General features: G+C 46.7%; 1 protein-coding gene across 1 annotated transcript; it reads left to right on the top strand.

Moving 5' to 3' along the window:
- Positions 1 to 27482: 27482 nt before the first annotated feature.
- On the top strand, positions 27483 to 56228 carry LOC146869520 (keratin, type I cytoskeletal 12-like). Its single transcript, XM_085603583.1, has 8 exons — positions 27483 to 28177; positions 31233 to 31315; positions 43683 to 43839; positions 45715 to 45873; positions 46147 to 46272; positions 49312 to 49529; positions 49640 to 49665; positions 55604 to 56228. Exons 1-8 carry the CDS (start codon positions 27560 to 27562, stop codon positions 55705 to 55707), a joined length of 1491 nt encoding a protein of 496 aa, XP_085459709.1. The 5' UTR covers positions 27483 to 27559; the 3' UTR covers positions 55708 to 56228.
- The last annotated feature ends 15861 nt before the right edge of the window (positions 56229 to 72089 follow it).

The raw sequence follows: 72089 nt of genomic DNA on the forward strand, positions 1-72089 counted from the left end.
AAGGGTACTGGTAAGTCATGGACTGAGGGCATGTAATGGGCGTTTTCCTTCTGACAGTCCCAAGGTACCTACTTTCACGAGACGTAATTGCCAAAGTTTAATTGATTATGTTATTATTTCCATGGACTTGTGGCCATATACAAAAGACTTGATGGTCAAAGATAGATTTGATAGTGATCACCATTCCTTGGAAGTCAGCTTTGCAAAGAGCTTAATACTGGGTCAGGAAGTAGATGAGGGAGGACACCAACCTGTCCCAGATAATGTTATATTAAGTAATAATCGTCGGTCCGTTAAATGGGCATACATACTGGGACAAGAAGATCTAGTGGCAAATATTTATAATTGCCTTACTAATGTATTTGACATCTATAATCCCTCCGAAAGCGAACCCGGTTTATTTCTTAAATTACATAAAGAGTTCTTTAATGAACTATTAGAACTCATGACTAGAAGACCAAAAAAAGGAATGGGTGCTGTGAAGCTGCAGCCTACAGGTAAACCATGGTTCAACAAAGAATGCCGAACAGCAAAATCAGCTTTGATAGATTCGGTCAAAAGTAAAAATGCTATGGTAATTAAAGAAAATAGGAAATTATATAATAAGGTGCTGACCAATGCAAAGTGTTCATGGGATGAGGAATTATGGTCCGGTATGCTGATGGCAGCTAAAATGAAGGACCAAAAGCTATTTTGGGAAACAGTGGCTAAGGGTAATCAAAGAGAGAAAGGTTCGAGAGAAGTTTATCTTAATGAAGCAACCTGGATAGACCATTTTACGAACCTGTACGCCGCCCAAGGGACTGCTAATGCAGTGCAGGAAGATCATGCTGTGTTGCTTACAGAGGCTGAATCTACACATATAGTTTTTGATTTGGTGGAAACAAAAATAGCTATCAACTCTGTCAAATATGGGAAAGCTCCTGGGCTGGACAAAGTACCAGGTGATCTGTTCAAGCATGAACTAGATGTCTGGGTTCCTTACCTTAATCATCTGTTCAACATTGTTGCTGCTGGGGAGACAATTCCGGACACATGGAACGGGGCGGAAATTATTACTATTTTTAAAAAGGGCGATAGAAGCAATCCTGCTAACTATCGTCCCATAAGTCTTTTAGATATTACCCAAAAAATGTATGCTAGGCATATACTAAACCGCATAAATACCTGGTTGGAAGAAGAACAAATTTTAACGAAATATCAGGCAGGTTTCAGAGTAAAAACAGGAACCATTGACCAAGTCCTAAGGCTCTGTTGTCTGTATTGGAAATACGTCGTTATTCGTAAAGGTCATTTGTATGTGGCATTCGTAGACTTACGGGCCGCATTTGACCTTATACCGCGAGACCTTTTATGGGAATCATTGAAATCCCAGGGGATCCCGCTAGGTCTACTAAAATTGGTTATTGGACTACATATGGACAACTATGCAAAGGTGAGGTGGGGTCCTACTGGGGAACTCACAAAAGCTATCCCCATAAAAAGAGGAGTACGCCAGGGGTGTGTACTGGCGCCAACCCTATTCTCCCTGTTTGTTAACGATATACCATCTTACATGGAGTGTAGTGATAACGACGCTCCAAGACTAGGGGGTGAACGGGTTTCTTCCCTTTTGTTTGCAGATGACACCATTCTCATTTCCCAAACACCACGGGGCCTTCAAAATTTGTTAAATAGATTCCAGTCGTACTGTTCCTTGAAGGGCCTAGAAATCAATACTAAAAAAACGAAATACATGGCACTGAGCCCACATAGGAACTTCAAGAAAAATTTAATGTTAAATGGCCAGAAGCTTGATTATGTGCAGAATTTTATATATTTAGGTGTCTCTATAGACTCTTCCTTAGCTTGGAGACCGCAGCTAGAAAAGAATAAGATCATCTTCAAACAAAACTGTCTACCAATTCTTAAGAGACACAAAGAATGCTTGAATAAGGCAGTGACCCCTGCAATAGAGATTTTCAAGTATAAAGTCCAATCAGCAGTATTATATGGGGCGGAATTATGGGGTCCTGTATGTAGACATACATTTGAAAACCTTGAGAACAAGTTTCTTAGGGGGTTGATAAAAATACCTACAAATACCCCTTTAACACCACTTCTTTTGGATCTAAACCTGAAACGAACAGATCAACACGCAATATTGAGACCATTATTGCTGTGGGTTAGATTGTGGACGACCCCAGAACTACTCAATTACAAGAACGGCCTGAAAGAAGTTATGGATCTTGATAATTGTAACAAAGTTTATTGGTTCAAGCATGTAAGAATTTGGTTAGGTACAATTGGATTAGCCCATTTTTGGAATGATCCTGAGGCTATGAATTCGTGCTCCAAGAAAATTGTTAAATCATCTTTCTGGTCATATGTGAGCAACGAATTAGTATATGCAAGAATTCATGGACCGCTAACTGAAAACTTCCTATTGTTTAAGGATGTCGCATCTTTTGAACCATTTTTAGACGAGATCCACCCGCCTTTATCAAAAACCTTGTACCTAAAATTTAGATATGGTACCCTTAGAACTAAGGCCTTTGAAAAAAGCTGGGCGAAATCAGGAAGTGATCTCTGTATCTCATGTACTCATGGTACTAAGGAAGATGATTTACACATACTTCTATTCTGCTCCAGCTATGTAATACCAAGGAAAAAGTGGATAGCACCACTCTGCCATAAAATAGGCTCTAGATCCTACAAGGAGGCTGGCAGAATTTAAAAAACTGACACCAGCCAGGTGATAGTTTTTGGAGTTAGTAGGTTTCTTCTCGCTGCTAATTTTATTAGAATAAAGTTGGGTCTACATTTTTAAAGAAAAAGATAAATCGAGGAGATACATTATTTGATATTTTCCAAAAGACCATGATATCAAAACATGTAATTGTTGCTTTATTATCCAACTAGGTATATGTGGTTGTTGCTTTTTATGAATTTCATACGAATTTTTAAGAATTCTTTTTATATAAAAAATGTCCTAGCGGTTACTGATTTAATACTATTTTAATAGTTTTTAAATTATATTTATTGTTAAATTGTATTTTTAACCTTGTAAACTTTCCGCCCGGGTAAAATGTGTTTGACAAAGATTATGAAATTAGATATTGTATACACGGATGCTATGGATATATACGAATAGGTTAGCTTATTTGACTTTTTATTTACTGCTTTTTTTTTATTATTTTTTTTGTGCTAGCAAATGTCAAAATGTAAGATAACAAATGTTTCTATTGCTCTTTTATGACACAAATGCGTCGAAATAAAGATTTAAATGAAATGAGAGAGAGAGTGAGACAGAGGGAGGGAGGCAGAGGGACGGAGACAGAGGGAGACAGAGGGCAACAGACAGAGGGAGACAGAGGGAACGAGGGTGACAGAGGGAGGGAGACAGAGAGAGAGAGGGTGACAGAGGGAGGGAGACAGAGGGAGACAGACAGTGGGAGGGAGACAGAGAGAGAGGGAAAACACGGGAGACAGAGGGAGGAAGACAGAGGGAGGGGGTCCGGGGTAGACAGAGGGAGGGAGAGGTAGACAGAGAGAGGGAGACAAATAGAGGGAGACAGATAGAGACAGACAGAGGGAGAGAGACAGAGGAAGAGAGACAGAGGGAGGAGACAGAGAGACAGGGAGACAGAGGGAGGGGGACAGATGGAGGGGAGACAGATGGAGGGAGACAGAGGGGGGAGACAGACAAGAGGGGACAGACAAGAGGGGACCGACAAGAGGGGACAGACAAGAGGGGACAGACAGAGGAAGGGAGACAGAGGGAGACAGAGAGAGAAGGAGACAGAGAGAGCGGGAGAGAGAGAGAGAGAGAGATAGAGAGAGGGAGGGAGACAGAGAGAGAGGGAGACAGAGAGAGGGAGGGAGACAGACAGAGACAGACATACAGGGACAGACAGACAGATAGAGGCAGAGGCAGAGACAGGGACAGGGGCAGACAGATATAGGCAGAGACGGACAGAGACGGAGAGGGAGACAGAGGGAGTGAGACAGCGACATACAGGAACAGACAGAGACAGGGACAGACAGACAGATAGAGACAGAGACTGAGACAGAGAGAGGCAGCGAGACAGAGAGGGAGGCGGAGAGGGAGACGGAGGGATACAGAGGGAGAGAGAGAGAGAGGATGACAGAGAGAGGAGAGGGAGGGAGATAGAGAGAGGGAGACAGAGAGAGTGCTACACAGAGGGAGGGAGGCAGAGGAAGACAGAGGGAGGGAGTCAGGCGGAGACAGAGGGAAGGAGAGGGAGACAGACAGAGGGAGGGAGACAGAGGGGGAGAGAGGGAGACGGAGAGAGAGGGAGAGAGAGAGGGAGACCGAGGGAGGGAGGGAGACAGAGGGAGAGAGGGAGACAGAGGGAGAGAGACAGAGGGAGAGAGACAGAGGGAGAGAGACAGAGGGAGAGAGACAGAGGGAAACAGACAGAGGGAAACAGACAGAGGGAGAAAGAGGGAGGGAAAGGGAGGGAGACAGAGAGAGAGGAGGAGGGAGACAGAGATAGAGAGAGGGAGGGAGACAGACAGACAGAGACAGACTGAGACAGGGACAGTCAGAGACAGATAGAGGGAGAGACAGGGACAGGGGCAGACAGATAGAGGCTGAGGCGGACAGAGACAAAGAGACAGAGAGGGAGACAGAGGGCGGATGACAGCAACATACAGGGACAGACAGAGACAGGGACAGACAGAGGCAGAGACAGACAGAGAGGGAGACGGAGAGAGAGACAGAGGGAGAGAGAGAGAGGGTGACAGAGGGAGGGAGACAGAGAGAGGGAGACAGAGGGGGACAGAGAGAGAGGGAGAAAGAGGGAGGGAGGCCGAGGGAGAGAGCCAGAGGGAGACAGACAGAGGGAGCGCGAGAGGGAGACAGAGGGAGAGGGAGAGGGAGGGAAACAGAGGGGAGGGAGGGAGACAGAGGGAGGGAGACAGAGGAAGAGAGAGAGGGAGGGAGACAGAGGGAGGAAGAGAACAGGAGACAGAAGGAGGGAGAGGCAGGGAGACAGAGAGAGGGAGACAGCGGGAGACAGAGAGAGGGAGGGTGAGAGTGAGAGAGAGAGAGAGAGAGAGAGAGAGAGAGAGAGAGAGAGAGAGAGAGAGAGAGAGATAGAGAGAGGGATAGAGATAGAGATAGAGATAGAGAGAGAGAGAGAGAGAGAGAGAGAGAGAGAGAGAGAGAGAGAGAGAGAGAGATGTGTGTATGCCGGGTCTGGTGGCTCAGTGGACGAAGGCATCCGCTGCAGCGGCCTGTGTTCAACCTCATGGTCTCAAATTTGCTTGAAAATGCACCATTTGCCCACTTTTCTTTCCAAATGTTCTTCCGGTGTGAGAACCCCCCGAAACCCTCTTAAAGGGTTCGGGCTTGCTTGCTACGCTCGCTCGCTACACTGCCTTACTGTGTCCCAAAATGATGCATCTCCAAAAAGTGTGTCAGCAACATGAAAAATTTGGAAAGCTGTGTACTAAGGACTGGAGTCAGCAGCACGTGACAGAGGACACGTCACACGGACCGCTAAAAAATTACCAACTAATACTAAGTAACTAACTATAATAACTACCTACCTAACACCACTATCTTAGTGACAGGACAAAGGAAAGGAGTCTCTCTAACATTACCTAACTTAAGTTCTCCAACCTCTCTTACATAAAATCGGCCAAAGTGATCACAAAGTTGCAAACAAGTAAGATTTGTAGCGCCGAGCACCTGTCTAGAAGAATAACAATCACATAATATAAGATTTTTAAACGTAACTTTCTTGCTATTTGGGAAAAAAATAATATTCGCAATAACACAGAACAGAACACACAATAGTAATATAAATATAATTAGCTACTCACCAAGCCACACGACCTCAACACCTAGCTCCCAGGCCAGGATGTCGGACCATGGGTGAGTCAGCTGGTGTGGGCGCACCGGACCTCAGAGCAGCGAAACAACGCTCAGCGCACCCTCGCCCACTGGTGGTGACGCTCCTGGATCCCATGGTCAGAACCAGGCCTGAAGTAGGGAAGGGAAAAATAAATAAAAAGCAAGTAATACGCAGTAAAAGTAGAAATAAATCCAAAATATACACTTAGGAAGAGAGAGATAATAAATAAAAAAGATCAGAAAAAAAGTTTTAGAAACAAAGGAGTGAAAAGATTTGACAGGATTCAAAAACTGGCCCCAGAACCATACAAAGAGTAGAAAAACAAGATGGTGTCGCCCATTGGCGACCGTGTGAAGTTTGTGTGATATTTACCCCCGAACACGCAATCCGCGTTGCTGCATGGCAGAAACGTCTCGCGAGCATGCGCGAGAATGGGGAACAAGCAACTCCGCATGGTCGCGGAACTCCGCGTAGCGTTGCAGAGTTTTTTTTACCACTTCTTCGAGCTTCGCGTAGCTCGGCTGTGCAAACTCAGTCCGAGCTTAGTTTTGACTGAGCCCAGGGCTCCTCTACCCCCAGAGAACAAAGGCTTTTGTAGTATAAATATTGGGGCCGAGAACTTCAGATCATTCAGGAAATCAAGAGGAACCTTTGCCAATGAAAAGAGCTGGCGAAGCTGAGGAGGAATACTGCCCCTGTGCTGTTTTGCTGTCTGGGGTTGGACTGCTATGGCTACTTGCTGCCAAGGAAAGGAGAAGGACTTTGCTGTTTGCTGTGTCCCCTGCTTGAGGAAGATCTCCAAGGGCTTGAAAGAGAGCTTGCCTCCTCTTCTGAAGTCTCAGGGACACAAAGAATTAATTTCTTCTGCATCTGGAACTGCAGTTTCAGCTGCCACAGAAGGAAATCGCAACACGGACGCCGGCGAGCAAAGAAGTAACCTGCACCGAAGCCGTGGGCACCGCTCAATGAAGAGCTCGACGCACCGCCCGGACTTGCACCTTAGGCCAGACACCTGCTGATGCCGTACCACATCAACCCCGAAGCCATCACCAAGGCCGCTGCCTGCACCAGAGCCGAGGACACCGCACGTGACGTCCACAACGCACCATCCCAACTCGCACCGCAGCCCTGACTTCACAGACGCCAGTGCTTCATCAGCGCAGGTGACTTCTGAATCCATCGACACCGCACCGACTTAAGGAACTGACGCCTCCCCACCAACGTGACGTCACCTTCCTGACACAGTAAGGAACCGACGTCTCACCTCCCCTTCATCGCACTAAGGAACCAAGGCTTCACCTCCCCAGGGGTTGTAAAGGAACCGACGCCGCCCAACACCAACGAAGCATCACCTGCCTGACCCCGTGCACCATCTTTGCTTTCATCTTTTCCAAGGTACTGTTCTTTGGGGGGGTCTGCTTGACTCAGCGCCTGATGCTGCGCATTTCGCGGTCTGCACCATACTTTGGGATTTTTCATCTGTCACAACGTCGTAATACCTCCAGGTGGAGTTATTTGTTGTTACAAACTTTATTTGAGTGAAGAGAAAAACATGCTCTTAGAACATAAAAGAGGGTTGAGGGAGTTGGATCTGAAAGCCAAAGGTCTAGAGACCAATCCCAATGGCGGCAGTGCACCATCAATGCCTGGAGAAAGGAGGGTATACATCCCCAAGGAGGTTATTAAGGATTTCATGAAGCATGAGGACATTGGTCAGTGGTTTAAGGACTATGAGTTAGCAATGAGGTCCCATAGAGTCCCTGAAAGAGATTGGGGAGCTTGGTTGTGGGGTCGCTTTATCAGTGAAGCAAGGGAAACATTGCTAGCATTGCCCACGGAGGATAAGATGTCCTATGCCCCTATGAAGGAAGCCTTTGTAGCAAGGAATGGGTTGACCCAGGAGCTGTACAGGCAGAAATTTAGAAACTGTAAGAAGCTGGAGTCAAGTACCTGGGAGGAGTATGTGTCCTATTTTTGCAGAGCACTGGATGGTTGGGTGAAGGGTAGCAAGGTGAATGATTTACGGAGGCTTTATGATTAGGGTGCATGAGAGCACTTGTCAGATAATTGTTTTCCAGAGCTACGCCAGCACTTGATTGACAGTAAGCTGACTGACCCTGGAAGCTTGCCGTGGAGGCAGACCGCTGGGTCAGTACCAGGGTCCAAAAAGGTAATGTGGGAGACTCCACCAAAGGGGGCAGGGTCCCTGGCAGAAGAGTGGGTGGGGGACAAGGGTGAACAGAAGGAGTTCCAAAAATGGCCCCAAAAAAATTCCCATGGGAACCAAGGTAAGGGTATTTAGCCTTCCAATGAAAAGAAACCATGGGTCCCGACAGGTAAGCCAGCTCATAAGGGTCCCAGGGCATGTTATAATTGTGGTCAGGTGGGCCACTTCAAAGGGGATCCTAGGTGTCCCAAGAAGGTTACCACAGCACCCACGGGTGCACCACCTCTGGAAATGGCTAGTGTAGCCTTGGAGGAGGAGTCTGGTGCCCAAGAGGGGTGGGGTCCTGCAGAAATGTCCCTGGTCTCTTTAGGAGACAGTGAGATGGCCCCAAGAGCTCATCTGCCTGATAACACTAAGAAGTACAGGCAGTGGGGGAATATCAATGGCCATAGTGTGGAGGCTTTGAGAGACACCATAGCCAGTGCGACAGCTGGTGTCTGAGGAGCAGGTGGTCCCCAACACATTCTACCCAGTAGTTGCAGCTGACAACTCAGAGTGCCTCCGCAAAGTGGCACAAGTTCCCTTTAAGTGGGGGGGTCTCAGGTACCTTGAAAGTAGCTGTGAGGCCAGCCAAATAGAGCTGGCTTCCTGTTCTGAAGTCTCAGGGACACAAAGACTTCATTTCTACTGTCTTTCTGCATCTGGAATTGCCATTTCAGCTGCCACAGAAGGAAATTGCAACACCGATGCCGGTAAGCAATGCCGTAACCTGCACTGAAGCCGTGGGCTCCGCTCGTGAAGAGCACGACGCACCGTTCTGAATTGCACCGTAGTCCTGACACCTGCTGACGCCGTGTCGCATCGACTCTGAACCCCATCCCTGAGGCTGCTGCCTGCACCAGAGCCGAGGACACCGCTCATGACGTCCACGATGCACCGTCCCAACTCGCACCGCATCCCCGACTTTACTGACGCCAGTGCTTCATCAAGGCGGAGACGAAACTCGACGTGGGTGACTCCTGAATCCCTCAACATCGCACCATCGTAAGGAACCGCCGCCTCGCCGCCACTGTGACGTCACCTCTCCGTCACAGTAAAGAACCGACATCTCACCTCCCCTGCATCTACCCTAAGGTCATAAAAAACCGGCACCTCCTGGCGCCAACGAAGCATCACCTCCCCGACGCCGTGCATTGTCTTTGCTTTCATCGTTTCTAAGGTACTGTTCTTTGGGGGTCTGCTTGACTCCGCGGCTGACGCCACGCACTTTGAAGTCGGCACCGTACTTTGAGATTTTTTACGCCGTTGTAATAACTCCAGGTGGAGTTATTTGTTGCTACAAACTTTATTTGAGTGAATAACCTATTTTTAAGGATATTTTGATATTGTGGATTTTGACATTTGGTCTTGTTTTGGTTTAGATAAGGATTACTTATTTCTCTAAACTGGTGTGGTGTCCATTTGTAGTGTTTTCACTGTATTACTGTATGTGTTCACAATTGCTTTACACACTACCTCTGAGATAAGCCGTCTGCTCGTGCCAAGCTACCAAGGGGGTGAGCAGGGGTTATTTTCGAAGTGTATCCCCCTTACCATGACTAGGAAGAGGATACCCTACTTGGACAAAGGTAACTACCTCTGCCAACTAGAGACCCCCATTTCTAACAGTGGGTGTTAAGGTACAGGGCCCTAGGGGAGGCACAATAGGTGCTGCAGCCCTTATCACAGTGCCCTTGGTACCCTTTACAAGGGGCTTACCTGTAGTCAGAGATGTGCCAATTGTGGGTACAAAGGTACAGTTTGTGAAAGAACACAGGTGCTGGGAACCGGATCGGCAGGGACCCATGGCACATCAAGTCAAGTTGCATCAGATGTCAGCGAAAAAGTGAAGGTAACCATGCAAAAAAGGGCACTTTCCTACAGTTGACAACAGCTGTTTACATTGCATTGAGCCCTCTATCCAATTACACACAGATGCCTGGAAACCAATCTACGCTTTACACTATCTTGTTATACCAATGCTCATGTTAGTTTGAATAAAATGTGTTTAAGCATGCTTAACGTTTTTTGGTCTACCACCATCTAATGTGGAGCTATAAATGTAATTTGAATAGGCAATTCAACTGATGAACAACCTAAAAAGAGAATGATAAATGTAATTTAAAAATGGTATAAACATATGCGATATAAAGCAACACACTAGTCGACAACTCCTTGGGTGAAATTATGCTAATGCTTTATGAGTAGAACTGGTAACAGCCTGAGAGAGGCTACGAATAGAACGAAACTTATGCAATCCCATAACAAAAGCCCTTAACACACAAAATAAAATCACCCAGGAGTATTACTTGGCTTGAAGAACAGAAACAGTAAGAATATAATATCTTTAAAAATGGGCCTGAAGTGGTGCACATAGGATTTCAGACATGATAGCGGATTCTGTCAGAATGTCAAATGTTACAGCAAGAATGCCACCACAGTCATTGAAGGAGAGGTGACCTTGAGATGGTCTTTATCATAATGAATGGACACCTCCAATGTTGTATGTGATCTGGTCATTGTGACAGAATTTGGTGAGTCACGAATAACCAGAAACATGATCAAGACCAGCTTCAAAGAATATATGTAAAACATGAAAAGAATCGGTGGCCATAAATGAGAAATGGTAAGCATGAGATTGAAACTAGGCGTAGAGAAGGACTTATGCTCCAGGCATGACAGAATGCGAGTTGAAGATAGAAAGTGGAGAGACAATAGAGGTTAAGAAGATGAACTGCGTAAGAGAAGGGCTCTTGGAGCGGAGTCTTAATGTTCAAGGCTAGCTTAGTATATGGTGCACACATATTCAAGTGATGCACCTTCCACTAATCTAGACAATTCTTATGGTGATTTTAGTGGTCTTCGATAACCATATACAGCTCTCAAAGTAGTAGCTGTGGAGAACAGGCTTATCTTGAAGGAGTGTGAAGCAGTTTGCTTACCAAACTTAATAAGTAGTGCAAGTTAAATGAAAAAGAACCATACAGTGTTTATGTAAAAATAAGCCTGTCTATTAGACGACACATTCACTAACAGATTGGTATATTTCCTACCCGGAGATATCAATAGCACACACAAGAATACTTGGAAAACAGTCAGATAGGTGGCACAGAATACAGTGGTCTCCAGGGGGAGACCAAACCAGATGCTAATAAAGTGGAATGCAAACTGTAAAGGAGAGCAAGACATGGACTAGAAGATTCAGAGGAGCTAGGGGCAAAAGGAACCACCCAAGGTAAGTAGCCAGGAACCCCATGGAGGCTGTGTGCAAAGTGGAAACACAGCCGCGTGCCCAATGGAGGTCAATGGAGACATTGTGGTTGCAGTTTTAAAGAAGAAGACCCTTCCCAGAGGACCCAGATGGAACCCTTTGGAGGAACAATGGGAGACTTCGAGAGAAATGTTTCTGGATGAGTCCTTGAAGAAGTCCGGTGGAATCCAAGGATGGATTATGGAAGTGAAGGACCTGTAAGCAGAGGGAGTCTATGCTACTCGGAGGTGACCGGGAAGCACGGAGTTACAATGCCCACCGATGTTGGGAGATTTAGAAGTGTGGACGGTGGCCTTGTTGCTAGAGCTGTGAGGACTATGCGACGCTAAGGAAGACAAGGAGCTGTGCACGAGTTGTCGCACCTTGGATATCGGTGTCTAGGTGGTCGGTGTCCGGTTGGATCACCAACAAGCCTTGGTAGCCACAATTGGCGTGGAGAACAAAAAGGAGCAAACGTTGGGACCAGCAAGGTCCAAAGGACTCCCCCAAGTGCAGGAGAGTCAGAGGAGGCCCCTAGCATGCAGTGGAGCCCACTGAAGCACAGGAAGACCCTCAAGAGAACCCTCAAGCCGGATCCACAGGACTCGCAAGAGAGGTGCTGGAGGCTGGAGCTTCTTGTAGCCCGAAGATCTCTGAAGTGCAGAGCCAACAAGCCTCGGCAACGGCAAGTCCATGAGGTGCACAGGGGTTCAGTCCCAGCAGCCCCGACGAGGGATATTGTCCTCCAGATTGCAGGGAAGACAGGTCAGAGCTCCACTCTGCATTAGATGCTAGGAGACATGTGGCCCACCCTCATCACGCGGAATAACACAACTGAGTCTTAATTGCCTCCCGTTTCTGAGAACACCATGTAACATAGAGATACGCCCAATTAAGTATCACAGCAGAACTTGCATCCCCAGGAAGTACGCACCACATCCTAGACGATGCAAAGCCTGTGAGTAAATGACAACACACCAGGGATTGTGGGTACTCAACATCGGTTTGTTCCTTACCCCTAATAATCACATATGCCTGGAAAACAATCTATGCTTTACACTTTCGCAACACTTTAAAAGTATTGCTCCACGCACTTATGATTAGCAGGACCTACAATCCCGCATCTTGCAATGTCAATGCTACATAGAACCCTCACATTGGGCAACGCTTCAGATACTGATATTAGTTTGTTAACCCAGTATCTTTTATCCTCCACAGTTATAGTCCAAGATGGCGAATATGACACTTTGTAAGCCCGGTAACCAATACATTTGCTGACGAAGATGGGTGAGTGACTCTTTTTACTGGCATACTCACCTATATGCTCACACAGCCTCCTCATAAAAGAGACGGCTTTCCTTTGGTCCTGATGAAAGCCAACTGACCCGTATGAGCAAAACTAGGCTGAAACATGTCGACCTTTCACTAGGTGCAATGGACCAATAAAGCATCCATACAAGAAACCTACCTTCGCAGTTTTCAATCGAATCCCTCTCCTGCAACAATAAAGACGCAACACACAGGAGAGTAGATCATTTTATTCCAGTAATTCATTCATGACTGTCGCGAACCAGGTGGAGGATAACAGAGCACCTAGAGAACTGGACACTCAGGTGTTAAGACCCAATGATGATGCAATCCACCTAACCACACCAGCGGAGAATCAAGATATACCGCCATTGTGCTAGTGTGGTTGAGGGTCTCTATCACAATTTTCTTTAAGACTCTGGAAAAACGACTTATGTGATTCATTCACTTTGATTAGTAACAGGCCTCCAGGTAGCCACAGAACCGCCACCTGTGTTGCTGAGCCTCGGGATGTCTGTGGGGCGTCAGGAGCAGCAGACTGGTCAGCTTCGGTACGGTGCCTGCTCATGCAAGGGAGTTACTCCTTCACTCTAAGGGAGAATTCTTCGGGTGTCCTTGATGCCCACAGGGCTTTTGGAGCATCTGAATGAAGCACAGACACAGACGACGCAGAAGACTTGAAGAACAGAGAGACCAGGAGCAGCGGGAGTCTTCCTTGGTGCAGTCTTGGTTCCAGTCGAAATCCCACAAAGTCTAAGTGTCCAGGCGATTGAAGAGCATCGTAGTTTCAGGGTTGAGTCTGGTCCCATGACATATTGAAAAGCCACTGACAGGACAGCCCTTAAATATGCTAAGGGTCAGTGTGTCCCTCACAGAGGAGGGGCTTAACAGATGGGAGGATACTACGCTGTCCTTTGTCCAGTTTTGCTCCAGAGTGGGAACCAACGCTTCCTGAACTGGCTCAAGCTGGAGGATGCAAGAAGGGCACCATCTATGCCCTTCAAAGCAGTCTGATGGCACTGGTACCCGCCCTCACCCCAGCCCAAAACACTAAGACCTGTCTGGGAGGGGGTTAAACCTCCCTGTGACAGGAAATCTATTGCTATACCTTTCCCTGCTTGAGTTTGGCTTCGGAATCATGTTGTGGTTGACAGCAGCACTAGCTTTTACACAGTTTGATGCATGTGGCCCTATATGTCTTAAAATTACTTTCAAAGACTAGAGAATCATCTCTGGGGGTTTTATAGGAGTATTGATTCTGCGTGGGGTTTTAAGTGGACAGGAAGACTGTCGCTCACCAGACTATGCGAAACAGTTGGGAAAAGTACAGGATAATTTACAGTGCTACTAGGTCAGGGGAAACCCAAAACAACCCCTACAAATTGAGGGCACTGCCCCACAAGGTAAAGTTCAAAAAAGTTCTGTGCACACATTCAACGAAGTGTTTGCAATTGTCAAGTAGCAAGATATATATTACAGATGAAATAATAACAACGGTCGACACCAGTAGGTTCTTTTGTATGTGTTTTTTGTGTATTTTTGTTCAGACAGTATCATGAGTCGAAAAACCAGCCGACACGTGTTTCGTCACTGGGGCTTTCACCCGTGACTCTTCAGGGCTGGAGAGAAATGGTAATATTTATGATGTGTTACAGTCCCAAAAGCGACATGGATACTGACAGTAGTGAGGTGACAGTGACTGGAGACACCACTCTGTGTGTGGAAACCCTATGAAAGTTAGTGGGAAAGACATGAATAGTGACTTCACAGCATACGGGACAGATACCATAAGTGATGGAAAAATGTCTGAAATAGTACAAATGAACAAAGGAACAGCAATGGAATGTATGAGCCTAACGAAAGATCCGTGGTTTTGTTCAAATGTAACGCAGTGAAGTGACGTGACATGTAGTTGGGTGAAATATATGTGACAAAATGAGTAGACTTTAACATAAAGCAAGGGCCATGATAAGATCATCAAGGGGAAAAGGCACAAAACGTTGAAATAAAAATATTTTTGTTGTTTTTTTTAGATCAGAGATAGTGAATACATGTCATGGAGTACCAATTGAGTGTGAGCAACTCCTCTTTGCGTGTGTCTTCCGCTGCTAGGACCAACGTGAGAATCGGCATACAACAAGATACAATTTCTGCAATTTAAGTCAATATAACTCTGCATAAAAAAACACCCCTCCCTCCTCCCGTCCCCCACCCCCCTCCTTGCCTCCCTGCCCGTGGATGTAAAACTACCCACTCCCCAACTAGGCAGAGTGCCTCTCTTCCCCCCAAAATGGTGGGAAAACTCGGGCATATACAGCACCCATCCCAGCTAGTGTCATGTTACATTGTGCCTGTTGAAATCTATCTCCTGTCCATACCTTATGAGTGTCTTAGGAGGGTCTCTTACAATACTGAAAAAGCTAAAACAGTTACTAGATAAAAAAAACTCATTCGGGCACCTTCACATATCAACTTTGGAACAGTCTATCACCCCCAGCGATACTTGCACTTTTGTTGATCCATCGACCGGCGCCCTGTACCTCCGGGCGCTACACAGACTCTGTCGTTCTCTCAGCCTCGCCCGTGGAGTGACCCATAGGCAGTCCATCCACGCTGCTCCTCCGCTGTCTGGGTCTGCCAGTAGGTCTCTCCTCTGGCCCCCCACTCGCTGACAACCCTCCAGCGAGTCCCACACTTCTTCTGGAGATGTGAAGAACCACGTTTTCCCATCGGACTTCACTCTAAGTTTTGCTGGGAAGAGCATGGCGTATTTTACTTTCCTGTCTCTGAGCTCCTTCTTTACTGCCTGAAAGCTCCAACGTTGAGCCTGGACTTTGGCCGCGAAGTCCGGAAAAAATTTAATCTCACTGTTGTCAATCTTCAGCGGCGCCCCAGATCTCGCCGTCTGCAATATGATGTCCCTGTCGCGATAATTAAAGACGCGAGCAATAAGGAGTCTCGGGGGGGCCCCGGGCTTCCAGTTAACCATGTCGCTCTCACTCCTGTGTGCACCGGCACCTTGGTATTTCTTGTACTCAAGCCCCGTATATATTTTTTGCTTTTTCCCTCTGTAGATAATACGTTTCAGTTATCCCTTCAGGTACCTTTTTTCACCTTTCTCACCATGCTTTCCCCGCCGTCCTCACTATTTGCGTTTTATAAATCTCTCCGTTCTTAGCCCATAACTTGCATGATTGAGACGCAGCAGGTTTTTCCTAAGCTCCTCTCTTTCTCCACCCGTTCCTACATTCCTCCACTATCCCTCCAATTCTTTTGTATCTCGTGTATCGTAAGGGGGATATGTATAAAGTAATACATTCTTCTAATTTTAATTAACCTTGCTCGCATATCTTTACCATCATGTTATCTTATTTCAAAAATATTTATTTCAATGTTTTGTGCCTTTTCCCCTTGATGATCTTATCATGGCCCTTGCTTTATTTTAAGGTCTACTCATTTTGTCACGTATATTTCACCAATCTACATGTCACATCACTTGACTACGTTACATTTGAACGAAACCACAGATCTTTCGTTAGGCTCATACGTTCCATTGCTGCTCCTTTGTTCATTTGTACTATTTCAGGCATATTTTCATCACTTATGGTATCTGTCCCGTGTGCTGTGAAGTCACTATTCATGTCTTTCCCACTAATTCTAAGAGGGTTTCCACACACAGAGAGGTGTCTCCAGTCACTGTCACCTCACTACTGTCAGTATCCATGTCGCTTTTTGGACTGTAACACATCATATTTATTACCATTTCTCTCCAGCCCGGAAGAGTCACGGGTGAAAGCCCCAGTGACGAAACACGTGTCGGCTGGTTTTTCGACTCATGATACTGTCTGAACAAAAATACATAAAAACCACACACAAAAGAACCTACTGGTGTCGACCGTTGTTATTATTTCATCTGTAATATATATCTTGCTACTTGACAATTGCAAACACTTTGTTGAACGTGTGCACAGGACTTTGTTTGAGTTTTATAGGAGTATCCTGCTCATACGGGGGAACCCTCACACTTATAACCAAGAACCCTGTCCTCAGGACTAAAGAGCCTGCCATAGGGGTGACATATAGGTTTTAAGTGCAGTGACCTCAGCTATAAGGAAACGTATATCTGCCGTGAGATGTGCAAGAAGCAATTCACACAGGGTGCAATGGCAGGCCCTTAGTCACAGGTTAAGTGGATTCCCATGGGTGGCACAATACATGCTTCAGCCCATGGGAGACCCCTGGTGTACCTATGCCCTGGGGACCTCAGTACCATACTCTAAGGACTTACAAGGGGGCACCAGTAGCTAATTGTGGAGGTACCAAATTACTTACAGAACCAATTTAGGGGAGAGAGTACAGATGCTGGGGTCCTCATTAGCAGGATCCCATCAGACTGGGCCAAAAACACACTGACACAAGGCAAAGAGTGAGGGTAAGCATGAAAGCAGATCCTCCTTTCCTAGGATTAGACCTGGGTGAAATTTGAGTAATTTGCATACATGCACATAAAATATGTAAATCACAAGTTATTACACAAAATGCTATTCTGGCATTACATACTATTGTAAGAGCAAATGAATTCTCCTGTTTTTGGTGCAAGTATGCATTCCATGCAAAAAAGCTCAAAAAGTGCAAAAGCTCAGATGATACATCAGTTGCTGGCCTTCAGTTTGTTTGACAAAAGTGAAGGATGGATGTAGGAGGCTGGCTTGGTATATGGTGCAAACTTATCTAGTGAAGCACCTTGCACTAATCCAGACAACCCATACTGTAATTTTAGTGGTCCGAGACAGCCGTAGAAAGCTGTGAAAGTGGTAGCAGGAGAGAGAAGCCTTCAGGCTTATCACGAAGGAGTGTTGTTAAGCAGCTTGTTTTGCCAGATCTAATCTTGTAGTGTAAGTTAAATGATAAAGAACAACAAAGCGCATATATACAAATAGTTATATATTACACAACACTCACTAACACATTGGTTTATCTCCTACCCGGACATATAGACACAAATACATAATAATACTTCAATTGCGATAGGTAAGCAAGCAAAAAATACAGTGATCTCTAGGGGAGACCAAACCATATACTTAAAAAGTGGAATGCGAACAGCGACCGAAGTACCCTAAGAAAGGGTTGGAATGACTCAGGGGTCCCTCCCAGAGGAGAGGCTAGACAGAAGGGAGGACACTCCCATGTACTTTGTCTAGTTTTGTGCCAGAGCGAGAGTCAAGGGCTCCCTGAAGTGGCTCAAACCAAAGTATGCAAGGAGGGCACCAAAATGTGCCCTTCAGCGCAGTCCATATAGTTAGCCATCACGCAATGACAGATTTCCTTTATATGTGTTCAAATGGCTGGCCGCACTTACAAAGCCTGGAGAATTGACTCTGGGGTTTGTAGGGGTGTCTTGCTCTTGCAGGGGCACTCACCCACCCACCTATAACCCAGCACCCTGCCTTCAGGATTGAAATGCCTCTCTTGGGTGGGGCTTATAGGTTTTAAGTGTAGTGACCTCAGACATAAGCAAATGTATATCTGTCATGGTTCTAGCACCAGCTTACACAGGCTGCAATGGCAGGCCTGGAGTCACTGTTTGAGTGGTCTCTCAGGGGGGGCACAATACATGCTGCAGCCCATGGGAGAACCCTGGTGTATCTATTCCTTAAGTACCTCAGTACCATATACCTGGGACATATAGGGGTACACCAGTAGCCAATTGTGGAGGTACAGAAATACTTACCATAGTCAAAATTATTGAGAAAGCACAGTGACTGGGGTCCTGATTAGAAGGATGCCAGTCAGACTAGTTTAAAACACACTGACACCAGGCACAAAGTGGGGGTAACCATGCTGGAAAGATTCTGCCTCCCTACAATGGAATGCTAAAATTAATCTCAGCCATTGATAATTATTCAGACCGCACCCCAGTCCATTGTTATCTTGCGCACCATACCACCTCAGTTTGGACCCAGCCGTATGTAAATCAGTCTGGATCCTGCTGCAGTGGGAACCATCCAGCTCGAGCTGCCAGGCCAGGTCCTCTCTGAACCAGAACACACGCAACCAGAGTCCGATTTTGCCCTTTTCATGGCTCATCAGCCAGGTACAGCTTAATTCCAGTGGCACAGTGAGCACAGAAACCACTTCTAGGCATACCTGTCTCATTTATGACATCACACTCAAGTATACAAAAAAGTGATGCACGGAATGCTTGAATTAATGTCAGTCACTGGTAATTACTTGGGATCTCAGTCCATCGCTGTCTTGCACACAATGCCATCTCAATGTGGACCCAGCCATATGCAAATCAGCCTAAACCTTGCTCCATTGGCATCACGCACCTCTGGTTGCCACTGAAAGGAACTCAGGCGTTCCTACTCCATCTCCAAGCATGTTGATGGATCCTGGCCATCCCACACCGAAACCACATCTCCGGTCACCTGAGAGCCCTCCACTGGCTCAAGATCAACAAAAGAAGCACCCTCAAGCTCCTCACACACGCCTACAAAGCCCTACACAACACCGCCCTGAATACCTCAACCACCGCCTCTCCTTCTACACTCAGACCAGACACCTCCGCTCCACCCACTATCCCACAGATCTGCAAGACATTGGCTGGAGGAAGATCCTTCTCCTACCTCACTGCGAAGTCCTGGAACTCCCTACCTCTGAACCTCAGCCAATCACCGTTTCTGCCTCAGTTCAGGAAGGACTTCAAGACCTGGCTATTCGACTGAACTGCATACTCTCCCCCCCTGCACCTTGAGACCATTACGGGTGAGTAGTTGCGTGAAGTGAAGGTTACTATCTACATATGTACAATGCTAAGTTAGCAGAACCGTGTTAGATGTTAGAAAGCCATCTTGCCGCTTTTGCTGCTTTTGCACACGACACTGTAGTTACATATTATTAATTGAGAAATGCTTACTCGGCTTGGCTTCACATGAGAACTGTCTGTTGTTCACATCCCTAGCAGTGAGCAGCGACCTTGGTCTGTACATTGTGTAAAGAAACAGTCTGGGTCGCTAGACGGTGCATGTTGTTGGGTACAGGTTGATCGGCCCACTATATAGCCATAACACGCACGCAGCTGCAGATTCCCGAAAGACGAGTGCTTTTTAATATTGCAGTGCAGCATGTTTTAGATTCATTCGGAAGAAGAGCTTTCCTAGGAGCAGAGTCTAAGCTGATCCTGTGATGTGATTCCACTAAGCTGATCTTTACGGTATGGGGTCCCACAATCAAGCCTAGAGACCTTTTATTAGTCTAATAATAATACTATTAGTTTACTAGCGAAAGGAAGGTGGCTGATTTCCACTGTCATTTTATTATGATTACTCCTTTCATTTTCTATGGTATTGTAACAATGCTGATGGTTTTAATCTTAATCATTTGTCTGCTTATGTTAGCCAAAGTACTGCATCTTAGGACACGAGGTTTATAAAATAAACTCTTTAAACTTTACAGTGTCTCTGTTTATTTTGTTGTGGACTGATATGAGAATAATTACGAACAGGTATTTCTGATTCCCACCATTCCTGAGAATACCCTAAGTCGCTTGTTCTGGGTTGTCTATACATTGGGACCGCCGAGATAAAACTCGGATAACGAATGGGACACTAAGCTAGTCAGATAAGGGGTTCTGGGTTCTGAGGGGAGTTTTTGGTACACCACAATTCACTGAGGTCCTGGTTTCCTGCGCATAGTTCTGTGCATGAGCAGAATCCCTGCAACATGCGCTCTATAGGAACTCCGATTGATTGATTGATTGATAGGTGGAGGCATTGGAAACCGGAGTGGAGAACCATTTCCCTCGACTGGGAGAGAAGGTTTGACGCAGGAGGTCAGCATACCACACCAATCTTGGACAATGCGAGGAGATCAAAATGAATTGGGCCCCGACTTGGCGAATTTTCCTGAGACTATGGGGAAACTCGTAAACCAGTTGAAAGATCCACCTAAACTGAAATGCGTTTCCCACGGTTCTCTTCAACGGATACAAGAATGCACTGAATTGCTTTCACAGAGCATTTTCTGAGGAGGCGAACAAGTTCACCTGAGGAGTGCCCACACTTCACTACCTCATGTAGAAGATGCCACTCATGGTCGCCAGGACAGCATTCACTCAGGCTGTCGGCTCTGACATTCAGAGACCCTGCCAGGTGATTGGTGGGCAGCCAGATCCCTTGGAAGTAACCAAGATTACAGTCTCATTGCTTCCTGGCAAAGGATATGAGAACCTACTCCCCCTTGCTTGTTGACTAAGCAGATCACTGCTGTGTTGTCTGTCGAAATCTGGATGAACTGACTTCAGATGGAGGGGAGGGAGGCTTTGAGCACCAGCTGAATCGCCCTCAGTTCCACAGGTTGATGAGAAGAACCTGTTCTTCTGGAGACCTGATCTCCAGATGGACTCCCCTCCCTAGGGTGGAGGCATTCGTTACTACTGTAGTCATGGCCGCAGGGTGAGCAAAGGCCATCCTGCGGTTCAGATCTGTACCAGCAAGAGGCTTCTGCCAAAGAACTGAGGGAGATAACGATGGAGTCCAATAGGGCCCCCTCATATGTAGCCACTGTCTGACAAAGATAGGGCACAGGAGCTGTAACTCCTCCTATGCACCCTTTTTCTATTTGTTTAACCCTGTCAAGGGGGACCAGCAATTAATGTGTTTATAGGGTACCTCCTTAGACAGTTTTAACTCATTTCTTTTTTTCCATTTGGGATCCCTCACTAGGAAAACTTTTTGTTTCTTTTCTCTTCTTTTTTCTAAAGAAAACTACGATTCACCCTGTGTGTTGGTCTGCACCTGGGTGTTGTTAGTGGCCCTATGATGAAGCATGGCATTTCATAGTGGGTGAGGGCACTTTTAAAAAATCTAATGATTTCCCCTACTAATTCTTTACTCTGACCCTTCTGATATAGATACAGATAGAGGGAATAACTGCACGGTCTCAGTCACAGCACACTTTAGTCCTTCTCTTTTTGTGAGTCTAGGTATGTCTGTCACAGCCAGATGACTTAACAGTAGGGAAAGTTTATAAGGCCATGTTAGGGGACATGGAAAGAAAACATTCTGTACACCTACAGTGCTCCAACGGTTTTCAAAAAAGTCTGATTACAAGTGCTAAAGCTAGTCTAGAAAATTGCTGGAAAATAACTAGTTAACAAGTACCAAGATTACACCATATACAACCGCTGTTGGACCCATAATTGTGTTATTCTGAATCGAATCTGACACAGTGAGGTCAGATATGGGCACTCTAACAAAGTAAGAGATCTGGTCTGATGGTGATAATAGGACTAAACAAGCATTTGCAATGCAATAGGTCTCGCATTTATAAGAGTTTGAGCTATTGGCATTGTAAAATTACAATGCCTTTTATTTATGTTTTGGTTTTAAAACAAATAAAAGGCATTGTCATTTACAATGTCAGTAGCATAAACTCGCATAAAAGCAGTGTGTGGAGTGCAGCAGTGTGCCGCGTGCAGCAGTGTGCGGCGTGCAGCAGTGTGAGGCGTGCAGCAGTGTGCGGCATGCAGCAGTGTGCGGCGTGCAGCAGTGTGCGGCATGCAGCAGTGTTTCGTGTAGCAGTGTGAGGCATGCAGCACTGTGATGTGCAGCGGCGTGCAGCAGTGTGCGGCGTGCAGCAGTGTGCGGCGTGCAGCACTGTTTCGTGTAGCAGTGTGAGGCATGCAGCACTGTGGCGTGCAGCAGTGTGCGGCGTGCAGCAGTGTGCTGCGTGCAGCAGTGTCGTGCAGCATGCAGCAGTGAGTAATGCAGCAGTGTGCAGCAGTGTGTGGCGTGCAGCAGTGTGCCGGTTGCATCAGTGTGTGGCGTGCAGCAGTGTGTGGCGTGCAGCAATGTTTCGTGTATCAGTGTGTGGCGTGCAGCAGTGTGCGGCGTGCAGCAGTGTGCGGCGTGCAGTAGTGTGCGGCGTGCAGCAGTGTGTGGCGTGCAGCAGTGTGAGGCGTGCAGCAGTGTGTGGCGTGCAGTGGCATGCAGCAGTGTGTGGCGTGCAGCAGTGTGAGGCATGCAGCAGTGTGAGGCGTGCAGCAGTGTGAGGCGTGCAGCAGTGTGAGGCGTGCAGCAGAGTGTGGCGTGCAGCAGTGTGAGGCGTGCAGCAGAGACACATGGAGGGTGAGGAGAGACACGTGGAGGGTGAGGAGAGACACGTTGAGGGTGAGGAGAGACACGTGTGGAGGGTGAGGAGAGACACGTGTGGAGGGTGAGGAGAGACACCTGTGGAGCGTGAGGAGGAGACACCTGTGGATGGTGAGGAGGAGACACATGTGGAGGGTGAGGAGGAGACACATGTGTAGGGTGAGGCGGAGGGTGAGGAGACACGTGTGGAGGGTGAGGAGAGACACGTGTGAAGGGTGAGGAGAGACACGTGTGGAGGGTGAATGTGGAGGGTGAGGAGAGACACGTGTGGAGGGTGAGGAGAGACACGTGTGGAGTGTGAGGAGAGACGTGTTGAGGGTGAGGAGAGACACGTGGAGGGTGAGGAGAGACACGTGGAGGGTGAGGAGCGACATGGAGGGTGAGGAGAGACATGTGGAGGGTGAGGAGAGACACGTGGAGGGTGAGGAGAGGCACGTGTGGAGGGTGAGGTGGAGGGTGAGGAGAGAGATGTGTGGAGGGTGAGGAGAGACGTGTGGAGGGTGAGGAGAGACGTGTGGAGGGTGAGGAGAGACACGTGGAGGGTGAGCAGAGACACGTGTGGAGGGTGAGCAGAGACACGTGTGGAGGGTGAGCAGAGACACGTGTGGAGGGTGAGGAGAGACACGTGTGGAGGGTGAGGAGAGATACGTGTGGAGGGTGAGGAGAGACACGTGTGGAGGGTGAGGAGAGACGTGTGGAGAGCGAGGAGAGACACGTGGAGGGCGAGGAGAGACACGTGTGGAGGGTGAGGAGAGACACGTGGAGGGTGAGGAGAGACGTGGAGGGTGAGGAGGGTGAGGTGGAGGGTGAGGAGAGACACGTGGAGGGTGAGGTGGAGGGTGAGGAGAAACAGAGTTGGAGGGTGAGGAGAGACGGAGGTGGAGGGTGAGGAGAGACGGAGGTGGAGGGTGAGGAGAGACCGAGGTGGATAGGGAGGAGAGACCGAGGTGGATAGGGAGGAGAGACCGAGGTGGAGGGTGAGGAGAGACCAAGGTGGAGGGTAAGGAGAGATCGAGGTGAAGGGTAAGGAGAGACCGAGTTGGAAGGGAATCAGAAGTGGAGGAGAGAGAGAGGTGGAGGGTGAGGAGAGACAGTGGTGGAGTGGGGGGGAGGGGAGGATATCACTTTTACTTCCTCTCCTAGTGTAAGGTAACGCCCCCACCCCACAGGCCCTGCCAGGGCCGAGAGCAGATCACTGTTCGCAACAGTCGTCACCCGAGACCGCTCCGTACTTGTTGGTAAATAGAGGTTCACTATCTGTTAATAATGGGATTCACTTGGGGGGCTGACTTACCTCCTCCACCCCCAGGGCCAACACTGAGAAGGCATCAGAGACCTGGTGCTGCCTATGCTGCAGTACTGCGAGAGAGAGGGATGGGGGGGCGGGCAGAGGAAGAGGAGTGGGGTTAGAGAAGGGACAGGTGGGGAGAGAAAGAGGAGAGAAGGGACAGAGACAGAAAAGGAGCAAAAAAAGAATTAGAGAGAGTAAAGAGGAGAGTTGGGGAAAATGAAAACATTACGAGAGAACATGTAGCAAAGAGGTGGAGAGAGAAGATGGGAGAGAGTAAGGACGCAGCCAAGAGATAGGGCAGAGACAAAAAGAATCAAAACAATACAAAAGTATTTTCCAAACTCGTAAATAACCACGGGCCAAACAACTGATCTGCAATGAAGCATCCGAATCCGGTATATCATGACGTTAACCATGCAATAAAAGATAAATTAAAAAAAAAAAAAAAAAACACCAAAAAACACGTATACACCATGTTGACCCTTTTCCATGCAACGTATTCTAAAACGCCATTCTCATTCATACATTCACAGCAAACCTGTTCACAAGAGTGACAGAAAATGTAGTATTAGTGTTACATTTTTGTTTACATCCATACCCGCTCACTTATGCAATTAAAGGATTCATGACCACACGGTTAAACAAAACGTACTGATTGGCCTTGCCGTGAAGGAGAAACACGTGTTGACACACACTCCCGATCTGTGAAACGTTCACCCCACTTTCTCGAAATTGAAACCAGTGCATGTGTCCGACGAACTTGCTGCCGCTTATCTGAATGCACCAGTGGCAGAAGATAGTCACCATCTTGCAACAACACAATTAAAGGGAGGCATGTCTGTCTCTCCCCACCGCCACATGTCTCTGAGTCTTACTGTCTCATGCGAGATCTCCCTCTAGGAGACAGCTGACACCGTCTCTTCCCCTGAGACAGTACGGGAGATGCGTGTGTGTGCATAGTGTGTGTGTCTATATGTATATATCTGTGTGTGTATGTATGTGTGTGTGTTTGTATGTGTATATGTTTGTGTATGCATGTGTGTGTTGGTGTGCAAGTATGGGTGTGTCATTGTGTTCATTTGTCTTCATGGATGTGTACACATATGTTTGTGTGTATACCTATGTCTGTGTATGCATGTTTGTGTGTATGTATATGTGTTTGAGTATGTTGGTGTGCGTGCTTGTTTATATGTGTATGTGGGGTTGGTGTGTTGGTGTGCATGTATATGCATATGTTTATGCATGTCTGTGTGTGTTTGTATATGTTCATATGTGTGTGTAAATGCATGTGTGTGTTTGTATGTGTGCATAGTTGTGTATGCATGTGATCAGAGGGAAGAGTGCACTTGAGGGCAAAGAGGAAAACATACAGGGAAGAGTATGTGAGGGCAGAGAGAAAAATACAGAGGGAAAAGCACGTGAGGGCAGAGAGAAAAATACAGAGGGAAGAGTCCATGTGAGGGAGGAGAGAAAAATAGAGAGGGAAGAGCTCATGTGAGAGCAAAGCGAAAAATACAGAGGGTAGGGCGCATGTTAGACCGGAGATAAAAACACAGAGGGAAGAGAGCAAGCGAGAGCAGTGAGAAAAATATAGAGAGAAGAACACATGCGAGGGCAGAGAAAAAAATACAGAGCGAAGAGCACATGTGAGAGCATAGAGAAAAAATGCAGAGGGAAGAGTACATGTGAGGGAAGAGAGACAAATACAGAGGGAATAGCATGTGTGAGGAAAGAGAGAAAAATAGAGAGGGAAAAGCACATATGAGGGCAGAGTGAAAATACAGAGGTAATAGCACATGTGAGACCAGAGAGAAAAACATAGAGGGAAGAGCATATGTGAGGACAAAGAGAACAAGTACAGGCTATGCCAAGCGGAAGTGATCGCGTTTGCGATCAAACATCAAAGCGGCGAAAGTGAAAGTAATCGAGCAGAGCATCAAAGGGCTGGGTGAGAAGGGAGGGGGGAATGCAAGGGTCAAAGTGGCGAAAGTGAAAGTTATCGAGCAGAGCATCAAAGGGCTGGGTGAGAAGGGAGGGGGGAATGCAAGGAGCAGAGGAGCAGCTGTGCACGTGCACGCCATCGTGCACTCAAGCCCTAGGCCAGCAAAACCATGTGGGTAGCACTTTTGAAAGCCCACTTACAAAATGTCTCAAAGAGACAGCTTACGGTGTCTCAGCGAGACCTAAAAAAAGGAAATGCTCAAACCTCTCTATTGCAGGCTACAGCCCATAGGAATGCTTTAAGGGTCGTAAATCCTGATATGATGATAAATGCTTATGAGGCGTGCAACTGTGCGCTGCATGGTACTTTTCCGGCAACATAGAAGCCTGCGAAATCCAAGTCACACTTTTTAATAGCACAGCACTATGCAACCGTGTTGTTGCAACTAGGCTTCTATGATTTTATGTTAAGAACAACACACGTGTTGCGCTTCTAGTATGTATATGAATTACAGTGTTTTGAATAGTCTTAGGTTATTCAGGTTTTGCTGGGTTGCATGAGGAGTGTCTGATCATACTGGCATAGTTGTGAAATGAATATGTATGTGCATACTTATAATACTTATGAACTATGATATATATGACGTATGATGGGTTAGGAAAGTGTTTAGTTTAGGAATGAGTGATGGTACCCAAAGCTCTGCTCAGAAGCCTGTGGCTAGTGCAATTAAATGTTGGCATGGAATGCCAAGACTGTGTGGTCTTACATCTAGCTCATGTCTCTGAAATCCACCATCAGACACTCCCCGCCTCTTTATTCCGCTCTTTCAGGTTCCTGCTTTCCCCCTTTGGGACAGTTTTCTCCATCTTTCTCTTCTTCTGTCTTTCCACTTTGCTTGTGTTTCCCTCCCTTGCACTCGGTAAATATCTGGAGAGGAAAAGTAAGCCCCTAAAAATGAGTGGCCCCACCTCCAACAGCTCGCCTAAATAAAGCACTACATTCAGGTATGATTAGATAAAATGCAAATAGTGTATACAATTTTTTGAAAGGTTTGCAAATCTTTTGCATAACAATTGTGAGGAATGCCCAACTGTGTGTAGTCTGTTCACTGATATATTTGCTGACGGTTTGTTAAACGCATATTGTTCATTTTGCAAACAGTAAAAAGCACATTAAAGCAGGGATTTGTTTTCAAACACAGGGGCCATACTTTCATCAAATATGATTATAAGATTACAGTAATTAAAATTAATGCTTAGGGTTGCTCCACCCGCGTTACCTCCCGAGGGCTGACAGGAAGCCATCCTCAGGCTTTCTGCAAACTGATGAGAAATAAGTAAGCCAAATAAGGCTAGACCATTAACTAATTACATTACTACTTACAGGGAGGGAGAACACAATACTGCAAGTTGACAATTTACTTTTAGAAGTGGAACACCCAGTTAAAATTGTATATAAAGGCTGAGAAACCCAACTGCATTGCCAGCACAGCCAGTCGCCTTCCTCGATTTCACATTGCTGGAAATCAATTCTTCCCCGTCATCATGTCTTTGCAACGCAGTAGTGGCTCTACCCGGGTTTCAGTAGGTGGTGGTGGAGCCAGCTTTGGTGGCTTCCAAGGCAGCAGTGGAGCAGCTGGTGGTGCAGATGGTGCTGGCGGCTTTGTTGGTGGTGGATATGCTGGTAGTGTAGGAGGAGGTGGCGTTGGTGGTGGTGGTAGTTTTGGTGGCAGCCAGGTTAGTGGAGGCTTTGGCAGTGGGTATGGTGGTGGTGCAGCAGGAGGTAGCTTTGGTGGTGGTGGTGGTACTGGTGGCTTTGGTGGTGGCGGATATGGTGGTGGTGCAGGAGGAGATGCCTTTGGCGGCGGTGGTTTTGGTGGCAGCCAAGCTGGTGGGGCATTTGGTGGCGGGGCATTTGGTGGTGGGGCTGGGGGGAGCATCAGTGGCAGCGAGGGCCTTCTCTCTGGTGGTGAGAAGCAGACTATGCAGAACCTAAACAATCGCCTGGCGACCTATCTGGACAAAGTCAAAGAACTGGAAAGTGCCAACCTGGAGCTTGAAAATAAAATCAAGGACTGGTATGCAAAGCAGCATAAAGGAGGTTCCGCAGGAGCTCAGGACTATAGTAAATATTTTTCGATAATTGCAGAGCTCCAAAAACAGGTAAGAAATCCATTTATTATCACTGAACACAAATCATGCACTGAGAGAATGTGTGTGTTGGATTTGGGGTACGAGATACATATTTAAAGGTTTTGGAATGCATTTTAGATAAGAAACATCTCTATTCCCATGCCAGTCTCTGCCAGATTGAGTCCACTTCCTCCTACATGAGTTGCACTCCCAAGATTTCAAATCCATCCTTGCCGCCACCTTCAGGTAAAATATAAAATGCAAAAGAGCTTTTGTTTCAGGATCAGATGGATCCTTTTCCCCTCGTACAGGGGAAAAACAAACAAACCGACTTCATCCCCTAAAGTGCCTAATCTCGGTTTGTGTTGCTGATGTGGAAGGGCACTCTTGTCCCCTATGTCTTCACCTTCACTCTTCCTCCCTCTTCGGATACGAAAGTCGGGTAACGTCCTGTTTCATTCTTGTCCCCACTTTTTCATCAAAATAAGAAAGAAAGAAATCTATTGAAATGTAGAAAAAATGACAACTACCACGGAAAACAATCCACATTCATACATTCCCATTAACAAAAGGTCTAAACATACATTACAGTTTATTTCTGCCAGCAACGCGCACTTTCCCAGCAGCACGGCGATGCTATGGCTTCCTATTTAAGACGAGTGACGTTCAGGGGTCGTAGTTTGAAACTTCCGCTCTTTCAGCGGAGAAGCGCAGACAGTGAAGAAAGACCTGGTCTACAATTGGCAAAGCAGAGCATTCTCGAGTGAAGTGCAAAGCTTCAACATCTACACTTAGAGATTATCATTGGGCGATGAATGAGTGAAGAATTTATGCAATGTTAACTCAGGGTTACTCACGAAAACATACACAGTAACTTGGGAGAATTCCATAGTCACAATTGAAAAATGTGTTCGCAATGTAAGCGAAATCTCTTAACAAATCTGGACATTTGGCATGGCTGGAAACTAAGTACTTCTCAGTAGATACTATTCACTATTGTAGCCTTTTGCTCTTTTTAGGTCTCGCTGAGCCCAGCGCATGCGCTGGCTCGGAGAGTCATTTTGTATGTGGGATTTTCAAAGTGCTGCTGGCTGGCCTAATGCTTGCGTTCACGCGATCGTGCACGCACGCCGCCGGCCGCCAGCAGCACTTTGTAAACTCGTGCGGCATCGCGATCGCGATCACTTTCGCTTTCAGAGCGATCGCGATCACGATGATGCACGCGCACACACAACTCCCGCTTCTCCCCCTCCCCCACCACATATTGCGTCTCGGTCGCTCGCGCGCGGCCAATGCTTGTCTTCTTTGCAGCTTATTTCTGGCGTGCTCCTCGCCGCAAAGTGAATAGGGGCCTCAGCAGGGGTAGTAAGCACTTTATAAATACAATTTAAAATTTCTGCCAATGGTATTGAGCTTTGCTGCAAAGCAGGCAGGCTTTGAGAGTGCTGCGGTGTTGCCATCTTATAACTGCTGGCGCTTCCAGTGCTAGCTGTTTTAGAGAATTCCGAATATTAAAATATGTTCTAATTTTTAGCTGCCGAGTAAGCTCGGGATCGGAATACAGTCTAGCGTGATATTTATAGGAAAACTCCCTGTCTGGCAAATTTCTGTAAATAAGCTACATGTCCTAGTTTTCAAAGAGGGTCGACTGGGCAGTGTGAGGCAGTCTTTTTGTGTGCCGGTGCAGAGCTGCGTAGCAAGCCTCACGAGGACGCAATGCAAGAGGCACAGATGATACCAAGCGTCAAAGTTGCATGTGATTTCGCGAATATGTCGTTTTCTATGTTAGTTCAGTCGTTTAAGTCATTCTGTTCTTCATAGTTGCTACACAGTTGTAGTCCCGCTTTTATGTCTTTAGTGCATGTCCTGTTTTTGCTCTTCACAATTTGGTCAGGGCCGCACTGGTCTGGGGCGCTTTCAGAGCAGGCTAGACCCTGCTTGACCTGTCCGTGCCCTCGCGACTCCATCCAAGCCACGGCCTCCTGCAGGTCGGGGGTGGTTTGAGCACCTTTGCCAGTGCTGATGTTGGTTTCTCCTCAGACGGTCTATGCTATGCCGCTTTAAGATAAAATATTTGGTTTATTAAACCACAGGAAGACACAGGTGAAACAATCAGGGATGTATACATTGTTGTTGCAATAACCTGTTCTTTGTGCCTCCCAAACCGCAGATGACACACAGAGAGGTTACACTGTGTGCTGCACATGCTAAGGTCCCTCTTCCGTCGTCGATGCATTTCTACCTTTCTGTCGGCCGCCGGCCATTCCCTACACCCTCCCACCCCCCAATGTATTTCTGAGGGATGTCACAGTATCTAAACGGGCTGGCCTTTGAAAATGACTATGCCTTTTATTTATATTTTAAAAACATAAATAAAAGGCATTGTCATTTACCATGCCAATCTAGTGGCACAGCACCCAGGATAATGTGCTGCATGGCTAAACACTTATAAGGTCCCAAAGGCGAGACCTATTGGCTATGCCAATGCTTGTTTTTTTAGCCATTCGTCTAGGTGTTATTTAGAATTAGAGGTTGACCCCATGTGACTAGGACGCTGTTTATTTTCAAATGAATGCATTGTGGGAGTTGTAGTTTTGGCTTGTTTCAATTGAATCACATGGAGTAATGTCCCTAATTACAAGAGTTTATAAAATAAATGCTCAAACTGGAGCCTCAGTGTGCTTGTGATCCGGTGCCATACGGTCACTCTATAGCAGGGGTCTCCGGTGCATGTCTAGGTGAGTTCTTTAACCTCTGACTATGCGAGTGAGTTCCATGCAGATGCTTATTCGTAAATGAATCGTCCCTGGATATCCTCAAAAGCTATCCTGAATGTAGTCTTACAAAGCCCTAGATATTATATCCACACCCTTAAATTATCTTGTGGAGTATGGCAGGTAAGTAGATGTTGAGGCATGAAGAGGGCCGGTGGGCAATCATCTGCGAGCTCCTGAGAGCGGTAGCATTGTTGTTGTGTTTTGTAATTCACAGATTTTAATAAGTCACTGTATATTTGTCATTTTGTCACTGGCCACACCAGCAGGTGTGCCCTAACCCTCTCTCTCGGTCTTTTGCCGCCCTCCAGATTATTGCTGCCACCAGCGACAACGCCAGGATTGTCCTGCAGATTGACAATGCCAGACTGGCCGCTGAGGACTTCAAACTTAAGTGAGTCAGAAGATCTACGTAATGCGTGCTGTGGTCGCAAAGAGCGCGATACCTCTAACTCTCAATAACACATAGCCCAAGAAACAGAGGCCAGGTCATTCATTTGAAAGGAGATTGATTGGATGTCAAAAGACAGAAATTATTTTTGCTTGTTCTGCCTATAAATGTTTGGCCACCGTTTTCCCGCAACAGGAAATACAAACCACTAACTCCATCTCAATCAGGATTGGATTGTACAAAGTGCTCAAGTGGTGCAAATAGTAACCGAGGAGCATTAGGGGCTAGCCAGGGATGGAACCTGCCAAACCTGATTTGTTAAGCGCTGCATTTCCTGGTGTGTCCGAGGCAGTCAAAACATTGGGCATGACCAGAAAACAAAGAGGGCTCAAGAAAGCCCATTTACTTACCAAGCCTTGAGCCTCCTCCATGTTCCAAACTTATACAAGAATGATGAGGGGCTCTGGGTGAGGCAATGGGCCAATTGTACTCTACCCGGACTTCCCTCCACCCAGGTGCCCACCTAAACACATACATAACCCATAGATAGGTTTGCATTGCAATCATATACATCTTGCTGGCACATGTTAATGTTTATAAGATTATATTTGGATGCCCTGTCAACACAACATCTCAAATAGGCATCTGTTAACACCAGAAGAAGTGCGGCTGACTAACAGCCCTCCTTGCGTGGCTGATGCTGACGAGGTGTTTGCGCGCCCCGCCCAACGATAATCATGGACTTCTTAGCCTAGATCCTACCACCATCGAAGCTGCATAGGCCATCCAAACATGTCCACGACGTAGGCATGCCAAACCAGTGCTTAGGTCAAAGTGCTGATGCCACAGCTGCCATCTTAGAATTGGCAGCAGGAAAGAGAGGCATAGCCTGATGCTACAAAATCCACAAAGGGTCATCCCAGAAAAACGATTTTAGGTCAGGAGAAGGGCAATTAGATAATAAATATGTCTCAAAGACTCCTGCTCAACCCTTATCACTTCTAAGCAACAAAACCACCTGCCAACTATGACAAATAACTCAAAGTTTATCAAAAATAACACTTTTTATTATTCATACGAAAAAGCAATTTAAAAATCTCTTTACAAAATTCATAACAAGTAAAAACTTAAAAAATGTATTTTACATTATTCAACTGAGATATTACCATGAGCCCCATAACCTTATATCACTCACACCTCAGTCATAACCCCATGCATACCTCCAGCATTCATTAAAAATCAGAACTGCGCAATATGCCCATTCTAACCTGCTGGGAGCAGTTTATATTCTGCATCACTGCGACACAAATGAATCACGCTCTGTGGATCACACAGACAGGGGTCGCTGACGCGCGCTGTGGTATCATTCTATTTTATTGCATACCTCCAGCATTCATTAAAAATCAGAACAGGTCAATATGCCCATTGTAACCTGCTGGGAGCAGTTTATATTCTGCATCACTGCGACACAAATGAATCACGCTCTGTGGATCACACAGACAGGGGTCGCTGACGCGCGTTGTGGTGGTACCATTCTATTTTATTGCATACCTTCAGCATTCATTAAAAATCAGAACAGGTCAATATGCCCATTCTAACCTGCTGGGAGCAGTTTATATTCTGCATCACTGCGACACAAATGAATCACGCTCCATGGACCAAACAGACAGGGGTCGCTGACGCGTGTTGTGGTATCATTCTATTTTATTGCATACCTCCAGCATTCATTAAAAATCAGAACATGTCAATATGCCCTTAATAAACTGCCGAGAGCAGTTTATATTCTGCATTACTGCGACACAAATGAATCATGCTCCGTGGACCACACAGACAGGGGTCGCTGACGCGCGTTGTGGTATCATTCTATTTTATTGCATACCTCCAGCAGTCATTAAAAATCAGAACAGGTCAATATGCCCATTCTAACCTGCTGGGAGCGGTTTATATTCTGCATCACTGCGACACAAATGAATCACGCTCTGTGGATCACACAGACAGGGGTCGCTGACGCGCGCTGTGGTATCATTCTATTTTATTGCATACCTACAGCAGTCATTAAAAATCAGAACAGGTCAATATGCCCATTCTAACCTGCTGGGAGCAGTTTATATTCTGCATTACTGAGACACAAATGAATCACGCTCTGTGGATCACACAGACAGGGGTCGCTGACGCGCGCTGTGGTATCATTCTATTTTATTGCATACCTCCAGCATTCATTAAAAATCAGAACAGGTCAATATGCCCATTGTAACCTGCTGGGAGCAGTTTATATTCTGCATCACTGCGACACAAATGAATCACGCTCTGTGGATCACACAGACAGGGGTCGCTGACGCGCGTTGTGGTGGTACCATTCTATTTTATTGCATACCTTCAGCATTCATTAAAAATCAGAACAGGTCAATATGCCCATTCTAACCTGCTGGGAGCAGTTTATATTCTGCATCACTGCGACACAAATGAATCACGCTCCATGGACCAAACAGACAGGGGTCGCTGACGCGTGTTGTGGTATCATTCTATTTTATTGCATACCTCCAGCATTCACTAAAAATCAGAACAGGTCAATATGCCCTTAATAAACTGCCGAGAGCAGTTTATATTCTGCATTACTGCGACACAAATGAATCATGCTCCGTGGACCACACAGACAGGGGTCGCTGACGCGCGTTGTGGTATCATTCTATTTTATTGCATACCTCCAGCAGTCATTAAAAATCAGAACAGGTCAATATGCCCATTCTAACCTGCTGGGAGCGGTTTATATTCTGCATCACTGAGACACAAATGAATCACGCTATGTGGATCACACAGACAGGGGTCGCTGACGCGCGCTGTGGTATCATTCTATTTTATTGCATACCTACAGCAGTCATTAAAAATCAGAACAGGTCAATATGCCCATTCTAACCTGCTGGGAGCAGTTTATATTCTGCATTACTGCGACACAAATGAATCACGCTCTGTGGATCACACAGACAGGGGTCGCTGACGCGCGCTGTGGTATTATTCTATTTTATTGCATACCGCCAGCATTCATTAAAAATCAGAACAGGTCAATATGCCCATTCTAACCTGCTGGGAGCAGTTTATATTCTGCATCACTGCGACACAAATGAATCACGCCCTGTGGATCACACAGACAGGGGTCGCTGACGCGCGTTGTGGTGGTACCATTCTATTTTATTGCATACCTCCAGCATTCATTAAAAATCAGAACAGGTCGGCTGAGGAGCCTAGCGCGCAACCAAGATGGCCGCGTAGGTGCGAGGCTCCCGAGGACCTCCGCGACCTCCTGCATAAATCCTGACAGAATCCTGTCCCAGATGAGGGGACTGTATTTGTGAGCCCGAGCAGAGGTGACGCCCGTTTTCCGTTTTTAAATCGGACCTCGGACACCGGCAGGAGCATCGATTGAGGTTTGCGGCCTTCTCCACACCGGCCCCCCGTACTGGAGTTGTGGGGCGATCCGGACACAAAGTGAACAACAGCAGCGGGCAAGGCTGGGTGGCTCGCGTACCCCGCACTTTCACTTTCGCTTTTGCGCCCTCCTTGCTGCCAGGCGAGGTTGGGTTGCGGGGCGGTGTGCGGTGCTGTGGCCTCGTTGGGCTGCCCTGCCGGCCCGCCGGCTGCGTTCCGTCCTGAGGAGCGGTGGTCGCCCCCCCCCCGGAGCCCTTGAACGGGATTGTCTGCCCCCTTTCTGAGGAGATTGGCTCGATTTGGGGATTGCGACCATGGCCACAAAACAAGATGGCGACCGGGCCAAGGTGAAGTCGACCCGTCGTGGCACGGCCCAACAATCCAATAACATGGACCGCTACACCCTCCAGAAGGGATCTCCAGAGGCGCTGCGTAGGTCCCCCACGGGCCCGACTGATGCTCCTGCTCTGCCCACGGACCTGACCCTCCGGGACGTCATGGGCGCCATCGCAGAGATGAAGGCCTCGGTGGGCCAGCGCTTTGACACTCTGGCGCAGAAGATCGACTCGGTCCTCGTGGACGTGGGCCTCGTGAGAGCCGATCTGTCTAAAACAAATGACCGGGTCGATTCTTTGGCCCACTCTACCTCGGGCCTCACAACTGACGTGGCGGCCCTCCAACAGGAGGTGCGCAGGCTTGGCCAGGCGAGCGTCCTGATGAATCGTCGACTGGAGGATTCCGAGGGTCGGGCCCGCAGAAACAACGTCCGCATTATCGGTGTGCCGGAGGGACGAGAGGCGGAGGCAGCGGATCTGTTCGTGGAGGACCTGGTCCTCACCCACCTACAGCCTCGGGGGCTGAGCAAATTCTTTGCAGTGGAACGGGCCCATAGGGTCCCCGGGGGTAGGCCTAAGATCGGCGCCCCTCCGAGGCCTCTCATCGCCCGGATCTTCAATTTTAGGGACAGAGACGCTATCCTGCAGACTTCTAGGCTCCAAGGGCCAGTCAGACTTGACAACATGGATATTAATTTCTATCCTGACTTTACCCCGGAGGTCCAAAAGCAGAGACTGAGCTTTCTGGGTGTCAAACGTCGCCTACGAGACCTGAATCTCAAATATTCGATGCTTTTTCCAGCTAAGCTGAGGGTGGAGGTAGATGGCCGCACGCACTTTTTTGATCGTCCCGAGGCGGCCGGGGACTGGCTGGACACTTTGCCCGGAGATCGGGGCCGGGGGGGCGGGGGGGGAGCGGTTGGTGGGGAGGGCCCGCCGGATCAGGACTAAGGGACTAATGGTAGGCCTTGCTCCAGACTGTGTTATTGTCACCATTGACTGTTAGGGTAAGTTCCCCTCCTGTGGAGGTCGTGCGGGGTCTCTTGGGGGATCTCCCTCCTCCTCTGGGGGACTAGTTAGTTTTCTTTCTATGGGGCGACAGGCACACTGCACTTTGGGGGGGCTGTTTGGGCTCATGCAGGGGTGCAGGGTGGGGGGAGTTCTGTTGGGATGGGTGGGTTGGGGTGGGGTGTGGTTCGTTTCTACCGCAAGGCAAACCCTTTATTGTACTGGTGTTTTTGAGTTGCTCTCGGGGGGACAAATGATGGCTTCTGTATGTGATGGGGGTAGGGACCTGACTTTGTTGTCCTGGAACGTTAACGGGCTGGGGGATAGGATTAAGCGGGGTGTGGTCCTGCAGTATCTGAAACGGATTTCGCCTGATGTGGTCTTTCTGCAGGAGACACACCTTATTGGTAACTCCTTTTGTCCCATGAATCGACGTGGTTATCGTTTGGTGGCCCACTCGGGCTTTACGTCAGGCTCACGAGGGGTGGGCATTATGGTCAAGACCTCGCTCCCGCTAGAAATAGACGAGGTGCGCCATGATGAGAGGGGACGCTACACTGTTTTGGTGGGGAGAATGGAGGGCAAAGTAGTCGTCCTTGTCTCAGTGTACGTCCCACCGGGGTTACAGTCCACCACCTTTGCGGACCTGGGACGCCTCCTTCTTGACCTTCCGGGGGGGCTTCTGGTGGTTGGGGGGGACTTCAACGCGGTGGTTTCTGGGACTATGGATCGTTATCCCCCTAGGGACCTCCCCCGGGCACAGGCGTGGCTGTCGGGCCTTTTGGACACACTGGGATTGGTGGACTGCTGGCGTTTAAAGCATCCCACTCAGCTGCAGTACACTTTCCATTCGGGTGCCCATGGTAGCCTTTCGCGGCTTGATCATATCCTTGTCCCTGCGGCCTATGCCGGGAGGGTGGGGGAGGTGCGCCATTTGGCGAGGGGCATTTCAGATCACTCCCCGCTCCTGTTGCACTTTGATGTCTTCCCGAGGGGGGAGGGCAGGGTACCTCCAATCAACGCTTGGTACCTGCGCGACCCCACTATTCGCGCTGACTTGATTAAATCCTTGCAACGGTATTTCGAGGAGAATGTGGGGTCAGTCCTGTCGGCTATCTCCCTGTGGGAGGCTTTCAAGACAGTGCTGAGAGGGGAGGCCCTCTCCTTTATTTCCCATGCCCGGAGGCGCGCACAGGAGGAGGTGACCCGGGTGGAGGCCGAAATTACTGAATTGGAGGGTGATTTGGGGAGTGGGGTGACTGACGCTGCGCTTCACGTTCTGCACCTTAAGCAGGCGGCCTATAGGGCCCTCGTCGCGGAGGCGGCCAGGGGCCTCAGCAGAGAGCAACAGGGGCGATTGTATGATGTGGGTGATAAGGCGGGCAAGTTGATTGCGTGGTTGGATAAGAAGGAGAGAGCGAGTCGTGTGGTCCCGCTGATTGAGAGGACGGATGGCGTGCGTGCCATTGAGCCGGAAGGCATTGTTTCTTGCTTCGCGGATTATTTCCGCGAGGTATATTCCCCGGTTTCTCCCTGCTCGGAGGAGGATTCCCATGCCCTGCTGCGTGACATCGCGCTCCCCTCCCTTTCTGTGGAGGACAGGGAGTTGCTGGATGCCGCCCCCACCTCGGACGAAATCGCCCTCGCCATCCGCTCGGTCGCTTCTGGCAAGGCCATGGGCCCGAACGGCATTCCTATCGAGTTATACAAGCTGCGACCGGATGTACTGGCACCCCACCTCCGCGCAATGTTCCTTGCTGCCCACTCGCGGGGCTCCCTCCCGCCGGACCAGCGTCTGGCTACCATCGTGGTCATCCACAAGGAGGGGAGACCTCGAGACCGGGTCACATCCTATCGGCCTATCTCGCTCTTGAATGCGGAGCCTAAAATCCTCGCCAAGGTGCTCGCCAACCGGCTGGTCGGCGTGGTGGGCGACCTGGTCCACCAAGACCAGTCCGGCTTTATTCCCCATCGCAATACGGCTCTTAATCTGCGACGCCTGCACGGCGTGCTAGCGCGTGTTCCGTTCGTGCGGGAGCCGGCCATCTTGGCGTCTTTGGACGCCACTATGGCGTTCGACACACTCGAGTGGCCGTACATCTGGGCGATGCTGGCGAAATTTGGCTTTGGGCCGGGTTTCATCAGCTGGGTCAAATTGTTGTACTCGGACCCACTTGCGCAGGTGGTGGTGAATGGTCGAGTCTCGGCCCCATTCGTGCTGGGACGGGGCACGCGACAGGGTTGCCCCCTGTCGCCGCTCCTGTTCGCACTGGCCTTGGAACCCCTGGCAGAGTGGCTGCGGTGGCACCCTTCTATCCGAGGTCTCCGTTGGACCCCTGAGTATGAGGACCGCGTGTCTCTCTATGCAGACGACATCCTTTTGTACTTAGCCTCCCCGCGCAAATCACTGATTGTCCTGGTCGATGTTCTGCACTCTTTTGGCCGCAATTCAGGCCTTGTCATCAACTGGGCCAAATCCTGTGTCTATGTGCTTTCCGGGGAGGCTCCTGTCCTCCCGCGGGGCTGTCCGATCCAGATTGCCTCGGAGGGATTTCGATACTTGGGTGTCTACATTACGCTGGACCCGGTGGCCCGCTACGAGCGAAATTTGCTTCCCCCCCTCCAGCGCTTGAAGGAGGATGTCGCGCGCTGGAGGCGCTTGCCACTTTCGCCGCTCGGCCGGGCGGCGTTGTTCAAGATGATGTCACTGCCGCGCTTCCTGTACGCTCTCCAGAACACTATGGACTTGGTCCCAGCGCGCTACTTCCGTGAAGTGGAAGGTTTACAGCGCCGCCTGTTCTGGGACGGGAGGCCGCGTATAGCCTTGGCAAAGTTGACGCTCCAGTGGTACGACGGAGGGATTGCCCTCCCGGATATTAAACGGTATTACTGGGCCTCCCAGTTAGCTGCAATTACTCATGGCCTCTATGGGCCCGCCCTAAACCCGGCATTTGAAATGGACAAGATGCTCCTGCCCGGTGGCGACTACAATCGAGCGCTCTACGCTAGTGTGCCCGATTCCCGCTTGACGGGACCCACGCGTGTCATGGTGCGAGTATGGCACGCGGCTAATGCAGCTATGGGCTGGAAGGACCGTTTGACCCGGGCGTCACCGCTGTATGCGTCTGAGAGGTTGGGCTCTCTGTGGACCTCGAAGGGCTTTGAGCAGTGGGACACGATAGGCATCAGTACAGTGGGGGATCTCTGGACGAGGGGAGGATTTAAAACATTCGAGACGTTGCAGGCGGAGTTTCAGCTGCGGGGCAGTGAATACTTTCGGTACCTGCAGGTCCGTCACGCACTGGGCTCCGTCTTCCCAGACGTGGCCTCCATCCCGGAGTCCTCCCCCCTGGAGGATCGAGTGCTAGATGGCCATGTTCCGGACAGCACGATCTCCCTCATTTACAAGAAATTGATAAATGATCGCTCGGGCTTACTGACTGGCCTCCGCGAGGCCTGGGTTGCCGATGGGCTGGAGTTGGACGACGAGGACTGGATTTCCGCGGTGGCCTCTCCGAAGGAGGTGGCCATCCCGGCTCGCCTTCGTTTCGTCCAGCTTAAGATACTCCACCGGGTGTACATGACGGGGCCAAGGCTTTTGCGTATGGGCTATGCCGAGGCCGGATTGTGTAAGCGTGGGTGTGGTGCTTCAGCGACCTTTTTGCACATTTTGTGGGAATGCCCGAGGGTGGAGCGATTCTGGCGTGGTGTGCATGAGGTCCTGCGAGCGGTTACGCATGTCGCGCTGTTGCCTGAAGCGAGGAGATGTTTGCTGAATGTGTGGGAACCGACCGATTACTCGGTTCCGCAGACGCGATGGGTGACTCTGGGCTATATGGTGGCTAAACGGGACGTTGCACAGCTGTGGGGATCCCAGAGGTCCCCGGCGGTGTCGGCCTGGAAAGAACACATGGATTGGTGCATGTTCCGAGAAAAGGTGGTGTATGTGGCGCGGGGTAAGCCTGGGGCATGGGTGAAGATATGGGGCCCCTGGAACGCCTACCGCGGGGATATCTGCGAGACGCCGTTGTTGCCTCCCGCTTCACCAGCTCCATCCCCCTAGTTTACTCCCTCCCTCAGTTCCGAGCACAGTGTTCTCCCAGTCCCGGACCTGTTTCCCTTCCCCTCTCGGGGGTTTTCAGTGGATGGTTTGGGGTCCCCCATTTGAGGAGCACGTGCTGCCACTTTCGATCGTGGGTTGCCTTGCGGGTGTGTGTTTATTTATGTTGTTGTGTTGTATAAAATGAAACCGTATTGTGGGCTCAGAGCCATATGGCCCGCGTTGTTGATACCTCCTGCCTTAGTGTCTATGCAAAGCCAAGTGCCTCATTGTATGTATGTCATTTGTTATCGTCACTTTAGCGGCCGGCCGGAAGGTTGTAGGCCCATACCTGTATATATTTGAGATTGCAATAAACGGTTTCAAAAAAAAAAAAAAAAAAAAAAAAATCAGAACAGGTCAATATGCCCATTGTAACCTGCTGGGAGCAGTTTATATTCTGCATCACTGCGACACAAATGAATCACGCCCTGTGGATCACACAGACAGGGGTCGCTGACGAGCGTTGTGGTGGTACCATTCTATTTTATTGCATACCTCCAGCATTCATTAAAAATCAGAACAGGTCAATATGCCCATTGTAACCTGCTGGGGGCAGTTTATATTCTGCATCACTGCGACACAAATGAATCACGCGCTGTGGACCACACAGACAGGGGTCGCTGACGCGCGTTGTGGTGGTATCACTCTATTTTATTGCATACCTCCAGCATTCATTAAAAATCAGAACAGGTCAATATGCCCATTTTAACCTGCTGGGAGCAGTTTATATTCTGCATCACTGCGACACAAATGAATCACGCTCCATGGACCAAATAGACAGGGGTCGCTGACGCGTGTTGTGGTATCATTCTATTTTATTGCATACCTCCAGCATTCATTAAAAATCAGAACAGGTCAATATGCCCTTAATAACCTGCCGAGAGCAGTTTATATTCTGCATTACTGCGACACAAATGAATCATGCTCCGTGGACTACACAGACAGGGGTCGCTGACGCGCGTTGTGGTATCATTCTATTTTATTGCATACCTCCAGCAGTCATTAAAAATCAGAACAGGTCAATATGCCCATTCTAACCTGCTGGGAGCGGTTTATATTCTGCATTACTGCGACACAAATGAATCACTCTCTGTGGACCACACAGACAGGAGTCGCTGACGCGCGTTGTGGTGGTATCATTCTATTTTATTGCATACCTCCAGCAGTCATTAAAAATCAGAACAGGTCAATATGCCCATTCTAACCTGCTGGGAGCAGTTTATATTCTGCATCACTGTGACACAAATGAATCACGCGCTGTGGACCACACAGACAGGGGTCGCTGACGCGCGTTGTGGTGGTATCATTCTATTTTATTGCATACCTCCAGCAGTCATTAAAAATCAGAACAGGTCAATATGCCCATTCTAACCTGCTGGGAGCAGTTTATATTCTGCATCACTGTGACACAAATGAATCACGCGCTGTGGACCACACAGACAGGGGTCGCTGACGCGCGTTGTGGTGGTATCATTCTATTTTATTGCATACCTCCAGCATTCATTAAAAATCAGAACAGGTCAATATGCCCATTCTAACCTGCTGGGAGCGGTTTATATTCTACATCACTGTGACACAAATGAATCACGCGCTGTGGACCACACAGACAGGGGTCGCTGACGCGCGTTGTGGTGGTATCACTCTATTTTATTGCCACCTTCTTCTATTATGAAATTGATGCTACGTCATCTAGTGCCAGACAGCATCCCCCTGAACTACATCTTTACTTTGGAGTTCTAGGGGAGGGTTTGCATTATGATGCGACGGTTCACACTGATGTGCTCTCGACCGCCCCTTCATGTTTTCACTGTCCAGAAACTGAGCGTGTCATACATATTTATATATTGCTTTGACCCACTTTGTATTAATATTATTCAATTATATCACTCATAACATGTTCATTGACATAATTGATGGCATCACTTGGTGACATCATCCACTAATCTCTTATTCAATTTACACTGTAAGCCAGTACAACCTGTGCAATACTAAAAAAAAGTTTTTTTGGCTGATCCCACAGTAGTTATGCGGATCACAAAACCCCCAAAAACATTTTTCGAAAAAATCTTTCCTCAACTCCATAAAAGCGCTAGGGGGTCATGGTATCCCTACCCTGCCCCCTTAAATCGTTTTTGTAAAATATTTACAGGACAAGTCCTGTAACGGCTGCCTCAATGTTTTTGTTCATGTTGCGGCCAGCCAATCAGAGCGCTCACTTTAAGAAAGTCCCCTTTGCCAATCCGATGGCTTGATTTTTTTAACTTTCAGTCCAACTATCAAGATATCTATAAATGTGTAACCTTAACTTCTCAAACACTGATGAATGGATTTATACTAAATCAGAATAAACTTGCTTTCTCAGAAATAATCTACCCCTCACTGGCCCCTCCCCAAATTTGGTATAATTCTGTTCAGCATTTTGGCTGAAGTGCTGTCTAAAAATTCCATCTGAAATTGCATGGGGAAAGTAATAAACCTCCAGAATAGTTCCTCGGCTCCCCTCTGGCTAGCCACATCGTGGTTCATGCCACTGTTCGCAGCGGCCATGCCTACTGCAAATCTTCCTTTTTAGGAGCTTCCAAAAATGTCTTGAAGAAGCTCAAGCGTATTCAAAACACGGCTGCTAAAATTGCTGAGTCTGCCTAGTTCTTCTTCTGCCTCAGCTATTCTTGACTGTAATTTTTACCAGTGGTTAAAAGAGTTTCTTTCAAATATCTCAAGCTTCCCCTATTTACCTCAACAACACATTTAGGTTCTGTTCTGCCACTAGGCATCTGTGGATAGCTTACAACTGACAGACACACACTGGTGGGATAAGGTTCCAACTGCACAGACCAATGTGGGACCTAAAATTCACAGGCTGGAACTCAGTCAAGGATGACTCAGCCTTCCATCACTCTCTAGCCAATAAAATGAATAACATCAATGTGGGCAAGATTAGCAGTTATTTCAGGCAACTATACACATGTGGCAATTTCCAGCCATAATATGAAGCCGTGACTAGCTGTTTTCGCACCGATTTCTATAACATGTATGAAAATGTCACCAGGTGGGTGAAAAAATAAACATTTATTCATTTCTGCAATTTTTCAATATTTTGTTTATGGCTATAGGGGTATCCTCTTGCACTTTTTGTGAGGTATCTTAGTGCTGTGAGGTTAAGTAATGCTGTATGTGCAGCTCTCTGCTACCTCCAGGCTCAGACATGTTTTACAAATATGTCTCAATACTGTTTCTGATGCTGAATGTAATAAAGCAGTCCTATTACGCTGTTAAAACAGGAGGTGGGTACATTGACCACAGGTCTGACACACGGCTAAGGCAAAGTTGGCAATTTGCATCTGGGGAGGATGAGTGCCCAGAGAACAAAGCCATTTTCAAGGTCCTTTGTTGCAGTATGGTGCCTCCTTGTGGCTACTGACATTGCACCATAAGGCAAATGTTCACAAACACTTCACCGACCATCGTTGACAGCCGCATAAATCTCGTCATTTTTGCCCAGGTATGAGAATGAGTTACATATGCACCAGAGCGTGGCGGCCGATACCAATGGACTGCGGAAGGTGCTGGACGAGTTGACCTCGTCCAAGTCGGACCTTGAGGGACAAGTCGAGAGCCTGCAAGAGGAGCTGGCTTCCCTAAAAAAGAACCATGAACAGGTAAGTTTTGATTCTAAAGCTAGACAAAGGAAATGGCAAACTATAGAGGCATTCATAACCACGGTTAGTGGTGAACTCTTGCATTTAATAGGATGGCATGGCATCTGCGAGGCCCTTTCTATCAACCTCAGATTTGCAAATTGCGAAGAACTCAAATTATAGTGGTGCTTTGATTATATAGAGTGATAGCAATGTCAGGAAATTCAATAGAAAACATAGCAATGTTCATGTGTAATATTACCCCTAGAATGGAGTAATGATGTGAGAAAATCCCAATCAAGAAAAGGCAAGTGGGAGCGCCACGCGGAAGTTCGCATTGAAAGTTGGGGCTCACATTGGAACTTGAAAGTTTGTAGGAAATCCCAGACTCCTCCTCACCTTAAAATGATTGGAGAATTAGGGCATCATTTAAAATGGGGGCAGAAATGTGATGGAGAACCCTCTCTCACAAACTGATAGTTCACTGCACTATTTAGAGCCAGGCACACCGCCATGTTTTGTTGGCGGTAACTCCACTGGCTCTCCCAGCAGAAACTTCACTTTAACTGCTCGGTGCACTCGAGCTGTAAGTGCAAGCACATCACAGCAGCTGCACTATTTAGAGCAGACTGACAAAAAAACTGATTTTTTTCTGCTTGGGATCACAATGGAAAATCTGGTAGAAAAAAACAAAAATGACTCCCACAGCTTGGGAGTCAGATTGTCAGGGGTAGTAGTATTTTGCTTTACAAAAAAACCTCCTGCTTTTGGGTAAAAAAAACCTACGCTAAGCAGCCCCATTAAACACCGAGGCCAGTTAGCAAACGTTCTGAGCCTTCCGAATGCACAGAGAACTTTGCAAGCTAGCGAAGATCTCTTAACATGAAGGGTGATGGTCCATCAAGGTGGGAAAGGTAATTATGAGCTTGGCCACCCTGGCGGATAGCGGTCTACTCACCAAACTCTAAATGAGCCCCCTAGTCCTGCCAAGGGCAGGAGTAAACACCCCTTAAAACTGGTGCGGGTGGAGAGCAAGGGGTTTATCCATCGGAAAAGGTGTTTTCCCATAGGGATTTTTTTTCTTGAAAAAATGAATTTGATCATGGCACTAAAGCAATGGCGTTTTACATGTATAACTGTATAACATATATAATGGGAATTAAAAATGTCTTCCTAATGTATACTAGTAAACATATTAATATCTCTGCTTTCAAGGTGTACTTCTGGAAAGCTTTACAAATTCCAGAAAATTGTACATCTGCACTGGTACTATGTGGTAGTCGTGCAGGGACAGAGTTAAAACTTTAATTCTGGGTATTTGGATGTGGGCATGAAGGAATGAACTTTTGTCATAGAGAAGATTCTATTATAAGCCCTGAGAAACTTTTTCAACTCAGCTAAAGGTTCCCTGGGTGTGTGTCTGTCCTTTTGTATAGTCTTGGTGAATTTGTGGGAATTTTGATTCTCTTCTGTTTGATTTTGTAATATCAAGCTTTTCTGAAAAGCATGGATCCCGTATGAAGCCTTCATATTTAAATTTAGAGATATGTACAGTCCTTTGTACAGGAAAATTACTGTAAATTAAAAATCAAAGATGACGAAGAAACTGGTTTAGACAGTTGTGGTAATGTAAAATTCACCATTTACTAGTGCAAGCAGTAAATTACCGCAGGTGGACTTACCACTGGCAAACTGCAAAATGTTGGTAGCAATTCTGCCAAATGTGATTCCACTGATAGCACAGTTACCACATGCACCAGAATCAGTGTATTTATATTATCATCCAGACCTTAGTTCAGGTCCAAATTCTTATAGACTGGTCCATTTCCAGCACTTGTTTTCTACCTTTTGGATGAACGCTGTTTAATGCCCTCAAAATGCGCTCCTCTCCTATAGGAAATGAAAGGATTCCAGGGGGCCCAAGGAGAGCTCAGCGTTGAGATGAATGCCGCCCCAGGCACTGACCTGATGAAGATCCTCAATGACATGCGAGGTCAATACGAGGCGATGGCCGAAAAGAACCGCCAGGATGCAGAAGCAAAGTTCCTGGAGGCGGTGAGTAGGAGAGGGAATCATCACGGTGAAAGCCATCCGGGCAATGTAATAAGATGGATGGTTGATCGGCAAACCTAGACATTTCTCCAAACGTTAATCCCCTCTGAAATGCCAATATCAGTCCCATGGTAGGCTCTGTCCAACATGTCGCCCTCTGCCAAGTGTCCAATAGCCATACAGAGACCTCACAGATCATTCCACTCTGATCCCTTGGGTTGGGGATGGGCCTACACTAAATGTCAAGTGGTCACTCCTGCCTATGTTCTCTCTTAGAGCAAACACCTCAAGCAGGAGATTTCCACCGGGGCTGAACAGATGCAGTCAAGCAAGAGCGAGATCTCCGAGCTGAGGCGCTCCCTGCAGTCCTTGGAGATTGAGCTGCAGTCCGCTCTGGCGATGGTAGGTGGCAACAGCTATTCTTTTTCAATATAAAGACACAACACTAGACTATAAATCCTTTCTTCAATTGTGACCAACCTCCACATATTTCAACTATAAGAGCCAAACTTACATAGTATGAGTTATTTATTCAGAAATGTTATTGCCCAAGAGAGTGATAGCTCTTTTGTCAATACTAGATGGAAGAAAGAGTACGTCGCCTCGCTAGATATTTGGCATGTGACCTCCAGGCCACATACAGATCTCTGCAGCCAACACACTATTGTTGTGAGGTCTCATGTTGGTTGTTGTGATGCCAATCAATAGGGACACAGAACAATAGCAACAGAAACATTTTTTGTTATGATCATTAATGTGCTCTTCAGCATGGTTTATGCGTGCTCATTGTGTAATCAATGGCAGGAACCTCCTGCTGCTCAAACACTTTACACATTGACTCTAAGTTAGGCCTGACTGCTTTTGAGCCACGCTACCAGAAGGTTAAGCACAGGTTCATTTTGGTGACTTTTGTCGTTCACCCTGGTCAGAATTGTGGTTGCTGCCCGAGTGGGACTTTCACCCCTCTCAACTAACAAACTGATTTCTTAGAGTTACAAAACATCACTCTTCAAACATGTGACATTTGGGCTGCAGTATATTTTTCAGACTAAGCTTCTCTCCTTAGTTATAAACTAACGAAAAAAGAGGTAAGTTGTGCAGAGCTGGCGCTGACCAAAACCAGCAACAGTTTTAGGCACAGGCAAATTGCACAGTTTTCAAGTCCTCCACCTTCTAAGCCCTTGTATTAAAGTTACATCTCTCTCTCTTTCTCACCTCTGTCTCTTTTTCTACTTCATATTGTCTTTCTTCTCTGACTGTCTCCCTCTACTTATCCTTGGTTCTACCTGGACTTAACTGTTTATCTCTCTGCTTCTCTTCCGACTCCCATCAGACGTATTCTTTACCTCACCTCCTTCTGTCTACTTTGCCTCTTTTTCTACCTCTCCACCTCTTCCAGGTATCACTTTTCTCTGCTTCAACTCTGCCCATACCATATGTGTCTCTGTTTCACCAATCACTAAATACACACCGTTTTCTCGTCCTCATTTCTCTATCTACCTCTCTCTCATACTACCTCTATGTCACCTTCACCACACTATACTTCTATGTTTCTAACTCACCTCTCCTTCTATCCCATTTCTCCCTCTGTATTTCATCTCACATCTTCTACCTCACTTTCTCTCTTTCCCTTTCTCTCTACCTACCTCTCCATTTCCATGTAACAACTCGCTCTTTTGCTACCGAAGCTCTAGCTCACCCGCGTGTACCTCACCTATCACTCTCAAATATTCCTCTCTCTGTCCCACCTTTCAACCTCTCACAACCTCACCTCTTTCTTTACCACCCTGTGCCTACCTCTGTACCTCTAGCTCTCTAACCTTTCTCTACCTCAACGTTCTCTATGCCTCACCCCTCTTTCTGCAGCTGTCTGCTCTGTTTCAATCTCACCCCTGTCTCTTCTCCTCCACCTACCTCACCTCTCTCAAGCTCATATCTCTCTTACCCTCACCTATCTATGTCTTTCTTCCGATCTACTTCTCTCTGCCTTTCTCTCACCGCTTTCCCTAACTCAACACTCTTTTCATCACACATCTCTATGTTGTTTCGCTATGTAACTCTCATCTTTCTAATCCTCATCTTTCCCTCACCTCTCAGGATATCTCACATTTCATTCACTACCTTACCTCTCCTCTTTTTCTAGCTCTGTTCCCTGTAAGTCACCGCTCTAACTACCATGCTCCTCTTTGAATGCTTCACCGTCTCTCCCTTGCGATGTTTCTCTGTACCTTTTCTGATTCAACTCATCCTCTTTACCTCGCATTCTTTCATCTACTCAACTTATCCATCTCTGTACCTCAAAACATTTGCTAAGCCTCATACTGTCTCTATACCTCACCGCTGTTTCTCTGCTTCACCTTTGTCTCTCTACTTCACCTTTTACCTATAGCTCAGCTGTTTTTGCCCATCATCCCTCTATCCACCTTTCTCTCTGACTCACTAATCTCTTTACCTGACCTCTTTTTACATCTCCCTTCCTTCCACGCCTCTTACTACCCTACCGCACATCTCTATTCTTCCCTGACTACCTAACCCCTCAAATATCTCTATCTGCCTCACATCTCTTTCTACCTTCCCTCTCACTCTACCTCATCTCTCTGTGAACTTCACCCTTGAACATTGTGGTAAATGTCCTTATCCCGATATCTAGATTTTTCTATCTCTAAAACCGTATTATCTCTCTGCCTCTTTCTCTCTATCCTCCCCTTCCTTTCTCCACCTCTTTGTATCTTTCATTCGGACAAGCTCACCTTTGTCTCTTTACCATACATTTCACCCTACTTCACCAGCTGGCCTGCCTGATCTTTATCTTTACCGCCCTTCGCTCTCTACTTCACCTTTCTTGCTAGGCTACTCTCATTACCTCTTTGTACTTCTTCTGTCTCCTGCCACTTCATTTCTCAATGTGTCATTTACATATAGTCCGGGTATGTTTATTCTGGCAGCCATATTTTTTTTGCACGATATGCAAAACTTGATATTCCCGCACTATACCAAAGTGATATCCCTTCTCTCTCTATTCATTCTACTGTACTCTACTGCCTCCCCATCCTCCGTTATCCCCTTCATTTCTACACTCTCCTCCTATGCTCATTTATTTCGCCTTCTCTCAACTTCATCACTTTACCAGTTTTACCACCCAATTTCTCCACTTCCTTAACCTCCCTCTCCATTCTTTCCTCTCTCCCTCAATCAACTCCCCACCTCAGTTCGTCCTCTCTCTACTTTCACTTTTCTCCTTCAGCTCACTATTTCATTTTCTTATTTTTCTAGCTTTTCTCCAAACAATGAGAACATGTGGAAACAGATAGACGGAAATGTTTCCACCATAGCCAAAGCAAGTGCTAATAAGTGCACTGCCCTGTGTTCCTATACGTACAACCTACCTTATGCTTTATCACAATGTTTCAAAGCCCCCTCCCTTGTCTTTCTCTCTGGCAGAAAAAATCCCTAGAAAGCAACTTAGCAGAAACAGAAGGAAACTACTGCGCCCAGCTGGCACAACTGCAAGTCAAAATCAGCATGGTGGAGGAGCAGCTGGCAGATCTCAGGGGCGATATGGAGCAGCAGATGGCAGAGTATGAGGAACTCTTGGACATCAAGACCAGGCTGGAGAAGGAGATCGAGACCTACCGGCGCCTGCTGGAGGGCGAGGACAGGTATGAACACTCAGAGCCAGGATCATTCCCACTTTGCAGCTTCTAGGTGCTTGGAAATTGACCCAGTAGAATACACTCAGTCACGTGTGTCTCTTTTTGTTTGCTTTCAGTGGTCACAGCTCTCAGGCAAGAAAAGGTGAGTGTCTCTCTTTTGTCTTTGCTCCATGTCCATGCCTTCACAATGGCCTGTTTCTAGCTTCATAAAGACACTTGTTGTAGCACTGGAGTGCTACAAACCACCAAAGGCTCCCAGGAAGCAAACATCTGCCCCATCAAAGCATCACATCTCCTCTGCTATCAGCACACTTTCACTCACACACCCATGTCCTCTGTCACAGGCTCATTCATACTGTCTCTAGGGACACCCCATTAATGGTGATGGAGGGGGAGCCGAGAGGATGCGATGAGAGCCTGCGGGCGGGGTTGAAATGAGAAGCTTTGAGTTGCTCGCTCTTGATGGCCCTCAAGTGACCGGGGCTGAATGTCCATCAGGCAGCTCTGCCTGATGTGAACATCAATAGGCCTGGGTGAACCTTCCCTTGCTGGCATAATCTTGGCCATTCCAAGAATTTTTCATTTCACTTGTTACGCAAAATTCCCGAAATTAGGCCATTCCAGCAGGTGACACAGATTAGCATGGGAGCACATAAACAGCACAAATCACAGAACGCGAGCGACTATTGTTCATGGCACTGGTGATTTTTTTCCCTGTTTTTTGGTGTAATGTGTGTCCAAAAGGGCCCAAGGATGCCCATCCAGACAATGAAAGTGCTGAATGCTGCTTTTAGATTTCACCTCATTTCTCGTACATTTTTGTGGAACTTTGCATAACTTCATAAAAGGAAACAACACACATTTTGCACATCCCTAAACATGATCTTTTTATAGGTGCCCATGAAGGGCCAGCATTGCTTTACTATTTGAACCAGCGGGAGAAGCTAGAAAGATGCCTGATAAACGGGGAGGAGGGACCACATTTTACTGAATTTAGTAAAGAAACTTAACGTCTGAGAGACACCTCCCTGAACAAGAACATCCCCATCCTCAGGGCAGCCCAGTCCATCAGAAGATGGTGAGGTTAAATGAATGGCTTTCCCACCCATGCCTCCTGGCTGTCCAGGAGTGTGAGCAGCATTACAAGCTGGCCTCACACTTCCCAACTACCACTATTGCACTAATCCCTCCTCAGCTCTTCTGCTAACTCCGCCATCCCAACACAAGCCTTGCCGAACTTCCGCTCCGTGCTGAACTGCCACCCCTCCATTGGCGAATCTGACCAGTGCCTGGGCTTTATTTTGGACAAGACTATGAACCTGCAAACACACTTCAACTCACATGCAGCGAGAGTACAGCTTTTCCCAGGCTCCCTCAAAACATGAAACCCTCCTGTGCTATTGATGCTGGTCTATGTAACTTCTCATCTTGGAAATCCTACACATCACCTAGCCCTCTCAGCCTGGTGTTACATGCAGACTGACTGCTGGCACATGAAGATCTGGTCATGTCTCTCTAAACCTGATCACTCTTACTTGAAATCCAAGACTGTCTGACAGGGATCTCTCTGCCTACAATGTGTCTTGTTTTTCTTCATAAATTAATTCATTCACTTCCATCTTCCAAATGTGTGCAGTGAAACACACACAATGGTCCGAAGCTCTGGTCCCAAAGGATCTGATGCCCTGGGAGTCCCTCACTCTCTCACTCATTTCCCATACAATAAGGTGCCACCTCCTCAAGCACATACTCATTCTGTCTTACCATGGAGAGTTTCTTAATTATAGGATGGATGTGGAGCTGACCATCACAAATAAAAACTACCTATGAATCCTGAAAGAAAGCCAGTGAACACTGGAGAGGGCCTGATGGTCCGGGTACACGATGGTCGTCTCCGTCTAGGCATATTTGTCAGAGATGTTAGGATGGTCACATGACGAAAGATACCAATAACAGAATGTATGCATGGAGGACACATGCATTCCCATTAAAATATTCACGAGTGTCTACAAATATTACCATAATATTCACATAAATGTGCATGTACCATATCGATCCGAATGCACATGCTCCAACTATAATGTTTGTCTGATGCATGTGCACCAGTTAGAATCTTGAAATTGTGTACATTCCCAGGTGTATTCTCATGGGGCACGTGCACCAACATTCAGATGTTCACCTGCGCCAATAACAGCATATTGACATTGTTAGAACTGGGATTTCTGGTTGGCTAGGGCTTGCGCCAAAGCCAGGCAGAAACCACCACTCTAGTCAGGGCAAGGAAGTTACACGCCAAAGATAACCCCTGCTCACCCCCTTGGTAGCTTGGCACGGGCAGTCAGGCTTATCTCTGAGGCAATGTGTAAAGCGTTTGCGCGCGCACCCAGCAACAACACCCAAGGCCCACCACAAAGGAAACTCCACACAAGGTATTCTATAAAAATAGCCTTTGTATTATAATAAAACACATTAGATAAAAACACACACTTTACAATGTGCCAACAGGCACGGGCAGAATTTACAAGGGATTGTATGTACAGGGGACAGGGCCACATGGACCACTGTCCGGAATTAGCACTTTTAGAACTTAGCACAAAAATATAAAATTACTGTAGCACAAAAATAACATGTATAGCACACAACCAGTACTTACTGGTAACAAGAAAGTACCACCTACGCAACCCTAACCACCTTAGGAGACTATCACGCAGGGACTCAGAACCTCTCTAGTACCACCGGTACCAGGGGAACACAATCACCTAAGTATCACAATACCTGTAGGGGAAAGCACACATTACACATGATGCATAAAACATTCAGAGGTGTATAACACGGCACATGACGCATAAACTCATTCAGAGGTGCCGGGCAGGTAAACACATGATGCATAAAACATTCAGCGGTGTTCTGAAAGAAAACACATGATGCAGAAACTACATTCAGCGGTGTCATAAAAGAAAACACATGATGCATAAAACATTCAGAGGTGCTAGGAAAGAACATTAGCGAGAAACTCTCATGAGCCACCACCTGTGGCAGTCCCTAGGCCAACTGGCCTTGTCAGGGCTAGGACACCCTGTCCCAGTCAAGCTGCGCCAGCTGCGCAAGCCAAAAAGCGTAAAGATCCCCAACCTAAACGTGGCAGCTGCCCACTAAGTGCTGGGCAGCTGTGGAACGAGCTCAGGCACCGGCGTGCCTCTGGGGCCCCCTCTAGGGCTCTGTCCATACAAAATGCCCCCTAGAGCCTTCGTGGCTCTGCACAAGACAGCAACGTTGGAGCCTCACTGGGCTCGAAGAGAATAATGCCCCCGTCTGTTGGAGCGTGCACTGCGCTCTAAACAATTACTTGGCCAATCGTGGGAGCCTCACGGGGTTCTATGGAAACTGCCCCCGCACCCCCAGAACAGGCGCGGAGTCCCCCAGCCCCTCTACACTCACGGGGCCGTTGCTCGGGGGACTCCCGCGTAGTCTCCTCTCTCTCCGCTCCGGGGAAGGACTCTGAGGTTTCTCCTTAACGCGGAGGGGCAGGCACCGACAATGTGCCTCGCGCCCCCTCCGCACCAGGTCCTGCCGCACTTCTCTCTTCGGTCCAGCGCGGGGTGGACTCCCGCCTGGGTCTTCACTCTCGGGCAGAGTGCCCCGGGGCGCAGGGTAGGCTCCTGCCTGCTCCGGGGCTCGGAGCAGCCGCGACGCTGCAGTAGGAGGCGGGGTAGGCTCCCGCCCTCCTTCCCTAAGTTCCGGTTGTCCCGGAGGCCCGCCCTCAGCCGCCTGACTTCCGGCTGAAGCCCGGCCGCGGCGGTGATTTCTCCGCTCGTAGAGGGGTAGGCTCCCTCGCAAGCACCGCAAGCTAGCGGGGTGGGCACCCGCCAGCCAACTAGTCAAATAAGCGGGGTGGCACCCGCCAACGAGCACACCATGCGGGGTGGGCACCCGCTGCAGCAGCAAAGCGCTCCTGGCGCTACAAAGCCCACAAAAGCGCTCCCAGGCGCTTAGGAATAGCAAGTCCAGCAAAACAGCGCTCCCAGCGCTCTAAAGCCCATAAAGCGCTCCCAGGTGCTGCAAGTCAAAAAGGTCCAGCAGAAAGTCCTCCAAGAGCAGGGGGGCAAAGGCTGGGCCCAGAGCCAGCACACAGGGCCCTCCAGCAGGGAGGCAGTCCCCAGTGGCGGTCTCTCCTGGCGCCCAGCAACAGCAGGCCCCCTCCAGATGATCCTGCAAGAGAACACCAAATGTAAGGGGACACAGCCCCTTTTTATACAGTAAATCCTTTGTCTGAAGGTGCAGGGAAGGGGTGAACCAGTTTCAACAGGTTCCTGAGCACTATGTTTTGCTCCGCCCCTCTCCCTATTCACTGGCAGGGCTAGGGTCATTAGACGCACCACAGGGGCCGGCGCCAGCATTGTGTGGGGAAAGCCCTGTCCTATTCAGGACCCAGGTACACTCCTCCCCAGCCATCAGTATGCTAAACTCCCATTCACCACTGGGTGACTCCTCCTGACTCTGGGGATTTCCCTAGTCCGTCACATGACCTCCACCAGCCAATCGCCAGACAAGCCACACATTTCATACTGCACACTGAAGTGCCCACTTCTAGAAGTGGCACTTCCACACTAGGTACATGCACGCCGCACACATCATCGCGCAGCATTCAATCACACGAGTCCGCACATACCAAACTCGGGCCTGCACACCCCACGCATCAGGAACTACCAGGACACATACATTCCCCCATGCATTCCTATGGGAGGGCAGGCCAACCTCACAACACGCACGCACTTTACCCTGGGACACAGCGGTAAAGTGCGCAGAAACCAAAAAATCACTAAACCAAGTCACCAATAAAAAGCAAAAAGTTTCGGGGTGAACCGGCCAGAAGGGCCGGGTCCAACAGACATGAAAGATGGGCAGTAAAAATACAATGATCCCAGGTGGCACTTGTACCAGCTGGAACGTTCCGACGAGGCTCACACCCTACACAGATCTTCACATGATACACATTCTAAAAGATGTCATTGTCACGATACACATATGCACACACATAGAATGATCTCAAGGGCCATGTCATCCGATGAGAAGTTGCTCATAAAGGCATATGCACCAGTTAACACCATCAGGAAAATATACCAATTATAATGTTCGCTTGAAGCACTGTATTAGAAAACTCTTATGCACCAGGGTTAGCATGTTTGCATTGAGATGATGCACTGTTATTAGCACATTCAAGCGAACGGCTGAAAAAAATGAGAACATTTCCATGTAGCCCAGGTACTGAACAAAATGATCACACGAGGTGATGCACCAACTAGGATACGCCAATGGGACACGTGCAAAAGTAGATGCTTCATGTGACCCATATGCACCATATAGAATGTGCTAATAAAGCACATGCCTGAATGTTAAAAAAAGTCTACCGATGGACATTCACCAATGTTAACATCTTGACATGACCTACACCAATAACACTATTTTCAGATAAAGGGCTATCAAAATAATAATAATATTTCTATGTGGGACATGAACCAACAAGAGCATCCCACACTTACAAATATAATATTTACATGAGACACAACCACCCACTGGGATAGCCCAGGGAAGTACAAGCATCCAAAGGGATCTCAACAGGAGGCACATCATGTCTCCATGATTATCGGGCATAAACATTAACATATTCACAGGGAACAAGTGCCCTGGGAACAAAGCCTACTTGAGGATGATGTAGGATTTTCTTTGACCAGTTTCATTTGGAGCACTTCCTGGTTTCAAATGAAACACTTCTCTGGCCGATTCAGAAGCCGACTTACCTATCTACGTTCAATGAACAGTAACGGCACTCCCCACCCCTCAGCGCCTTGAGACCCTCAAGGGTAAGTAGCGCGCTTTACAAATGAAATGATTGAATGTAGATACACAAATGAATGGATATGTGAGGGAAAAATGGCAATCCTGATTCATGGTTTGATGCAGAATTCCACACTCCATTTCACATGCTCATGGCCCTCTTTGTTTCCCTCCTCATCATTTGTTCTTCAGAGGCACCCTTCCTGTGTTCCATATTTCACCTCCATGTTTCTTCTTCGTTTTAGCCCCAGACAGCGTCAGAAGCCGCGTTGTAAAGACCATCATCCAGAACGTGGTTGACGGCAAAGTGGTTTCACAAGAGGAGAAACAAAGTGAGCAGAAACTGTAGCCAGCATCTGAGCCTCTACCTATGAAATGCTTGTCTACAAGGAATCCGTCAACAAGATGCACAACCCCGGAGGAGGGACACCTTCTCCTTCCATAATCCAACCCCGCATGCTCACAATCCTGCTTTAAAATGGCCATTTGCAACTCTGCAAAAATGACCAAAGAATGTTCTGGATCCTTCATTGCACTGATGGACACTTCACCAGCCCGTCACGTATCCAAGTAAACGAGACGATACACATGATGAACAAGAAGATACCTTAGATCTCTCTTACGTACTATTGAGCAGTGAAAGGTTGTTCGGATGAAGAATAAGCGAATCACCTGTTACCAACATCTAATAACTTGCGCCAATTGTAAGCATCATAAATGTCCTATGTGTAGTACATTCACGGCTGGGAAGTGGCGCTATTCACTGTCATAAGGTTCTTTTTGGGGGGTCTCATCTCTGTCTTGAACAGAAAATGTAAATCTCTACTTTTGTGAAATTAGTATTCAATAAACCTTTCTGAATTCAAACAATGGTTTGATGTTCTGGTAGCAAAGAGTTTGAAAACATTTCTCTAACTATGCTGTTTCTTCTTTCTTCTAATGATCTGTCGTCACACTGGTCTTAGTAGTGGAGGTTTGTTTCCTGAATTTTCAGATGAGGAAGCAGTTGTGGAGCACATGCTTATCACTGGAGGACATGTGACAACAGTGCTTCATATCCATCTAGAGATATACCTGCTGGAGGTATAGCAGCACATGCTTATCATCACCTGAGGACATGTGACAACAGTGCTTCATATCCATCTAGAGATGTACCTGCTGGAGGTAGAGCAGCACATGCTCATCACTGGAGGACATGTGACAACAGTGCTTCATATGCATCTAGAGATATACCTGCTGGAGGTAGAGCAGCACATGCTCATCACTGGAGCACATGTGACAACTGTGCTTCATATCCATCTGGAGATATACCTGCTGGAGGTAGAGCAGCACATGCTCATCACCAGAGGACATGTGACAACACTGCTTCATAACCATCTAGAGATATACCTGATGGAGGTAGAGCAGCACATGCTCATCACTGGAGCACATGTGACAACCGTGCTTCATATCCATCTAGAGATATACCTGCTGGAGGTAGAGCAGCACATGCTTATCACTGGAGGACATGTGACAACCATGCTTCATATCCATCTAGAGATATACCTGCTGGAGGTAGAGCAGCACACGCTTATCACTGGAGGACATGTGACGACAGTGCTTCATATCCATCTAGAGATATACCTGCTGGAGGTAGAGCAGCACATGCTCATCACTAGAGGACATGTGACAACACTGCTTCATATCCATCTAGAGATATACCTGCTGGAGGTAGAGCAGCACATGCTCATCACTGGAGCACATGTGACAACCATGCTTCATATCCATCTGGAGATATACCTGCTGGAGGTAGAGCAGCACATGCTCATCACTGGAGCACACGTGAATACCATGCTTCATATCCATCTAGAGATATACCTGCTGGAGGTAGAGCAGCACATGCTCATCACTGGAGCACATGTGACAACCATGCTTCATAACCATCTAGAGATATACCTGATGGAGGTAGAGCAGCACATGCTCATCACTGGAGCACATGTGACAACCATGCTTCATATCCATCTAGAGATATACCTGCTGAAGGTAGAGCAGCACATGCTTATCACTGGAGGACATGTGACAACCGTGCTTCATATCCATCTAGTGATATACCTGCTGGAGGTAGAGCAGCACATGCTCATCACTGGAGCACATGTGACAACCGTGCTTCATATCCATCTAGAGATATACCTGCTGGAGGTAGAGCAGCACATGCTTATCACTGGAGGACATGTGACAACAGTGCTTCATATCCATCTAGAGATATACCTGCTGGAGGCAGAGCAGCACACGCTCATCGTCACTGGAGCACATGTGACAACAGTGCTTCATATCCATCTAGAGATGTACCTGCTGGAGGTAGAGCAGCACATGCTCATCGTCACTGGAGCACATGTGACAACAGTGCTTCATATCCATCTAGAGATATACCTGCTGGAGGTAGAGCAGCACATGCTTATCACTGGAGGACATGTGACAACCATGCTTCATATCCATCTAGAGATATACCTGCTGGAGGTAGAGCAGCACATGCTTATCACTGGAGGACATGTGACAACCATGCTTCATATCCATCTAGAGATATACCTGCTGGAGGTAGAGCAGCACATGCTCATCGTCACTGGAGCACATGTGACAACAGTGCCTCGTATCCATCTAGAGATGTACCTGCTGGAGGTAGAGCAGCACATGCTCATCACTGGAGCACATGTGACAACAGTGCTTCATGTCCATCTAGAGATATACCTGCTGGAGGTAGAGAAGCACATGCTCATCACTAGAGGACATGTGACAACACTGCTTCATATCCATCTAGAGATGTACCTGCTGGAGGTAGAGAAGCACATGCTCATCACCGGAGGACATGTGACAACAGTGCTTCATGTCCATCTAGAGATATACCTGCTGGAGGTAGAGAAGCACATGCTCATCACTAGAGGACATGTGACAACACTGCTTCATATCCATCTAGAGATGTACCTGCTGGAGGTAGAGCAGCACATGCTCATCGTCACTGGAGCACATGTGACAACAGTGCTTCATATCCATCTAGAGATATACCTGCTGGAGGTAGAGCAGCACATGCTCATCGTCACTGGAGCACATGTGACAACAGTGCTTCATATCCATCTAGAGATATACCTGCTGGAGGTAGAGCATGAAGCTCTAGATTCCTTTGGCCACACGGAGTATGACCGTGCAGTTTTAATGCTTTTTTGTAATATTTGCAATGTTCTACCTGAAACTTTGACATGTTCTATTTAAAACTTCTCATCTTCCCATATTGATGTAAAAAGTGTGACATTTGCTACAGTTTCGGTAATAGAAGATCAGCTTGCAGAACAATTCTGAATCCATTTGTGATTATGTGTAGAAGAAAAAATGCAAACGTTTAACCTATTGTCTGCATGCATTTTCCATGTTGATTTGATATAATTAGGCTGAAAAGTACCAGATAATTTTCTGAAAATATTTGTGTGTGCGAAGACCAGCTTAAACTAGGATACTATGCAAACTCTAAAAAGGGTGCAGATTTTAGGATTTTCACAAAATATGTCTGGTAAAAAAATGTTTTTGCACATCCATAACGGCGTTTTTCCGCCATAACATTCAGTGGCATTTCTGTTTAAATTGGCTAAAACATTTCCTGTGTCTATTCTGTGTGACTCATCAAAGCAAACATGCCTTGTTTAAGCCGATTTACATAAATTATAGAACTGCAGTGGAGAGACATGCAAATAGAGAACATGCACACTGTGGCCACTTTAAGGATCTGGCACTGGGAGTTAAAGTACAAGTCCTCTCTTGTACTCCTAATTTACAGTCAGGGGGGCAGATTTACAAGCCCCTTGCGGCACTTTTACGCCACCGTTGCGTCACTTTTGTGACGCAGCGGCGGCGTAAACCATGCACCACGTTGCGGCTTATTTACAACGTGACGCATCTAGGCAGATGCGTCATGTTGTACAGCCCTGCGCCACATGAAACCTGCATCAGGTGTCATGTGGGCGTTCTGTCGCACGGTGGGCGTTCCCTCGCAGGAAAGCCCCATAAAACTAACGCAGTGAAATCTGCAAGATTTCACTGAGTCAGTTTTACGACGCTGCTGCGTCAAATCCTTACGCCTGCTTGAAACAGGCGTAAGGAGTGACGCACCATGTTAAGTATGGGCGGCCCCTGTGCATTGCAGGAGTTGCGTCGTGCTTGCAACGCGACTCCAGCAATGCGCCACCCGTACGCCACAAGATGCGTCACACATCTTCCCCTCCTTGCACCATGGTGCGCCGCATTGTAAATGCGACGCATCTGTGGTGGCGCAAGGAGGGGAATATGTGACGCATCTGTTCTGGCGCATCACTGCTGATTTGCAGAGATGCGCCAGAAGTTGTAAATCTGACCCTTCGTTTATAATTTTTTCGATTATTTTTAGTATCAGACAAACAAAGTAATGACAGCTTTTCGACATGGAATCTAGATGGAACAGGGGACCGATTGCTCTTCTCCTGAGACTTTTCCAACTTAGTTTTACCCCATATCTCTGTACTCTTTTCAATCAGCTTGAAGAGGTCAATTTTCATAAGTTCCCTAATTAGATGCCTGGATTCTATTAAACTGTGTGTTTCTTTTAAATGCGTACACAAACTTTGCAATACATTTATTTCACAAGCACCTACATTTGATTCGAATTTGGGAGCAAATTGAGAAATTGAGTTAGAACATTAAAACATTCACACACTGTTGACATTGGACAGAAGCCAAATGTCATTATTCATTTGAACAATGGAATAGTTTCCCCATCCACAGCTTACAGAGAGGGAATCTTCTGGGGTAAACAAGTTGGGTTGTTTCATGGTTGGCTCCTTGGCAAACAGGTCCTGAGAAAGGCTCAGCTATTGGTCTTATATTAAACTAATTCCAGCGGTTGAATTTACCAGAACAACAGAGTGCTTGCGTTTTGTGGAGTATAGTCTTTTAAACAGCAGGCTGCTACTACTGAGTACATTTCTATTCTCCTTTAAAACATGTTTACTTGCTCTGCTTAATTGACCGTTTTGTGAGGGATCTTCTGTGAGGTGTTCCCGAGCTCCAAAACTGGCTTTCATCTGGTCCCCTCAGGGCTCATCCTTGAACCAAAAAAAGTGATGACTTGAAGTACTTTTAAAAGAGCGTCGCAAAATGCAGCTCCTTGTAAAGTTTTGTACATCTTTGTTTGGACATTTACGAAAAGTATACTTTTCGAATCCAACACAAGCATGGTTCCTACATGATGAATGTATCTGTACTTAATTATGATGCATGAGGGATTCCCCGGTGGGAATGGATAACTCTTAAGCCGAGGCATACTCCTGCATGGTGAACATCCGGCAAGTCAATAAGTACACATTACGTGCCACCGAGACAAACTGGCCTTCTTCCTTACAGGTCCTGTATATTCAACAACCATGATTTGCCTATGTCACATGCAGCGTAAACAAAGCTCATGATTTGGTTTCTGTTTTAACCATAAGTCACAAACGTTTCACAAAATGTCGACTCCTCTTTTAGCCTACATGCTGTGCTGTGAGCCAGCGACTGCAGTGCAGAAGTGCAAGCCACAACCCAAAGTGGTTGTAGTGCTTTACATGAGCACCAGCTACTTTACACAAGGTCATATTAGTTTCTTTTACACAGTGAATTGTGCAGGATACCAGGTTGTTGAGCTGGCACTGAGTCTCGCACCTGGTTCCAGAGTGCCAAAGTTGGTAACTCTAGCCCTAGCTCATTCCAAGTCAATCTTAGGCCCGCCGAGATCACTGGACAATTAGCCAACTGGTGCAGACTGCACCCTGTGCTCAGCTGCCTTCAACTCCACATAATTCAACACAATGCCACATCATTAAGTGCCATGCAAATGCACACCGCATAATTCCACTAAACAACACATTTTAACATCTCATAATTCCATGCCACCAAATTCAACTCCACTCCACTCCATGCCACATATTTCCACTTCACACCATACCACTCCATGCAACATAATTCCATTACACTCCATGCAACACAAACTCCAATTAATTCCACTACATATAATTATACTGTAACATATATAATTACACTTCATGCCACAAATCTACACTCTATGTATATCAGCTCAGCTCCAAAACACATAATTACACTCAACAAAATGAAACTCAGCAACGTTCCCCATATTTCACTCCACATGATTCCACACCACACAATTCAACACCATACAATTCCATACTACACACCATAATTACATTCCACTCCATATCACATAATTACATTCCACAAAGAATCTACTCTATGCCACATAGCAACATTCCACATAAATACACTCCTCACCATGAAACACAATTCAACTACACTCAATTCCCTTCCACTGCACACAATTCCACTCTGCTACACATAATTACACTACTCACCACATACATCCAATACACACCAAAGAATTCCACATCATGCCACATAATTAAACACCATGCCACATAATTCCACCCAATACATGCCACTACACATAGGTCCACTACTCTTAATACAACATAATTACTACCCACATAATTCCATTGCACACCATGCTGCATAATTCCACTCCACATCACTCCACTCAACTCCACACAATTCCACAACAAACAATTCCACTCCAACCCATATAATTTCACACCACATATTTGCAATCTAATTCAACATTGTGCCGCAGAATTCAACTACACTACATGCTTCTGCATGCCAAACAATGTGACTCCACATAAATCCACACCATGCAACATAATTACACTCCATATAATTCCATTGTGCACCTGTCACATATTGACACTACACATATTTCAACTCCACACCATATACATTCTTTCCGCTCAATTACACACGGCTATTAGACATTGACAACGCCTAAAGCTCTTGGATTGCCATCTACGGTATTTAATTTATGCATTAAAAGTCTACCAAATAAAAAAATTGCCATTTTATAATAAACACATACTATGGCAGCACGTCTACTGTATTCTTTTGTAAGCTGTCTCGCAAAAGTTGGTTTATAAACGACTATTCAGAGGCAGTGAGTTGCAGTTATCAAAAAGTGGTCTCAAAAACTGTCAATCTGCTGTTCTTTTGGGTTCATTTCACGTACTGGTATCAGCAGAGCATCCTACAATGTCACTGTTTACTATATAACTGTGGTAGCAGATATTGTAGATTATAATTTCAATTGCAACATTTAAAACAAATGTACTGTTATAAAAGATGAAACATTTACATACTTTTAACTCCCAAAACATAAAAGTCCATGCCTTTTTCCCCAAGCTCCGTTTTATAACCTTGGTGATTTGAGAATCACTAATGGCATTCTGCAATGCAATTTAGTCCCACACCCCACAAACTATCTCACCCTAAATAATTCCACTACAGTTCATACCATTTAATTACTATCCACATAATTCCACAGCACACCAGTCAACATATTTCCACTTCTTAACTCCACACCACAGAATTCCACACCACCCAGTTCCACAACAAAAAATGCAAATAAAACCCACCTCTACATCGCATTGCAAAATACCCGATCATCTCTCCCACACACACACACTGCCCCTCTCATCTCTCCCTCACACTACTACTAACATCTCACACATGCTACCTTCATATACATCATTGTACTGGGTACAGGTCCACCTCTCACCTCTTCCTCCGGTGCCTTTCCCACTACTGTGGTAAATTTAAATTACCTAGACTTAATTTATGCGGTAAAATTCAATAAGAATAACTCAGTAAAAATAAGAGGCAGAATCCGTGGTATTTGAGGTCTTAAAAGGGGATTTATTCCTTACAAAGGAATTGGTTCGAACCAGGCAATCGGATTCCGTCACCACGAAGGTTCGGGAAGGGATAGAGCGCTACTTTATTGACAGGTTGTCATATATATAGTCAATGCATTACAGTAAAGACATATGCAGAAGGCGTGACAGTTGAGAAGAGAGATAAGAATACACATACGTAATGAAAAAAGGCGTTACAATAGGCGTGCATGAGGGCGTGTACTAGAAACGTCATTATGATGATGACACAGGTGGGTGGATCCATAAGAGAATCCTGTAAAGTCAGCAGAAATATATGGCAGAGATGCGCGCACAGTAGCATGACATGTGATTGACGTGTAACTGGAGGGTGAAGGGGACTTGACATTTAGCCCTACATGAGGAGACAGAAGTCTGGGATGTCAGAACAACCTAATCCCAAATCGTATCTAGTATCTAATATCTTGTGTTTAAGGAACTGTATTATCTGGAAGGAAAGGTCTCTCAGGCAGAGGCTATCCTATACTGACTGCTAGTGCGTGTATAAGCGTCTACGTGTCTACATGAGATGCGAGGGGGCATCGGCCTACCATGGCAACAGAAGCTATGAATTACTTGCACGGAGACAGTAAGGCCGGGCCCTTTGCTCTGTAGCTGGAAGGATGTTTACCTAAACTACTAGACAGGAATGCATTTCTCGAGGAGCGGAGCAGATAACTTGAAGGCTGAATACAGTTTTGGCAGGCAACAGGCCGGGCCAGGCACCGTTAGCCGCGCAGGAAGTAAGACAAAGGTCATTGATACAGATGCAGGTCCAGGCTGGAGCATTCAGAGGCAGAAGGCAGGAAAAGCTCGATGGCAGAATTCAGGGCCTAACTTGCCAGAGCTGAAAAACGTGAAAAGTATACCATATAAAGACGGTGGCAAGGCATACTTAGGAACGGAATATTCGACCCATTCATGGTGGATCTGAAAGAGGACATGTTAACGTTGGACGCATATGTATTTGCGTCTTCATAGCTTGAAGTGGAGGGAACATACATGTACTTGTAGCCTGTACATGGAGCCGTTGGGGTCTAAGATAGGGGACACAATTGATCATAAAAATTCATATTTCCTCATTCCCTCCTTGTCCCCTACGGACCCTTCATGAGATATCGATCCTCAGGAATCCATCAATCTGTTCATGTAACATCATTTGCTCTTCTTTCTTCTTCCGGGATTTTGAATTAGAACTTGAACGTGGAATACATGATGTGGCACACAGGCCGCAAATCGCTGGTCCACATTGTAGACACAGGCAGCAACTGAATACTATGAGAAGGCCAATACCTAGGAAGGATAGGACTTTCCATCCCCAGGCTGACAACACACTCCAGAACCAACCGGACCACGTCCAGGTGCCTGGATTCTGGTGTATCTGGCTTGCAATCTTATGAAGACGAGTTATAGCTTTATATACTGATGGCGCGTTTTCTGGGATGAAAACACAGCAACTCGATCCGATGACTCTACAGGCTCCGCCCCTATCGGCCAGGATGACGTCAAGGACAAGACGATTTTGGAGAACAACAATCCGCATCGCAGACTGCTCCTCTGTTAAGTTGCCTAGGGCAGAGGTAGTTTCATTCACTACTGCTTCAAGGGTTCTGGTTAATCTGCGTATCAGTTTACTATTAGAGACAACACCTATGTAGGGAAAGAGACCTTTATTGAAGTCTGTGTATTGTTCCCATGCTGTTTCAGTGTAGTCGACAATCGGGAGATCTCTCTGGGGTCTATTGTGCACTAGATGGGTATTTCTATGATAATCAGGAGGGGCTAGGAAAACAGGTGGCAGAAGGAATGCAATGTAACAGGTACCATCCCAATCTAGAGGTAAACGTATATATGCGGTATGACCACAAATGAAGTAGGAATGACGGGAAGCTCTAAATGTAGACTTGCCTTTATCACTGAATTCGATCACAGTAGTACATTTACTATGACCCAGGTGTACTGAACCATTCTTTCTTACACATAATTCACCTTTGACTGGTAATACGGACATAGCAGGCAAGAATGGTGCAGCTTCGGACTCAACATTCAGAATCATGAGGTCAAGTGTAAAGTTACCTAATCCATATACTTCATTTTCTAGGTCAGTTCCTGTCCTTTTGGGAAGTCCCTCCTTGTTAGGGTAGCAGGCTTTAAGCAAAACTAAGTTCAGGTTTCCCCATACCCAGTTGCTCTGGTAAACTACAGTATTTGAATCTAAAGAATTAATCAAACTAAACCATGCGCCACAGGAACCATTGTGTGTGAATGGATACGGAAAGAGAGGCAGAACTCCCTTGTATTTCTGATAGGGAGGGAGTCGGCCACATATCCAACAATTTGTAGCGTTGTTGGCCTGATGGGAGTGATGTAACATACTAATGAATGTGTTGTTGCGCAGCGCAAGTCTGTAGGGCAACTCATGTGGAGGTAATTCGCTAAAAGAGTGTTCGGCAGTAACATTGTAAGCAGAATGAATACGCTTGAAAATAGGATAGTATATGTGCAACAGTATACTTGCAGCAATAATCAGAAGATTTAGAAAAAACATAATCAACAATGTCACGATACAGTGACTATGAAGTGATTTACAATATGCACGTTTCTTGAGCCGTTTCTGTCTATCTCTCTCCCTGTTTCGGTCTAGAGGATACATGTCAGAGACTAATTTAACCGATTCACCTAGGAGAGGACTTAAACAATCAAATTGTCTGACTTGCTAGACCTTAGTTTCAGTTTATATTCCTGGGCAGCAGTTTTCTCGACCAGGGGGAGTTTTGAATCAGTCTGTGGAGGAGGGCAGGGCTGAGAGTTCAAATCAGAAGGCAGTCCATGAAATTTCTTGATGTGGCTCGAGTGTAGCCAACCCTTGCGACCCTCAATCTTCACTGCTGTCCTCGTGGTCAGAAGTACTAATTTCGGCGTTTGCCAGCGAGGCTCCAGCGGGCTCCTCCTGTCGAAATTTCTTATAAAAACAAAATCTCCGGGAACCACTTCATGGGGCTTCACCTCGGTGTTGTCGGGAAAGGCTGCAGCTACCTGTGAACGGCAAGATTGTAGTGCAGACATCAAGGAAGCAAGGTAATCTGTCAGCATATTACAATCAACATCAGTGATTTTACGAGGTATAGGCGTCCCCCACATATTTGGTGGCCTACCGAAGACCACCTCGTACGGGGATAGCCCTGTTCGAGAATGTGCTATCATTCTCATGTAAAAGAGTGCAACTGGTAAGGCTACTATCCAGTCGACGCCTTTCTCTCTACAGATTTTAGAAAGTCGAATTTTCAGAGTCTGGTTATGACGCTCCACGAGACCTGCTGCCTCGGGATGCCGGACACAGTGGAATTTCCATTGATAGCCTAACAGGAGTGAAATGTGTTTCATTAGCTCGGATGAGAACGGTTGGCCATTATCTGAGTACACGATACGGGGCAAACCATACCGTGGGAAGAATTCACGAACCAGCTGCTTGGCAGTGGTCGGGGCAGTGTAATCTGAGACTGGATATGCTTCTGTCCAACGAGAAAGTGCGCATACAACTACGAGAACATATTTGAATCCTCGACAACGTTCCATCTGGATATAATCCATCTGGAGGACTTCAAAAGGGTGATCGGGAGGTTGAAATCCACCTTGCTCTACAGGAACGCCTTTACCTGGGTTGAACTGACAACAAATCATGCAAGTACGCACTTTCTGTTTGGCTGCAGCTCGTAAGTGTTTATTAAACCAAATGTTTTGAATACTGTCTAACATAGCTTTCTCTCCTAGATGCGCTGGACTATGTATTGTGTTAATGATAACTTGAACCATGGAGTCGGGGAGAAACCATGTAGATTTTCCCTTCGTCATCCATCCCTGATCTGTTTGGATCCCTCCTAGTTCAGTCCATTTCTTGATTTCCTCTGGTGTAGCATGTGTCTGTATGTCAATTACATCAAGGGCGGGATCCCTAACTGTCATGCAGTGTGTCGATGTCGGGACTATTGTCTTTGTCAAGTCAGTTGCATGAGTTCGATTCTGTGCTGTTTGCTTAGCTGTTCGGTCTGCTAGATCGTTACCCTGGGAAATGATATCGGTGACTTTTGTATGGGCCTTACACTTCATGATAGATATCGAAGTAGGCAGATGTATTGCATCTAACAGAGCTTGAATGAGGGGACCGTGTTGAATGTTGGCACCGTGAGAAGTCAAATAACCTCTTTCTCGCCAAAGGACTCCGAAGTCGTGTACAACTCCGAATGCATAACGTGAATCTGTGTATATGTTGACTCTCTTATTTTTGGCTTGAATACAGGCTTGTGTCAGAGCGATGAGCTCTGCTGCTTGAGCTGACAAGGTGTCAATACAATTCGTTTCAATAACTTCGGTGTCTGTCGTGACTGCGTAAGCGGCCACTAATTCTCCTGTACTTGTTCTCATGCATGAACCATCCACATAAAGTGTCAGGTCTGGATCTGGTAATGGAATGTCTGTCAAGTCTTGTCTGGGTTTTGTCGTAATAGTAATGACTTCAATGCAATCATGTGCCAATGGGTCTGTTCCACTTAATGGCAAAAGTGTGGCAGGATTTAATGTACTACAGCGTCTGATTTCTATGTGTGGCTGAAACAATGTTAATTCGTAACCTGTCAGTCGTGCTATAGTCAAGTGCTGAGTCTGAGTTTGGTTTAAAAGAACTTCCACGGAGTGTGGAACTTGCACTGTCAATTGATGTCCTAATACTATGGAATCGCTTTGTCTGATCGCTAAAGCTGTCGCTGCGACTGATTTCAGGCACGTAGGCAGAGCCTGGGCTACTGGATCTAATGTGCTAGAAAAGTAAGCACACGGCTTGTGTGAACCTGCTTGTTCCTGAGTGAGTACTGACAAGGCAGTACCTTCGCGTTCTGTAACAAAAAGTGTAAAAGGCTTACTGTAACATGGTGTCGCTAAAACAGGTGCTTGACATAAGGCTTTCTTTAAGTCTTCAAAAGCTTGTGTATGTGCCTGAGTCCAAGGGAGGACAGTCGAAGTCGCTGCCTCCTGGGTTGTCAATTGAATGAGTGGCTTTACTAGAAATGCATACTGGGGAATCCATTGTCTACAGTACGAAGTGAGACCTATGAAGGCCCGCACCTTCTTTTGTGTCTTGGGTGGTGGCATGTTTACAATTAACTGGATGCGGTCAGGTGTGAGCTGTCTCCCCCCTTTGGACAGCAAGTGCCCAAGGTACACAACTTGCTGAACACAGAATTGCAGCTTCGAAGGGGACACCTTGTGCCCCTTGTCAGCCAGGAAATGTAAAACCGTCAGTGATGCTTTTTCACATTCGGGTTCGCTTCGGGCGGTGATCAGCAGATCATCGACATACTGAAGCAGGGTAGTGTTAACAGGCATGTGGATACTGTCAAGTTGTCTTTTCAGTGCTTGGCTATAGATGCTGGGGCTTTCTGTGAATCCTTGAGGTGCGCGTGCAAATTTGAAGCTTCGTCCATTTAAACAAAATCCGAACAAATATTGGCTTTCCGGATCGATCGGGACGCTAAAGAAGGCGTTCTTGAAGTCAATTACAGTAAAGAACGTTGCTTCTGAATCTATAGCTGTCAATAATGAGGAGATATCTGGAACCACGGGATATTGTGGTACAATGCATTTATTCAATTCGCGCAGATCAATAATTAATCGATAAACTGGGGGTGCATTTGGATCAGTTCGTTTAAGAATTGGAATTATAGGAGAATTACATACATTGGAGTCGGTTTCCACAACCACTCCTTGTGCAATGAGCTCGTCAATGATTTGCAGCAAAGCCACTACAGCATCTGGAGGTAATTTGTGTTGTCGAATTCGTGGTAATACCACTCCTGCTTTGAGGGTGACTCGATATGGTGTAATATGCATACAACCTACATCAGTGGGGCCTTGTGCCCATAAATGTGCAGGGACATTCTGTAACCGGTGATCCATGTCTCTAAATACATAGTGACCTTTAAAGTCACGCAAAAATAGTCGTACCCCCTCCGGGGAACAACATATTACAGCTCCTAGAGCTTTCAGTGTCTTTATACCTAACAAGTTTTCTGGGCATGATTTTGTAAGCAATAAATCTGTAGTCCGTGTCAATGGACCAACTGCAAGAGGTAGAGGTTGCGATACTTCATTAACAATAGGTTTTCCTGAAAATCCAAGGGAAACATTCTGTGAGCCTGAGAGGGGTGCCCCTGGAACCTCGTCGTGACTTATAGTTGTTCTGCTTGCCCCTGTATCAATTAAAAACTTTCTGTCTTTCCCTAATACTTGGCTATGTACATAAGGACCCTCTTGATCTACGGGAACCTCAATAAGGGGTAAGCCAACTTCCCTCTCTAGGCTGTTTCATGTGTATCGCTGATAATCGGGATAGTCATTTTGTGCATACTGGTACATCTGTTGTGTCGTGTTTTGTGTTGCGGCAATAGGCTGTGGTACCGCTACGGTCTGTTGTGCAGCTTGCATAGGCTGTACATTCTGAGGTACTTGTTGTTGGATCTGATCCTGTCTAGGTGGACGTGGTCTCTCCTTGGTTTTACCCGTAGAGATATTATGTTTCAGAACTGCACAATCGTTTATATAATGACCTGGCTGTTTACAATAGTTGCATGTCCCTTTAACAGGAACCGCTGAATTACTGGACTGTGTCGCACCCTTTTTATGACTGTCAGCTGGAACTGACTGGGCGACGAGCATTTTCATTTTCGTGTCTTTCATACGTCTTTGTTCGTGTTCTTGTTCTTCTCTAATTCTATTCTGGTGGTACTGTAACATTTGTAACATTTGTGACGGGGTATTTGCTTGCCAAGAGCTCTCTACTTTCAATACTCTGTTCTTAACCTGGGGCAAGGAATTTTCGACTAGTTTCGTTACAAAAAGATGTGGATATGAATCGCTACTTGCTTTCAGGCCGCTATTAATACCAAAACATTTTTCAAATCGGGAATAAAAATCACTAGTGTCTTCATCGGGTTTCTGTTTGCAAGCTGAGATTGCTCCCCAGTCTTCCTTTTTCGTAGTTAATAAACGTGGCAATACTTGTACTAATAATCCTGGTAACGCTTTAGTTTTGTCCCCAAGCCCTAGGCCTGCAGTTCGAGCATTTTCTTCGTTTTCTAATGCTGTCCAATCAATCTTTTGTTCTCCCACCTCCCACTCTTTTTCTTTGAGTTTCTCGTAAATACCGGCAGGCAATAATACTTTCAATATTTTCATAATGTCAGGATAGGTATAATCACCCATGAGTAACATGTCTTTTATTTCACGGTGAAAACCTGCTGGATCTCTGTCATGGCTGGGCACTAATTTTTTCATTTCCAATAGTTCTATTTTAGTTATAGGCGTGTACACAAACACGCGTCTAAAAGTATTATCATCATTTCTAACTGGGTGCACTTCGCGTAAGGGATTCTGTCTGTCTATGTAATACGTCTTTCTTTCCATGGAGGGAGCTGGATCATGCTCTGGACACAGAAAGGCACTATATCTGTGCCGATATTCTAGAATTACTTTAATTAGATCGGTACCTAGACCTCTCCATTTATTCATGAGTAATTCTATCAGTATATCAGGTAGGGGACCAGGATCGGAGTGTTGGCCTTTATATAATAGCGCGTCATCACTATATTTATCAGAACTGTCAGCCCATTGTACTGCTGACCTGGCTAATTCTTGTTCATCCATAGAATCGAGTACATGGTACCCCATTCGTTCTTGAAGTATTTTATCAGTAGCCTGAAATAAGTGTTCAGGGGTCTTCGGATTTGACATAGCTGTTTGAAAAATTCTCTTACTTTCTGGACGTATCGGACGTATTGAATTATTGAAGGATCTTCCCTTACCTACATAAGCTATCGTTTCTCTAGCTGGTAATTGTAATTGTCCTGTTGTCATTTCTAGCTGTTCCTCCTCCCCCGAGGACTCGGTTTTATCTGCATCTATTTCTCTTTCAGGCTGTTCTCTTTCACATATTTGTTCTACTGTTTTTCTGATCCTTCGGTACATACTTTCTATACTATTCTGTTTATCATGTTTTCCGTCTGCTATATTCTGGCCCCATTTGTTAAGTGCTTTCATTTCTTCCGGGTCTACACCTGGCCTATCTCTGTGTCTTATCAGGCAGTTTATGAAGAAGCGTAACAACAGTTTTTGCGTGTCCACTTTCTGGTATGCCATGGCCTCGCCAATACTTTCAGGACCTTGCCCTGTTTGGACAAAGTGATATATTTTGTCTAGATGGTCAATCATTCCTGGTAGTATCATTAAATAGTTCGCAACTCGTCGTAGACGTACTGATGATAGCATCATTCTGTCGTCTTTACCGGGTACTGGATCATATCTACAGTCTGTAAGAGGCTCTTTAAATATGTCATAATTCGCTGTTTGAGGGGTACGTTGGTGTGCTAAATCCCTATAAGTCAATCGACGCGCTGATGGCGGCGTATGAAAACTTCCTGTCGCACCTCCTGAGGTGCCAGGTCCAAAAGGATTCGTTGGGTGTAAGGTAGGAAGAATTGGTGCAGGAAGAAGTGAAGAAACGGGCGGAAGGTTTGGAACGGAAGGAGGAGTATGTTGCTGCGGAAGTGGGGGCGGATTATCTCGGGGTCGGGCGCCATTAGCAGGTGGTGTGCGTGGCGGCGGAGCATTAACATATTCGGGGGCTACATCGTCTAAATAGGAAGAAAGGAAAATGTCCTTTGCGGTCTTGGGGTGCAATTTAGTCGGAAGCAATGGAGGTGGCAGATCTTTTGGTACTTCCAGGGTGGCCTTAGGTAAACCCTCGGCCAGAAGAGGATACATACCATTCATAAGATTGTTTCGTTGCCTGTCTACTTGTTCTGCTTTTACTCGGATACCTTCCTCAATTAATACGTTTTCTCGGGCCTTGTCTGAATCCTCCCTACTTTTCTCT

This window comes from Triturus cristatus, chromosome 1_1, assembly GCF_964204655.1.
Source record: "Triturus cristatus chromosome 1_1, aTriCri1.1, whole genome shotgun sequence".
Lineage (NCBI taxonomy): Eukaryota > Metazoa > Chordata > Amphibia > Caudata > Salamandridae > Triturus > Triturus cristatus.

Excerpts from the sequence above, each read along its gene's own strand:
- LOC146869520 (XM_085603583.1), top strand. The coding sequence starts at position 27,560 with ATGTCTTTGCAACGCAGTAGTGGCTCTACCCGGGTTTCAGTAGGTGGT. Across the intron at positions 28,178-31,232 it reads TTGCAGAGCTCCAAAAACAG|ATTATTGCTGCCACCAGCGA; the intron begins GTAAGAAATCCA and ends GCCGCCCTCCAG. Across the intron at positions 49,666-55,603 it reads CAGCTCTCAGGCAAGAAAAG|CCCCAGACAGCGTCAGAAGC; the intron begins GTGAGTGTCTCT and ends TCTTCGTTTTAG.